Below are 68,682 nucleotides of genomic sequence, written 5' to 3' on the forward strand. Positions count from 1 at the left end.
GTGCCCCCCCCCCACTTTAAAAGTCGCTCGGCCGCCCCTGCCTCCATCATGGATAATGCTTAGGCTTAGAGTCTCTACAAACAACAGCGACACCTTTCTGGGTTCATGGGGTGCAGGGGCAGAGTTTTTGAAGGAGGCGATCGAAGCCCAGGGACGCTATCGAGTTTTAGCAATTCAGAACATTCAAGAGCGTCTCGAGCGGTAGAAACACACACTCATTTACAATCAGAATAGATCAATAAAAAAAATACAGTGAAAGAAAATTAAGGACATTTTTATACAACTGTGTGAGGGTAGTCTCGGGAACCCATTCTCTTTACAGATGGGGGATCATGGGGTCCAGGGGCCCATGACGGAAGTTGCAGGACAGTGTCCCTGCCAGAGGTCCAGGAGGCAAAGCCCCGAGAATTTCTCGATTTTAAGAAATTCAGAACCTTCAAGATATTTTTGGAACAAAATTTTGGTCACCCCCCCCCCCTTTGCAAAAAGCTAGATCCGCCCCTGCATTAAGCATAGCTTGCGGTGGGATCTGGTTTCCATCAAAAGGCTTGTAGCCGAATCGTTACTCAGCTAGTAGAGATTTTTTTATATAATTATTTATAATTGTTTTGTGTTTCCTCCTCCTCCCTCTCTCTCTTTCTCTTTTTCATTTATACTTTCTTTTCTTCTTTTTCCCCCTTTTTTTTTCATCCGCTCTCTCCCTCCGCGGCCTAAAGGGGGGGGGGGGGGGGTGGCGGCGCGGCCGATACGTCCCCCTCCCCCCCCCCCCCACCCCACCTGGATCTGCCACTGAACTGCGTGGATCTTGACCAAAATTATGCAGGCCTGTGTGTTTATATCTGATGTTCCATGTACAAGGGGGGGGGGGTGTACAGGCCTAACCTATTTATTCTTTCTAATGAAAATAACTGATATTTATAGCAGAGTCGGATCTAGGTAAAATGCACAATATTAGTGGCCTATTCGTTTGTTTCATAAGGCCGCAGTAGTCTAAAAAAATCCAGCCCATGGAATAGGGGGGGGGGGGGGATTCATTTTTTTCTTTCTCTCTCTATGTTTTTTAATTTTATGTAGAAAATATCTTAAAAATTAAAATAAATAACACAGGGTGTAGTAACTCCTTGCTGACTCTAAACCAATGAACCCAAAGAACCGATGAACCACGCCCCCAAGCCCTGTCAACCGTTACTCTAATAGTAGTCTGTATACTAAACGTAGTAAAACTGTTGGCTAAAATGAAAAGCGTTTTTTTTTTCTTCTTCAGACCAGAAATGCACACCTTAAAATCGGTGAACACAATCATATTTAGAAGAATTTTTTAAAAAATCCTCTAAGTTCCTGATTTGAGCACGGTAGAAAATGCCAACATACTGAACTTAGGCTTAGCGCAACCTACAACTTGCACGTAGACTAACTGATTAGTACATAACAAAAAAATTGATCAAACAATACATGCACGTGGTGTATGCATTCGACCGCATAGGCTAGGCCTATACTATGAGTATGAATGGCATGCGCCGCACCAACAGCACTAGCTGAATCTGAACCAGCTAACGAAAACGTACCTTTACTTACCGAATATCCTGCTTATGACCGCCCTGCACTTGGTAAGATGACCACTAAGGAACCACTGGAGTTAAGTGGATCAAACGGACACAGGAACGATAGTGAAATGGAATCACCTAAACCGGTAAGATCTTATCAATTTTTACGTAAAAACAACGTAGCCGTAGGTTTTTGTTATGTAATTTGATTCTTGTCTTGGTTTAATACTACATTCATGTCATGAAGGCCGCAGTGTACATACTACATGTACATGTACTTTCGTATCAATTTTTGACCCGTTACTCCAGCGTAGACGGGTAGAGATACCCTACTAAACTAAAACATTGCAAAAATTAACTAAATCTTCAACAATTGCTCAAAAAATGGTCATGATTTAAAAGTCGTTAGCATGATATGATACCTGTTTGTTTCGTGCCCATTTTCTTCTCTCTTTTCACTTTGGAGTTTTGGAGTTGACCTCTATTTTTCCTATAAAAACAAGATTAGACCTAGAGTCTATATTAATAATGCACTTTCTCACAGGTTTCACGGCAAACAGAGAAGAAGGATATCGTCCCAAAAACGAGGATTCACTTTGTAAACGCGGATAGATGCGTCAACAAAAAGAGGATCGTCTTTGTAAACGCAGACAGTAGACGCGTCCTAAAAAAAAGGGATCGTTCGCATTTGCGCAGACCTTTCAAATTTCTGATTCGCGTGTTGGCGATGCGACGGACACCCATAAAAGTAGACGGTGAACTAGGGTTATTTTCTTACGCGGTGAAAAAAACTTCTGCGAGAACGCGGACGATCCTTATTTTTCAGGATGCAATTTCAAGAATTTGTCTGCATTTGTCAAAGGTATCCTCGTTTATGAGGACATGCAGTCCTCATTCTCGGACCAGCGCCCCTACCGCAGCAAACTGCTGCATATATGCAATTCCAATACAATTAGATATCGTACCAACAAAGAATTGCGGGCGGGCGCGAGTGCGCATGAAGTTAGCGACCGTAATAATGATCATTATCATCATAATGTGAATTACTTGCATGAATTCTGTACACGTTGACGTAAATTTGGTATACAGTGTAGCAGCAACTCAGCTGTCAATAATCTTCATTGATAGGTTGAATGGCCAAAGTGAAACCTTGAAGAAAAAGAATTATTTTGTTTCAGAGCATTTTAATATTGAAGAGTCTATTTTTTTTTAGTACAACATTGAATTAACATGAATTTTTTTTTTTCACCTTGTGTGGCATTCAGGGAAAGGTTACTGGAACATTGGCCTTGGCCTGTGCAGCAGCAGTATGTGGCTCCTCACTTCAGTTTGGGTACAACACAGGTGTCATCAATGCACCACAGAAAGTAAGTATTATGAGTCAAGCCACAGAACTAGAATTCCAGTTTGTTTTTTGTTTTTTTGTAATGGCAGTCAGTCAAGAACTGACTCATTAACGCCTTTCTATTTAAAGGCACACTGTCCTACTTGTAGCTACTTGCTCCCTCTTTATAGAATACTTCCCCAATCGGTGCCTGTTGGTCCCCCATAATCCTCTTTTTCTTATGTTGAATGAGAGCTGAGTTAATGAGATAGCCACCTGTCACAGTGACCTCGCTGGCTCGCTGGGCAGTCTAATCCCTTCTGGCTGAAGGAGTAAAGTCTGATTTCCTTCTTTCTCAAATATATTTTATGTGGATAACAGTATAACAAATTATATAGGCTTCTCTCTCTTTTTTTCTTAAAGGTTTGTGATTAAAGGATTAAAGGATTAAAGGATTGTTTTGTAAGTGTATTGGGAGAATCTTGCCATCTTGATTGCCACAGCTCGGCCACATTGTGATTTTGTTTATAGAAATCAAGAAAACCATTGACAAAAGGAAGTTACATCATCCAAAGCTTTCCCCATGGTCGATAGTTGTGTAATGAAAGATAAAATTGAGTATCATTGGGCATGCGATTACTTTGTGAAAGCAACTATAGAAATTTATGGGAGAAATTGGAAAAAGTAAGTTGTGTAATCTAAATCTATAGAAGTTGGTGTATTCTCAGAGGTTTTGGATTTTGGAATGACCAAGATGAACAGAAACTGACCACTCTTGCTACATTTGCATGTGTGTCACATGTTTGAACCCCACACAGAAATGAGTTTATGTAAAGGGAATACACCCACATGAGGCATGATTGTTTGGTCCAAACTTTTCATCTAATTCCGCCCTATTTTGAACAAGAGGGAATTTGAAGAGGAATTTACGGGACATTTCTACCACGGAACTCTTCCTAAATGACTTTGAGCGATAAAATTCACAAATTATTTGTTATCTTTGAACCAGAACTCGACCTCTCATAGTATTGTGTGTACACTGACTGCCACATAAAATACAGTATCACGGCTATCGCCTGGTCATGGCTCACAGGTCAGGTCTTGCATTTTACCGCATATGCTCTTTGGCCAAGTAAGATACCAACTACAATATTCTCCTGTAGCTATATTCTCCTCTTTTGAAGATGAGGAGAGGGTACTTCCATTTCATACAGTAAACAAAAAAACACCATTGTGTCCATTACATGTACAATGCAAGATTGCTTGATGATGTTTCCATTTGTCCATGAGGACAGGGGCTCTTTAAAATTGCACTACTGTAATTGAATGCCAGGTATTTTTGATTAATATGCTTACTCAATTTCTTCTCAGTTCTGTCATGGTTTATATACAACAAATAATCAAATGGCAATGAAAAAGACCAAGGAAGCACTGAAGCTGGAGAAGATGATACACTACATGTCTGAAGTAATTTTATTTGGCATTTTAGCGTCTGCATTGCCTTGCCTTATTAAATATGAGAAGCGCTTGGTCATGCAGTTTGATCAAGTAAGAACTGAGATACAATCCTCTATTCTCCCCGTCTTGCGAACATGATTAAACGGCTCTTATATATTTGACTCTATATTTCTGCTACGGACACAAATCATGGTGTTAAAGATGGTCCTTTTGTCCAAGCAAGGCAAAGGGTCCAGAAAATTTAATTCACACTTATATCAGTGATTTTGATTAATTTGTTAAATTTCATCAGCTACTTCTTTACTTCATGTTAGATTAAAAAATATAGAAGTAAAAGAAAAAGAAGAGGCGTTTAAATGAATGGCAGCTACGGGTTCACCTGTACGTGAAACAAAGGTCCTGCATGTATTCAGTGAGATCAGAAATGTGGAGCATATATACCCTTTAAAGGTACTATGTCCCATTTGCAGGCCAAAAAAATGAAAAAGTTAAATTCCAACTGCATTTGATAGATAATACTAATTTAGAACTTCCCTAAAAAAGGTGGGGCTTGAAAATGTCTTCAAGTGGGAAAATAACGACTATTAGTTGTCAAATCGACTTTAGGGCTATAGATCCCAAAAGTAATAGTCATGAGGTTCAGACAATTGTACCGAATGGTCATACTGTACGTTTTATGCTGCGCAAAGATTCAATCAGTTTAATCTTGGCCATCACAAGAAGTGGGTTATTGATGTAGACAAATGCTCATGTACCCTTTACAACTCTTTTCATGTATGTTATTACCAAAGAAGAAAAAAAGCCAGTCAGTCACTCAATAGTGTCTGACAGTGAGGTCTAGCAAGTAAACAGGTTTCCTTGCGTAATTTGAATATGAGGACACTGCTATCGTTTAAATTTCACAGATAGGACATACATGACATATATTCATAATTCCTGCAAAGTTCTACAGCATTTGAGGTTGGCTGCAAAAGTGACATGGTACCTTTAAAGCTTATCTGCCGTAGTTTACAGGAGGGATTAGACTGCCCTGCAAGGTCACTGGACAGGTGGTTATCTCATCAACTCAGCTCTCAGTTAACATAAGAAAAAGAGGATCATGGGGGACCAATGGTCACCGATTAGGCATTGTTTGTTATGTAGAGGGCGCAAGTAGCTACAAGTAGTGCAGTGGGCCTTTAAGTCATTGAAAAAAGCAGCGTTTTTGTTGCATCATATCTGAACAAGGCTTAACAGTCACATAGAAGTGGGCTCTCATGGGGAATTTGATACCCTGTTAGAGTGTTTAGACTGTTTACCCAACAACAGGTGGTATTATTGTTGTGTTGCCGGTACATGTAGTTGCTTTGCAAACATCAGAATTTGAGAAAAAATAACGACTTTTGGTTGCAGTGTGAATGCAGCTAATGAATCTCACTTGGCTCAATTTGGATCAACTTTAATGAGAAGCTATTGGTCATTCTGCTCTTAAAGGTACTACACATGTATGTCCCTTTTGCAGCCAACCTCAAATTCTGTAGAACTTTGCAGGAATTATGAATATGTCGTGTATGTCCTATCTGTGAAATTTAAACGTTAGCAGTGTTCAAATTATGCAAGGAAACCCGTTTACTTGCTAGACTTCACTGTCAGACACTATTGAGTGACTGACTGGCCTTTTTTCTTATTTGGTAATAACATACATGAAAAGAGTTGTAAAGGGTACATGAGCATTTGTCTACATCAATAACCCACTTCTTGTGATGGCCAAGATTAAACTGATGGAATCTTTGCGCAGCATAAAACGTATGACCATTCGGTACAATCGTCTGAAAATCAAGACTATTACTTTTGGGCTCTATAGCCCTGAAGTCGATTTGACAACTAATAGTCGTTATTTTCCCACTTGAAGACATTTTCAAGCCCCACCTATTTTAGGGAAGTTCTAAATTAGTATTATCTTTCAAATGCAGTTGGAATTTAACTTTTTCATTTTTTTGGCCTGCAAATGGGACATAGTACCTTTAACCTTCTCATTAGTACTGTCCAAATATGAAAAAAGATCATTATTCATAGCTGATTAGCTGTACATGTACATGTACATATGCTTTTTGGTCAAGTAAGGTCGAAGCTACAAAACATCTCTGAAAATAAGGAGAGGATTCTATGATATTTGACTTTTTTTGCTACACCTACAAATCATGGCGTTAATTTCAATACACGTTGGTTAGCTTGATAGTGGTTTATACATGTATGTCTGAGCATTACAGATGCTTTTCACATTTTGCTGATATTATTGATTTTGATTTATTGATTGGATTTCTTAGTGCCGAAATACTAATTAAAATTCTCCTTTATTTTGTGTTACATGAACAAAAAAATGGAAAAGAAAAGGAGAGGGAGGTTTGAATTATAAGGAAGCAGGCAGGGACAAGAAACGATGAATGAATTTTGGTTGACTTTGGTTAGCAGTGAAAAATTAAATGGATGAATTATGTATCAATGGAAAGCTAATAAATAAATCATAGATTACAGTGATATCAATTATTAATGTCTGTCAGAGGAGTATAAGCTCTCTGAAAACTTGAAATCTAAAGCTTAGAAAATAAGAAGTTATTGACCTAAAAACTAGCTGTTGACTTGATGACATCATCTTATGTAAAGTACACATATTCACAATGACTTGCATTATTGGAGCACAGCTCATCGCATCAGCTACATGTATATGTAGGCGAAGGAAACTAGGAGTCAATTCTCCTCGGCCTTATTTTCTTCAACTTGGCCAATAGAACATTTTCGTATGAAAATCAATTCTACTCGGCCTTATTTTCTTCAACTTGGCCAATAGACTATTTTCGTAATGTAACCAAATCTACATGTTTGTCTTTGTGAAATTATGCCTCAATACAAATTATAATTACATATGTATATCATTCATCTGTTAAGAATAATTGTATTTCACTGAATGGTCAGAAGGCAAACTGCATGCATTAATTGTGCTGCCAGGTTGGACAAACAAAGACTCGGTAACATTGTTGAAGGTTGATGAAAAAAAATTGCTTAATTTTGGTATAAAATGCTACTTACTATATTCCGTCTACTATACTAACCCTCTGACATGCAAAAAATCCTGAAAAAATTCTCAAACCACAAAGATATCTATGGTTTTCTTTGAAGGCGTCGATGTGAGGCACCCTCTAACAGTGATTAACAGTAAATTCTCCCAACCATTTTTGAATTTTCCCAACCGTTTTTCCATGAGAAAAATACATAAAACAGGCTATAAAAATCTGTCAACACTTACATTAACTGTCTGGAATGGAATGTAGAGCCATTTTATTGCTTTGTGACGATTTACATTCACCTAAAATGTAATTAAATTCTCCTTGTCTTGATGCTGAACAGGCTTTGACAAGTAGCAGAATAGAAGTAGAATAATATAGTTGGGAGAATTAAGGAATCAATCAGATCAGTTTTTCCCAATTTGTACCATGAATAATGATCCGTTTTCACTCAAATTTTCAGATTATCTTTAATTGTACATCTAGCATTGAAGTCACTACCTTAGCACCACTATCTCTCATCTGAACAATGTTACAAAGTCCCTTTAAGGCTTTCCCTGGCTAACACATAATATAGCATTTTGTATTCTGATCGTTGAAATACAAATTTTTATTCATTACAGGTGAATGAAATATTTTAGTTTACTAGAGTTTGAAGTTTATTATCCAAACAAAAAGCACATCAATATTTATAACATTCAAATGTGAATGTTTAACTTGAAAGGACAAATATGAGGCACTGCACAAAGACGTACAGTAAATTTGGTTCCATTTGCGAAAATGGTCAATGGTGAATATATGGTGTGGGTTGATAGAATAGCTGAAGTGCTCTATCACCTCACTGTCCTTGAAGCTTAGAAGTATCTGAGCAGACAACTGACTTCTCATTAGGCGTGTCTGCACTATCTCGAGATTGCCAAATATCCAGCTATTTGAACTATCCCGATCGCAAACTATCCAGCTAATTTGCGTCTTCATTAGACCGAAGTAGCAAATTAGCTGGATAGTTGGTCGGGATAATATCCCAAGATATCTCAGTCTAGTTTGCGGTTTTCCGTGCTTACTCGAGGTCAGTGGTTGTACTAGCGCGCTGAGCGGTATAGATCGCATGTGCGAACCGGAAATCGTTGTGCATGATGGGATCGGGATATTTGACTCCGGACTTCTGTCTAATGAAGACGGTCACAAACTATCCCGCTAGTTCGGAAATAGTGGGATATTTTGCAAACTAGACCGAGATATCTTGGGATATTATCCCGACCAACTATCCAGCTAATTTGCTACTTCGGTCTAATGAAGACGCAAATAGCTGGATAGTTTACGATTGGGATAGTTCAAATAGCTGGATATTTGGCAATCTCGAGATAGTGAAGACGGGCCTACTGGGGTATTTAGGGGATATTGAGAGCAGACAATGACATAAAGGAAGAACAGACAGTGGGGTTCACTTAAGAGAGAAATTCTGATCGTAATTGAGGATGAGTGAATGTGGAAGAAAATTTTCATCTACATACCATAGACCTGTTTAAAGATTACATCATACAATTGTACTTTGTAGGGCGTCCTTCTCACTGAGCTATATGTAAACCCACCTACATGTACATGTAAACCCAACTCTGGGTGTAAACTCATGTTTAACAAAAGGAAAACTTATGTAACTTTTAAACTTCCTTTGCTAAACCAGAAAAAAAAGAAAAACCCTAAACTCTGCGTCTGGTTTCAATTTTCATTTTAAAAAAATGTAGAAAACTCTAACATTCCTTTTTAGTAGTAAGCCTGTTTGTAGTGCAGTTTTGATGATGATAAAACCAAAGTAACATGAGAAATTTCAAAGGAATTCCAGCCAACGATACATCAGGGCTCGACACGAGCAGGCACCAGGGATGCATGAGGGCTTTAAGTCCTGGTCTAGACTCGCAACTTTCAAGATTTCTACACATTGGCTCATTATTTACAAAAAACATAAATCCAGACCTCTTCCAAAAAAAACCCCAAAACATTATCTCTCTATATAAGTCAGATCTAATTTCAAAATTCCACTACATCTTTGGTGCATCAATATTTGTTTGGACTTTGGGAAACAATAGATTAGGCCTTTATTTTGTCAAAAATAAAAGTATCAAGTTGTAGGTACAATGTATGAAAATATTATGATGCAATTTCCCTTTTTTTTAAACTCTAGATCTCAACAACAAATCAGCTTAAGAGATTGTTGTTAAATCTAGAGTTTTATTTACATGAACTCATTAAATTTGCTCAGTACATAGACTAAACACATCCTCAGCTAAGGGGTCACAGAGATATTGAACTCATATCCTTTAATCTCCAGCAGAATGAAGAAAAAAAATGTACACTGGAACAGAGAAGGATGTGTATCTCTGAAAAGCTCAAGATTTGTGGAGAAATAAAGCAAAGCACATACCTGTACATACATTGTAGTAAATACTGTGAGAATATTGTACCTGCACAAATATACCGAAAGAGCTTTCATGCACTAAGATACAAGTACATGTAGTTTGTAGCCCCAGCAAAAGAGGAGAAAAGGATCCTGTAGCATAGAATGTTTTATCTTGGAACATAACTCTAGTTCTGGTTCAAATTTCTGTATTATTTATTACATGTATGGACAATAAAACTGGAATCTCAAATCTTGAAAAGCAAATGACTTTTTCTATTCAGTAGGTATGAGAAAATTGTTCTATTATGATGGTTATGCCAAAAGAGTTCACACGTACAAAAGAAAGTCTTTTTTGTTCAATGTTGGCTTCTAGCAGACAATCTTACCAACCACTTTAATGTACCAATAATAGAGAAGACAATTATTACCACCATATTTTCCCCCAGTACAACACAACATACCACCTACCATATTATATGATACAACAATAAGTCTCGAAACATCAACATGTTTATGCAGAATCATTAACGGTTATGCATGAATTATAGATAAACAGTAGTCGGCATCATATGAAATTGAAACCAATTTAACACAATATAAACATTTAAAAAAGTAGAAGAAATCAACACTTTGCAATCACTGTTAGGCCCAGTAGGGTGAACTAAAAACTTAGCATCAAATATTAGGATTATCCTCTTTTATACTTTTCAAGGGCAAATTAAAATAATGAAATTGATGTTGATTTTGATGAATTCAAAGTTATCTTGACATCCACTTAAAGGGGAAGTCCACCCTGAAATTAAGTTAGTTTTAATAGGAGTAGAAAAATGAGAGAAACAAGTCAGTGAAAGTTTGAGCAAATTCCGATTAAAAATAAGGAAGTTAGGATTTTTGAAGTTGTGATCAATCAAACACAAATTGGCAACTCTATGACGTATCATGCGAGCTCAACTTCCATTTGCTCAGTACTAAAAAAATCTAAAATTTTCATTTTCCCTCAAGAAAAATTTCAACCATACATGCACCCTAAATATAATAATTGCAAATATGTTTCTATACTCCCCCTGCAAGGAACAAATATATATTCCGTCATCAATAACGAAGAAAACATGATTTTATGGAATATTATGCACAAAGCAAATGAAGGAGAGCTCGTATAATAAGTCACAGAGTTGCCAATTTGTATTTGATTGATCACAACTTCTATAATTCATAACTTTCTTATTTTCATTCAGAATTTGCTCAAACTTTCACTCACCTGATTTTCTTATTATTCTGCCTCTATCGAAACAAACTTATTTTGGGGGTGGACTTTCCCTTTAACATTTGTGAAGGATTCTTTATCACAGTCCTAAAGTGTTATAATGATCTACCTGAATTTTTTTCCCCAGGTCATAACAGCGTTCATCAATGAGACAAATTTCAAGCGGACTGGCGAGGCTATGGGGCAAGAACAGGTCACTTTCATCTGGTCAACGGCGGTGGCCATCTTTGCGGTAGGAGGCATGGTGGGATCGCTATCAGCAGGGTTCTTTGCTAACTATCTTGGGAGGTGAGATATGAAATTCAAGAGACCTTTTATTATTTTTTATGCATGTTTTTACGGATGAATTGCCATTTGGTCTACAACCAGTTCGTCTACTCATCATTTGGTCTACTGACCATTTAGGCTAATAGTCATTTGGTCTAATTTCCAATCGGTCCAATCTCCAGAAAGTCTACTACAGATTTGGGCTATCACTCATTTGGTCTAATTGCCAGTCGGCCTTATTGCCAGTTGGCCCAATTCCAAGGTTGTATAATGCCCATTTAGTCTAGTAAGTCTACTATCCATATGGTCTAATAATAATTTAATCATAAAAATTTATAATCGTTGATTGATTATTAGCCTGTTTGGATTGTAGACTATTTGAATGGAAGTCAAACTAGGTGTAGACCAAACATTTATCAACCTTTCTCTCCCTAACCACTTGTTAATACCAGTCATTCCTTTTCTTATTCCTTGCCTGATTTTGCTCAATTTTCACTGATTTTATTCAAATCTTTTATACTTTACAATAAGAGTATAGTTAGTTTTTTTGATTTTTGGTTCCCTTTAAAGATGAAGTTGAGTTGTGGTCATGCGATTGCATTATGAAAGAAAGGGTGTGGAACCGACCAGAAAAGGTTGATCATCTAGCATATAAGAATGTGTGTATATTGCAAGGTTCTGGAATCATCAAAATGATAAGAAATCTGGCCAAGTCTTGGTAAAGTTACAAACACTTGCACAGAAAGATGTATATGGGACTACACGAACATGTGGCGTAAAAAGCCGGCCCCCGATTTTTACGATGTTACATGCATATTTAGAATATGAAGGCATTTGAAGAGCCATGCTTTTCAGGGAACATGTCTTAACTGATGTTCTTCCACACTTGCATAATAAGAATGAGTAATGCTCACATATCATTTTTCACCTCTTCCCAGAACTCAACCTTCTCTTTAACTCTCCAAACATTGTATCTTCCTATTCATATAATTAACACGACCACATATGCTGTGTAATGGGTCAAGCCTGGGTGGGGTTGAACCAGGGCTCAAATTATTTTTTTGTCCACGGGGGCTCTTAACCCCCAAAAAGAGCCCCCGTGAGCCTTCTCACGGGGGCTCTTTTTTATACAAATATCCATTGAATTGGTACCTATGATACTCCTCAATTATTTGCTATTTCATCATTATCATTTTCCCTCTTACAAATTTATAAGCTATATAGCTGTTACTGACTTTCATCCCGTGAAGACATTCTCTCGATTTTTTCCCGTTCTGCACATTATTTCCTCCTCATTGTTCGGAGCAACCTTTACATTCTTTCTCTACTGAGCTGCATAGCGGCGAGGCGATTTTGTGTGACATAAATAAAAGGATTAAGTGACAAATAATGATTGTGATTCAAATTGATGCGAATATTTGTTTGAATAGTTGCTATTCACCCGAATCTTCTTGGTAAAAACAACTTTTACAAATCTCAGCCATGCTTACTGAGTTGAGACGTTCCATTCAATGTAAAATACTCATTAAATAATACACTTCTCCTAATCTGAAAATGATCTTACAACACAAGGACAGATTTGCATAGCTGAGATTTTTAAAAGTCGTTTTTACAAAGAAGATTCTGGTATAAAGCATTACTTATTAAAAAAAATCCTTGCATCAATTTGAATCACAATGATTATTTGTCGCATGATCCTTTTATTAAATAACCTCGTTTTCTTTTTTGTTTGCAGGGGGAGAAGAAGCTATGTCACGTTAAGAAATCATAAAGATCAGTTGTATTATGTGTATATACATGTACATATGATACCAGAACAAAATGTTAATTATCAGAATGTCATTTTGGAATACCTCTATACAAATACCACATTGTCTTTATCCCGTATCAGTATTTAAGTATAAGCCAATGTAAAGCTATTATTCTTTATTCAGTTCAGTATAATGCTTTTCCTCAAAAAGTAGATCTGCCCATGTGACCATATCATTCCACGACATCTTGGTCTTCCTCTTCTTCTCAATAGGGACTTTTAGATTTGATTTTAGATTTAGATTTAGATTTTTAAGGCACTGGCAGTCACATGTGACGTCCTTTTAAGCACTGTCAGTGCCTTAAAAGGAGGTCACACGTTGCAGTCCACGTTCTCATCGTGCAAATCTAAAAGTCCCTAATATTGATTTACTGGTCGAGGTTCATTATTTGATGGTCATTTCAAATTACCAGATTTCAGCGGGTTTACGCTTTCACAACGAAAAACTTCTCCATGACCATGTTTCTGCCCTTGCGCGATCGCCTCCAGCTCCAGCAGACATGGCGCGGCAGCATGCACACGTACCGTTACTAACGGCACAGTAGGCCTGTAACCACTGCTGACGGCGGCACTGCACTGCGAGCTGAATCGGTAATAATAGGCCTACTCATAGAACGAGAAATCTTGCACGCTAATCTAAGTTCCATTTCATTGGTTTAAGGTTTGAAAATTGAAACTCAATATTGTGTTAAAGTTATAACAGAAAAGATAATCTTTATTTTAAAATTCCATGGGGGCGATTTTTAATTTGGCAATCGCCCCCGTGAGCAACCTGACGGGGGCGATTATGTAGCTCATGGGGGCGAATCGCCCACCGCCCCCGTGTATTTTGAGCGCTGGGTTGAACTGACCCACCAAAAGATAACTAACTACCAAGTCATGTAAAACACAAAAAAATTACCAGAAATGCTGTGTAATGGGTCAATCCTCGTTAGGACTGAACTGACCCACCACTGAAAGAGAGATTACAGTGTATACCAAGTGATTCAAAACACACAAGTTTACCACAGATGCTGTGTAATAGGCCAAGCCTAGGGGAGGCTGAACTGACCCACCACCGAAAGACAGGTTACAGTGTAAATACCAAGTGATGTACAGACAAGAGATCTGAAGTCAATTTATTCAGTAGTATAACGACAAAATAAGTTGGCAGTTATGATGCCTTTAGCCAAGATTTAAAAATGAGGTGTCGAATTTGGGAAGTATGAAGTGTCCACAACAATCTCCCTTTAGCCCATTGCCTATAGGAACCATTTGTTTCCCGGCAAAATTTGTTTGATCACGTATTACAGTAGTCAAAACATATTCTTTCACATAATTTGGTAATAAGAGCTTCCATTTCATTTTTTTGAGAGGGGGGTGTTTCCAAAACTTGTCTTTACCTTTAAGAGTATGTTATTGCCGTCATTTTGTTCTTAATGTCACAGCAAATTATTTTGATATTTGTGATATACAGTGTACAGAGCACTTGAAGTCTAGCATTTTCATGATTTGAATTACACAGACGGGTACACTTTAAACACTTATAAAGATGTTGTGTGATTAAGGAAGTGTACTTTGCAAGATTTATTACCTGTGGGGTCATGAGGTTTAATTGTTTTCAGACCTTAATACAAAGAAAAGGAACATTACGTTCTTTAATGTACACATAAATTATTTGATTTTGGGATGCACATTGGTCACATTAGTGGTGCACATTGCTCACATTAGTCTGAAATTGTAAATATTAACAGCATTGTAAAGAAACAATGGGGACCAGGGTCTTCCAGTATAGCGCTTAGATAATATTAAGTGTAATTTTTCTTTCTTTTCTTCTTCTTTTGCTTCGTGTTCTTGTTCCTGTTCTTCTTTTCTCTTGTTCTTCTCTTTTCTCATGTTCTTGTTTTTCCTCTTTCTGTTGTTCTTGTCCTTGTTCTTCTTGTTCTTCTTCCTCCTCCCCTTCTCCTCCTTCCCTTCTCCTCCTCCCCTCCTCCTCGTCATACTCCTCCTCTTCGTGAAATATTTCTTTCAAAATTCTCATCAACTTTTTAGAGAGAATTTAAGTACAATCTATGAGGTACATTAGTTTAGCAAAATGTTGTGGCACGGAAAGACACGTCCGGAAAGCAAAATGCATAAATGGTGAAAATTGTAATTTATCATACAGGGTTGGAACCATAACGTTCAGATTTAGAGCCGGTTAATACTTGTACTATGATCTCAATTAGGCTTAATGTTACTTATACTTAATTTTAAATATGACAATTACAGGCATTAAAACAAAACAAACAAACAGGACAAATTGAATTAACAGAATACAAACAAAACAATCAAACAAACAAAGTTCAAGTACATGTATGATTTAACTTAGGTGGCATGGTTCCTGATAAACGAAGGATCTTGACATCGATCATTTAGATTATCCAGGAATTAAAAAAAAGAGCAATTTAAAAATGGCATTCATGCTCCCCTTTGTTTTCAATTCTTTACTTGGCCTCACTTGGTTTCCGTTGATCATTTGGCACAGGTTGGTGTACATTGTACATCATATGACCGAGTGCTCTGCCAAGTTCATCATTTCTCTGGGGAGTCTCTGACTTCTCTATTTTCCAGTGTTCACTGAGTGTACAAACTGTACAACATACAACAATACAAGAACATTTTGTATGCCTAGCCCTAGGTCATACCAAAACTTTTTCATTTCGATGTCATTTATTTTCTCGATTTTTTAAATGAATGTGTTTTTCTATGCGTTTCTACTCAACAATACATTCTTGGTTCTAAGTATGCATTTTGAATTCATTGTCACTTCGATACCCTCGCTGCTGGAGAAACAAAGTTGACATCAAACGAACTGCCATTCAATTCTATTTGAGTGAGACATTACCTTTCTTTTATTTATTTTTTGTCGTAAATCCCTCTGGGTCTTTCAATTTGCATTCAGAAAAATGCTTCTAAGAATATATTGATCTACTTTGCTTAACTTCAATATGAATATTATCAGTACATTCAGTGTAAATGTTATATTGAGGAGGTGCCATGGCTCAGTTGTAGAGCAATGATCGCCTAACCGGGAGGTCCCTGGTTCGAAACCACATCAATGCGCTCGTGCCCTTTGGTAAGGCATTACTCCTCATTACCAAGTCCCTCAGGGAGACTTTAAGCTGTTGGTCCCCTGTTTGCCTACTTACAAGCGTACAAAATTACAAGTGCATTTTAGTAGTCGGGTAAAACAAACAAACACACAAATATGAACATTATTACAGTGTGCATATTAAGTTAACAAAACTTTGATGCATGTTTTTTTTTTTGTACCCATGCTGAAACTACCATGATACCGGGTACTTGATATTGATATTATTGGCCCCTCCCACCTAAAGCAATGTTTTCTTTGTCTACTGGTATTAAGACAAGGCAAAATGACAGTTGATGCCCTCTTCAAAAGTAAAGCATGCAAAAGTGAGCTTTGTTAAGCAAACTTCTTAAGCAAACAGATATCATAATAAACCCATTTGACATATCAATATTAGCTATTTGTTTAGCCCAGGATATGAGCTGAGTACAATAGACCACATTGTCCACTGTGTACATTTAAGTCCTTTTTTTAATGTCATCATAAAAACTTGATAAGTCAGCGTTCCTGTCAAATGTCTTTTTTGATTTTATCTGGAATATCAAAGGTTAATGGGAATTCCTTCTCCTCTCTTCTACATGTACATGTATGCTTGTGTTGTTGTTTCATAATGTTCAGATGAGTACAAGTTTCAAAAGGATTGTAATTGTTTGAACACTAGGGATGAGATTCCTCCGCCGATTTCGAGATTTCAAGACGGGGAAAAAAGAAGAAAAAAATAAGTTTCAGATAATCATTATTTGTACATCTAGCATTGACCTCCCTACCTTAGGAGCATTTTTCTCTCATCTGAACAATGTTATAGAGTTCCTTTAAGCAAGATGGGGTAACAATATTTAATCTTCCTCCTTTTGGGGAATTTTTCTGTCTCTTCCTTGGAACACTTGTTCAGTTCATTTATTTTCATTATTCCATTAGAAATACAATTCAAATAGCTAAAATGCAAATACGCACCAATAAAGAAATACATCTAGAAATTTACAAGTATGAGACTGGAGAGAGAAAAAAGGCAGGGAAAAAAATATGCAACAGAATTTGTATACAAAGGCATGGAATTACAAGGGTTAATAGCAGAAGAAACTTAAAGGCTCTGTCTAGGCACCAACCCTGTGTGATATTACAAAAAAAAGTTGCAGTGATGATATAAATCAATGATAAGATATAAAACTACATATTGTAATGTAATACATGTACATGTATGTGTTGCATTGAATAGGTTAAAAAGTGGAGGGTTTTTTTATGTTGCTACTCACAGTACCGGTACCTACTTTGTTAGTTATTTTAGGAGTTTGATACAAAATACAAACAAACATATACGTTGACAGTAGTGCTCAACAAATAGCACCATGGTTAACTACATGTAACCCTGCAAAATAGCAGGGCTAACCCCGCCATTGTGGTGCTGACTCCTGCCTAACCCCGCAATTGCGGTCCCAAGCAAATGAATGAGAACAGAAACAAAAAATAGTCCAGTACTACGCAATGGAGCATATCGCAGCTGGCCAGATGGGAAGTAAGGATCCCACTGTCCAATCATAACATTTAGGATATCCGGGGCTAACGAATTGCAGTGAGAATAGCATGAATTTTCTTATTCCGGAATAGGCGCTAGTACGGGACTAAAAACAGCGTGTGTGAAAAGCCCCCCAAAAAAGTACGGGGTTAAGCTAAACCAGTGTGAAAAGAGTATAAGATGGACAGACATTTAAAATAGACAGACAGACTCGATAATGAGGAATGTGTATTGGAAAAAAAATGGGATAGATTGGATAAAAAGATGTACTAATAATTGACATCAATTAATTAGTCATTCCATTATTAACATGAAGCATGATGAAGCATGATGAAGCATGCAGCGTACGGCAAGGGATTTCTCTATTCTATAATCCAGAATGATACATTCAGTCTAAAATCACCATTTGAATTCTATTTGAAGCTTAGTTCGATGAGGAAAATCAGTCAATATTACTGATTCACATGTTTATCTTCTGTAGGTGATTCTGTCTGTTTGGAGCCAGAATATCAACACCTAGTCCAAACTGCACCCTTAACTTTGTGACAATCAAAAATGTTTGATCTTCAATCTTTCCTTTCCTCTTCCAAGCTCTTAACCTCTTTTTTGGTGTTTAAGCCTAATATGAAACAATTATATTCTTAGGGAGTCCTGAAAAGGACTATTGGTAATCTTTCTTTCGATAGTAATGGTAATAGTTCTCCTTTGAACTATAAGCTCAAGAAAGATTACCAACAGTCTTTTTCAAGACTACTAACGGTCCTTTTCAGAACCACGCACACTCTCGAGAAAGAAAGATTACCGACAGACCTTTTCAGGACTCCCCAATCCAGTATATTCTTTTATCGATGTGAATTGTATTATGACATCTGATATGATGTCATATGGCAGCTCTTTATGTAATTCCTCTTGGGTATTGTAAAATCATTTATGTACATCATACATGTACCTTGCCTAGGAATTTAAAAAAAAATGCAATTTACCATTTTCAATATGTATTCACATTTTTATGAGTGTACCCAGCGATGAGTTATTTATTACATTCACCTGTTTTATATGTTGTATCTCAATAGTCGGAAAGTAAACTGCATGATATATCAGTTGGTGCTAGGTCAGACAAATTTTATGGTGTGCTATAAAAACAACACATGATTCAGGCAAATTTGTATTCTGCCAATTGAAATATAATCACTCATAACAAGTGAGCGAAATAAATTTGTATTTAGGTACTTTATTACAAAGATGTAATATGCTTTAAGTTTGATTACATTACGTAATTGTCCTTTTCTTCTCTGCTTTCGTCTTTCGTCGTTCCCCCAATCTAGTATGTTTGTATTCTATATTTTACAAAGTAGCAGTTACCTTTTATTTTATTTCCCCTCTACGAATTGTTTTGTTTCTCAGGAAGAAAAGCATGTTGGCAAACAACCTGATTGCCTTTGTGGGAGCAGCTCTTATGGGGTTCTCCAAGATGGCCAACTCGTACGAGATGCTCATCATCGGTAGATTGATCATTGGCATCAACTGTGGTAAGCAACATGTATGAAAAATGGATGATAAGAAACAAAGTGGAATGTTATAATAGTTTACCGGTAGATATATTGACTGCTATGAGAGACATCGCTGTTTCTATAGGCTCAAGGGGACGTTACATCCTGCTATGCCCCTGAGGCGCGCCGGGGCAGACAGCGCCGAGGGGTCATAGCAGGATGTAACGTCCCCGAGAGCCAGTATAGAAACAGCTGTGCTTCGAATATTAAAGAAGTCCATTTATCTTTTATATACCGAATTCACAACAAAACCTACAAAGAACTATTACCTTATCCTTTTCTTGAGTAAAGACTGGTTTAAAGATCACAGAAAATTGAACCGGTCCACCCTTCATTCTTGAGTTACGGAAAAAGACCATAATCATGAAATTGACAAGGGGTATGAATAATGTTTTTAACTGTATGTATAAACACATTGTATTCTTTCATTTTTATGATAGGGCTGAACACTGGTTTTGTACCCCTGTATCTGTCTGAGATTGCTCCTTTCAATCTGAGAGGAGGGATAGGGGTTCTCAATCAAGTGGGCGTGGCAAGCGGTATCCTCCTCTCACAAATATTTGGTCTACCAGTGGTCCTTGGTGAGTATCGGAGTCTCTACAAAACCTTCGCAAAACTGTTTTCGATTTGATTTTTTGAAATTTTGTTTTGTTGTTGTTGATATTTCTGTATCAGCCTCAAAAGCGTTTCAGTGGGGTTCCTCAAGGTTCTCTCCTTGGTCCCCTTCGCAAAACAGTTTTTGATTTTATTTTTTTTGTTTGTTTTGTTGTTGTTGATAATTCTGTATCAGCCTCAAAAGCATTTCAGTGGGGTTCCTCAAGGTTCTCTCCTTGGTCCCCTCCGCAAAACAGTTTTTGATTTGTTTTTATATTATTTTGTTTTTTGTTGTTGATAACTCTGTATAAGCCTCAATTCAGTGGGGTTCCTCCAGGTTCTCTCCTTGGTCCCCTTCTTTTCCTTTTATACATAAATGATTTCAAAAATTCCTCTGATATATCTTTTCTTTCATCCGTTTGCTGATGATTCTAACTTTTTCTATTCACATCGTGACCCTCACACTCTCTTAGGTACATGTACTATAAATATAAATATTGTTTTGCTTATCTCTTAGTTATTGTGATTGTTAAAGATAAAGTTGAGTTATAGTCATGCAGTTACATTGTGGAACAGTCTGGAAGCAGTTGGGAAAAGTTGATTATAACATTTTAGGAATTTTGTGAGGTTTTTCAATGATCAAAATGAAATGAATTGCTGCAATCTTACTGAAATCACATGCAATGCCTGTGAGGAAAGACCTGACAGCTGTCCTACCCATCTAGCAGATTCTTGTCCCAACAATTCATTAGATGTCTGTACACCTAGTACTCGGGTTGTTTTCAATCTCGTTATGGTAACCTTTAAAGCTGAACATGACTGGTATGACTGTTAGTTTTGTTAGCCTCTGGTTATAGCTTTCCATACGATCTATATCAATTTGTTACTCAAGATTATTTTCTTCCTGGGTGCATGAACTAACAAATGCTAGCTTTTAGATAGCACTAACTGCTGTTCCAACCACTTGTCCTTTCGCCGTAGCCTTCTCTTGGAAAAAAAAAAGTTCAGAACCATCATGATTGTTTTCTTTCTTTCATGATTCAGGTACGGAGAAATGGTGGCCTCTGTTGCTAGGTCTGACAGCCATTCCTGCCGTCTATCAGCTAATTGTTCTTCCGTTCTGTCCCGAGAGTCCTCGCTATCTCCTTATCACCAAAAACGAAGAGGAAGCCAGCAGAAAGAGTAAGTCATAGTGGTGCACTAGGGTTCCAGGGGAGTGTTTTACAAAGACTAAGATCGACTTTGAGTTGGACTTAAATATGGCAGGCCATTCATGCCACTGTTCGCTCTCACCATTTATGATCTTTAAATGATATTTTGTCCTTCAATGATGAATTGGCAAAAAATATAAATTCTGTAGATTTGTGACTATGATTTGTATGTCCCTTGAGAAACCTATGCTAGGAATGGTGAGAGCAACTAGTGGCATGAACGGCCTGCCATAGTTAAGTCCATCTTAAAGTCGATCTTAGTCTTTGTGAAACACCCCCTGGTCTAGCTGTATAATAAAGTTATTGTTATCGTATCAATGACTAAGGCTGTGATGGCATCCAAGCAGAGATTTTCTTTGAGGGCTCCTTGATACTATACTCTTTAATGAAGACCTATCTTTTAAGACAGAAGTTATTAAAACAAGTTACTGTATTTGGCGTCGTAAAGGCCACAGTATTTTTGGAAAAGAAAATATCAAAAAGTCTGGGTGCGGCCAATGTGCTACAAAAGTAAAGAATCGCAAGTCAAAACCATGAAAACAGCACAAATTCTTTCATATTGGACTACAACGACTATACCACTATGGTACAGGACATTTCCACACATCTTACCGACAATTTTATCTTGCATTGTTGACATGAAGACGAAAAATAAACTTCATAAAACAACATCTGCCGATAGATGCAATATAGGCTCATGGATTATCAAATCTTATTGCCTTGTACAAATGTTTTTGTAACATACAACAATTTGTACGTTTTAGAAATTTTAATTAATAGATAAACTGAACTAATTGAGATTAGGTAAATTTATTTGATGTTTTTAATGTTTACACAATTTACTTTTAATAAAGTGACTCAGTAACATTGTTGAAGCTTGATGAAAAAAGTTGCTTAATTTTTGTATAAAATGTTACTTACTATATTCCTTCTACTATACTAACCCTCTGACATGCAAAAAATCCTGAACAAATTCTCAAACCACAAAGATATCAAGATGGTTGTCTTTGAAGGCGTCGATGTGAGGCACCCTCTAACAGTGATTAACAGTAAATTCTTCCAACCATTTTTGAATTTTCCCAACCGTTTTTCCATGACAAAAAAACATAAACAGGCTATAAAAATCTGTCAACACTTAACTGTCTGGAATGGAATGTAGAGCCATTTTATTGCTTTGTGACGATTTACATTAGAATAATATAGTTGGGAGAATTAAGGAATCGATCAGATCAGTTTTTCCCAATTTGTACCATGAATAATGATCCGTTTTCACTCAAATTTTCAGATTATCTTTAATTGTACATCTAGCATTGAAGTCACTACCTTAGCACCACTATCTCTCATCTGAACAATGTTACAAAGTCCCTTTAAAGCATCATTTTGTTCTGTAAAATTCTGTGAATATGGAACATTTATGAAAACTTAAAACATACTTTCTTCTCGTAATCATCGTAAATGTGACTGTATGATCTTTCCCTGAATAGGCCTGGAATGGTTTCGTAAGGATACTGACGTAGCAGCAGACATGGCCGAAATGAAACGAGAATATGAGGAGGAGACGAAGGAGAGGAGAATCACGATCTTAGAACTGTTAAAGAAAAATTCATTGCGACGGCCTCTTGTCATCAGCATCGTCATGCAGCTTTCTCAGCAGTTGTCGGGAATCAATGCTGTAAGTTCTTGCTTTCAAATTCTAAGAGTTGCTATAAGTTCATGAATATCATTTTCATCAGCAAATGTTTTCCTTAGAAAGAGCTAAGCACTTAAATAGTCAAAGTTTTGATGAAAGTTTGTGCGTAATTTGAAACACAAAACGTTCCAAACTTGGGGAGTAATTCTGTTAAATGGCATTCCTTTGAGTGTAAATTTGCTCCTGCAGCTTTGAAGATACTAAAAGACTAGTGTGGAAATTTATGAATGCTTCTTTCTAGGTGCCCAGTGACTGAATATTGTACTTCATTGGTCAGAGTGCAGATCGCATTTGTCTGTTGTTGCTATGTTTGGCAAATCTCAGTAAAGCTTGAGATTGTCAAGAATGTGCAGAAAATGACAACATCTCATGTCTAAATGTCAAGAAAATGAACTCTTTTTAAAATTGTAATTATCTACAAGTTCATATGCCTGTGTTTCTGAGAAATAACACTGTTGTAGGTAATCTTTTCATACGGATATTGCAGGGGACCAAGATATCAATTCCTCTCAAATCTGGCTTTTTAAGCCATTGGTTACTGTAACAAGGTAGTCTGTGTGTTAAAGCATATATGGAAATTTGATAATGCAGTAGTCAGCGGGTTAGCTGCTTGTATCTTGTGCAGGTTGTCAAATTGTTACCTCAATTTTATATAAATAATGTTTTCCTTTTCTTTTAAGGTCCTGTACTACTCCACTTCCATCTTCATTTCTGCGGGAGTTGAGCCTGACATAGCACCATATGTAACGCTCAGTACAGGAGGAGCGATAGCATTGATGGCTTTAGTTACTGTGAGTAAATAAACGGTCGGTTTGAGCATTTTGCAAAGGCGATGCCTGTTTGCATAAGTTCTTCGATAAACTTTGACATTTTAACATTCTCTATATTTCTTGGCAAATAAGTAATGGTTCATGTTTTAATCAGGTTATTTTGTTCTTGCGCTGCAAGTTCAAAAACAGGGGTGATGATGTTAGGGAGGAGGAAGAGAAGGAGGAGGGGGAGGGGGAAGGAGGAGGAAGAGAATAAGAGGGGTGGGAGGAGGAGGAAGAGGAGGAGGGGAAGAAGGAGGAGAGTATTGCCTAATATTTTTGGATAAGAATGAAACGAGAATAAGGGTAAACAGCAATATTGATGATAAATAGAGTAATTGGCGTAATGATTGATGACAAAGTTGATGATGGTAATGACCGTGGTGATGATTATGATCATAACTATAATTATGAGTTAAATAAACTGCAACCAGAACAACAACAGCAATTGTAATAATAATTGTAATAATATTAACAGGTAAGATATAATTCTGATACCAGGCAAAAATATTCCAAGAATATAGACGTTTGGCCAAAGGTTAATTATATGTTAAAGTGACTCGGTAACATTGTTGAAGGTTGATGAAAAAAATTGCTTAATTTTTGTATAAAATGTTACTTACTATATTCCTTCTACTATACTAACCCTCTGACATGCAAAAAATCCTCAAACCACAAAGATATCTATGGTTTTCTTTGAAGGCGTTGATGTGAGGCACCCTCTAACAGTGATTAACAGTAAATTCTCCCAACCATTTTTGAATTTTCCCAACCGTTTTTCCATGACAAAAATACTTAAAATAGGCTATAAAAAATCTGTCAACACTTAACTGTCTGGAATGGAATGTAGAGCCATTTTATTGCTTTGTGACGATTTACATTCACCTAAAATGTAATTAAATTGTCCTTGTCATGATGCTGAACAGGCTTTGACATATAGCAGAATAGAAGTAGAATAATATAGTTTGGAGAATTAAGGAATTGATCAGATCAGTTTTTCCCAATTTGCACCATGATTAATGATTCGTTTTCACTCAAATTTTCAGATTATCTTTAATTGTACATCTAGCATTGAAGTCACTACCTTAGCACCAATGTTACAAAGTCCCTTTAAGGGGTGTGTCTAGTTTTCTAGGGTATAAGACACAATCACATCATATTCTAGTGTATGGATGCTTGAAGGGTAAATCTGCTAAGACTTTTATTGTTCCTAAGAATGATGGACTTTGAGACCATCTCCCATAAGAATGGTTGAGGAAAAAAAGAGAAGGAGAATGATCATGATTATAAGTATTATAATTATCATTATAAATATAATGATTAGGCAATAAACAGTTATGATGAGTAATGAACAGGCATTTAAAATTGTGATAACAAGCTGAATATTCAAAGAGTAATATATTGACTTTGGGTAAAGATTAACACTTAACATTATTGAGGGTGTGTCTTCTTTTCAAGGTTAAAGGGATTGGGAATATTTTCCTCAGATTCTTAACAAAATCCTGGATCTAGCTCATGCTTCAATCATAATTATAAACCTTTAGGTCAGTTAGGAATCCCATGATTTTACAAGCCAATCGCCTGTCTGATTATCAAGATATTTATGATTGAAAATCAAAATTTCAAAAACTGTTTTCCTAACGGTTTTTATAACACTACATTCTATTGGGCAAAATGAGTATGGTAAAACGAATCACTCACAGATTTTTACTTTTTTGAGGTACTTCATGATCATTTTGAAGTGCAATTTTTATTAGGGCTTCAATATTACACCATATCACAGATACTGATAACACGTAGGGCCATACTCTGATTTAACATTGTTAAACGATGCCTTTAATGTGAATATGCATTAACTGTATCAGGGGGTGTTTCCTCATCCCAATGTATGCATGAAACAAAAGGGTGATCTAAAAAGCTTTGTATTGTTCCTGACAAGGATGGACTTTGAGACTGTCTCCATAGCAACAGATTGTCTGTCTGTAGCTTGATGACAAGATATATTTGTTGTGATCTAAAGATCAAACGGCCAACTGAAGTTTGAACTTTGCTAGATACATATGCCTCAGAGTCTGGTCTGTTGCTAAAGTGTGTATGTAAACAAAGTGTATTCTTTAGGGGGGGGGGGGGCTTTGCATGGGCCCTCGAATGAATAAGAATAGAATAGTTGATGGTGGTTTTTTGTCACATTTATGGTATTTCACTGATGATGTAGTTATGATTGATGATTGAAACTGATTATTTTCAGCAAAGAAGGGGAAAAACACAAATTTTTAAAATGTTTGTTGAAGGCCTTATGCAGTTATTAGCATTGAGAGTATGAGCAAACCACTAAAGGCCTGACTTCATCAGCTTGAGTCGGCCAAATAGCCGCTATTTTGTGTTCCGGTCTTCCGGGAAATAAGCCTGGAAGTTACAAATAGCGTCTTAATCAGCTTGAAACTCAAGCTCAAGAAATTACCTCAAAAAATGGGCTCAGTGCTTGAGCAAAGTGCAAGTCTTCAGGCTGGTGAAGACAGACCACAGATAGCGGGCTATTTTGCAAACTAGCTCAAGATATCTTGGGTAGATTTCCCAAGCGTCTTTACCTGCCAAATAGCATGCTATTTAGTGATAGGGCTAATTTCCCAAATCAGAAAAAGCGGGCTATTTAGCAAACTCGGGCTGATGAAAACAGGCCTATTGACTCTTAATGGCATCATTTGTACTTCCTACAAACAAGATATTTTGCCTTGCCTATCATGTGTCACGAAGTCGTATTCAAACGTGACATGGAAACTCTGCATAAAAAAGCACTGCATCAAAGCAAAAGGACATAAGCTCGGTGGCCTTTACATTTTTCTATTTATTAGTATTATTTCTCTATTGCAACCAAAACTTGAGGTTGGATTTCAAGGACAAATACAAAAATACAGACAGATACATGATAACAACGGTGGAAATAATGTGGACAAAGTCAAAGAAACTGTACAGTCTGATACATAAGTATTTGAATAACAATATACTGCAATCAAATTATTACACATTATCAAAGAAATTAATGGGAAGCTTATGTGTACAATATTTTATAATGATTGTATTTAACATCAGAAGTAATTAAGGTATTAAGGTACATGTATGTCTATAAATTGATCAGTTTATGATTCAGAGTATGACATTATTCTCATTTATTCAGGGAGAAGGCGCATTTACATTTGCAATAATAAGTGAGCTATATTGTCCTTCTACTTTATACAAGTACACGTTTAATGACCCTTCACTTAGGTCTTGGTCTCGCGTTTATCTTGACCATTGTCCTAACCGTCTCCTTCTTTCATTGATATCTATAGATAGAATACTTGTCGATTTATCAAATTTATAACTTGTTTAGATTTCAGTTTTGATCAGATGAATCAATTGCTCCCTCTATACATTGTACACTGTTTGTGCCTTTGATGGACCACAGAGGGACAAACACTCTTTGTTGGATCAGTCTCTGTCTAATGTCCATCTGTGCCATCATCTACAACCTGGACACAATCCTTTCATTGTAAACAGACCGCATAAGCAGATCAAATTCAAGTACCGTAATTAACATTGTATAAACCGACCTCGTGTATTAACCGCAGTAGAGGACCTAAGATGGAACCTTGTGGTACGCCGTGTAATAGAAGAAGAATTGGAGGAATTATTATTATTAACTACATATTGAAATCTATCAGAAAGATTACTTTCAAACCAAGATGACAGACAAATTTGAGTGTTGTTCTAGTTTCCGAGTGGTGAGTCAACACACAGATTACTGAGCTGGGAGACATTGCCAGGCATAGCGCCAGATGGAGGGGCATAAACCAACCTTTAACGTCACCATCCGAAATACCTGACTCGGGTTCAAACTTGCGTCCTCGGCTGAATCACTTTGCAACTTCCATTGTTAGCTGGATTACAGGCGCACGCCACAATGCCCCGTTATTCAAGTAATTGTTTGTCTCTTGTTACAGGTGCCTTTGATGGACCATGCGGGAAGGAAGACCCTTCACATGCTTGGTCTAGGTCTCATGTTCATCTTTGCTGTCATCCTAACCATCTTCCTCAACCTCCAAACGGTGTGGGCAGGATCCTCCTACATCAGTATCCTCTCTGTCATGCTCTTCGTTGTTGCCTTTGGCCTCGGTCCTGGTGAGTAGTCAACTTTGACCCCTCAACTTTGACCCCTCCTAACTTTTATCCTATGATAAAATACAAGTATAAACATAATCTTGAGTTCTTGGCCCTGTCTTCTAAAGGTATGCAACAGGCCACTTTCGTAATGTAACCCAATTTATGCATATATATGCCTTGTGTCTTTGTGAAGTGCATCAATTCAAATTATTTATTTCACCAGTTACGAATAAATGCATCTCAATAGTCAGAATTCAAATTACATACATTGGTTGTTGCTAGGTAGGACAAACATTATGACTCGCCCTACTTAACAACACATAATACATGTATATGCAATTTGCATTCCGACTTCTGAAGTACAATCAGTTGTATCAAACAGGTGAATGAAATAATTGGTATTGAGGCACTTACAATGTAAGTATGAATTCAGTTACATTACAAAAAAGGCTTATTAGTACAGACTGATCCTTACAAAAAATACTTTGTGCATTACTGCAGAGTCAGGGAAATATACTCTCTCTCTCAATTACTTTGTCATTCCCTTTTCCCTCTCTTTCATTTTACTTCTTTTGTCTCTCCCTGATATTTGTCTGTGTGTGCTATTAAAATTGAGGGTTATCTCATTATTCCAAAGCGTCTAAACCCACATTTTCCACCTGTCTTCTCCTTCCTATCTCAGCATCGATCCCCTGGCTCTTCGTGGCTGAGCTCTTCTCCCAAGGACCCCGCCCAGCAGCGGTCAGTGTAGCCTTCATGGTCAACTGGATGGCCAACTTCGTTGTAGGACTCCTCTTCCCACTTATGCAGGTAAGTAGACATTTTGGTCCCTATTCTACTTTATTCAGTTGGGATTTAGCTCATGCTGCAATCATAATGATAAATCTTTAGGTCATACTTGAATCCCAGGATTTTTACAAGCCAATCGCCTGTCTGATTATCAAGATATCTATGATTGGAATTAGAAATTTCAGAACGGTTGTTATAACACTACAGTCTATTGGGAAAAGTGAGTATGGTAAAACCGGTCACTCAAAATTGTTTGCTTTTTGAGGCACTTCATAATCACACCATATCACAGACACCAATTACACGTAGGGCCATGCATCTCAGATTTAACATTGTTAAACGATGCATTTAATCAGTTAAATCCAGTCCTACAACATGTAGGTCTAAGATAACGTTTAACCCTATTTTAACTGGGCTATTTCGGACCAGGTTTTTACTGGGGGGGGGTCAATTTGACCCCCCCCCTAAGATCTCGGCCGTTTCAACGCCGATCGCCGCAAAAATTTGCATGCATGTCAAGTGAAGTGTATAGAATACTACTGTAATTTCAAATTTTTGAAAAATTCACTCATTTGCATATTTATGGTAATTTATGCAAATAAGGTCATCAAATTCACATTTCTGCCCATAAATCATAGATTATTCATGTATACCTATTCTTTTTCAATACATATATTCATTAGACCATAAGGAATAATAATACAACACTAAAAATTGGAAGAGCCAAGTTATTCCTTATGTTATCTCTTGTTTTTATAATTTCTTATGTATTTCATTGTTTTTTTAACTTATGTATTCTATTGTTTTTGTTGTTTTATTTTATTTATAACTACAATTCAACTATTTTGACCCCAGAACAAACATCTAAACTTTAAACAAGACTGAATTACCAATATTTTATCTATTTTTAGGAAAAATGACTTTTACATATGTTTTGTACACAAATCACGAAAATGAGCGATTTTCGGGCTGACATGCAAAGACAAAAGGTCACGTGACCTTGTAACCGTAGGTCCGATTTTCGAAAAAATTATTTTAAAAGATGCGTAAGACTCGAAAGTAAAAATTCATGAATGGAAAATTTTATATCTGTCGCGGTTTCGGAGTAGTCGCGAAATTTCTACAGGGGGGGGTCAAATTGACCCCCCCCCAGTTAACATAGGGTTAATGGAAGAAAAGTTATACCTCAGACTACCTTTCTTTGTTAGACCAGATCAAAACCTTATTTCAGTATCAGTTTTAATTTGAGCAGAATACAGACTTTTGTCACCTACCAGTATTGCAATAGAGAAATACAGGTAACAACCGAGTTATTTATACCCTTGTAAATTTGATGTTTTTTGTGTTTTCATAACTCAAGAATGAAAGGTGAACTGGTTGACTTAGGGCCTTTGTTGAATACTTTTAGATGTAAGCTTGATATGTCACATTCTCGAGAAACATAAATTGGTCAAATCAGATTTTCACATACTTAACAAACTACAAAACTTGGTAAGGGTATGAATAATTTAGGATCTTTGTGAGACACCCCCATATCTAACTTCTTACTCTGTTGTTACCACCTTCATCATCATTAATCATCTCTCTATTGTAGGATGGCCTTGGATACTACGTCTTTCTCATCTTTGCTGCCTTCCTGGTCGTCTTCTTCCTCTTCACCTGGAAGTTTGTTCCCGAGACAAAAAACAAGAGCTTCGAGGAGATCAGCGCCCTCTTCAAATCGAAGAGCCAACGCGACCACGAGGCTAACGGAACGAAGAACGTCTATGAGCAGGGCGTAAGTGACAAGATCTAACTTTGCATGGCTTGCATTGTGTGGCATGGACTAATACGTGTGGTTTTATTTGCATGCGCATGAATTACATGTAGCTAAACTTTGGAGCTGGGATTGTTTCGTGGTAGACCATGTTTCTTAATGTAATGTAGTCTAGTTCTGGGTACTTCTTTGTCAGACCACAGGCTGTGTATGTCAACCAAAGATTTCAGTCCTGACCGCAAAAGAAAAAAAAGCGTCTTCTTTTTTCTAAAGAACACACAGTTTTCCATTCACAATGTATCCAAAAATCACATGAATTCTTAGTTTTCTCAGTTTTCCGAAAATATAGTACCGGAGGTTGTGCGGACAGATTTTTTTTTCTTTCATACTCTACACTGTAATGTTAAAGTGGCAGTTGGCAGTTTTATCAGAATATAAAGTGCATTTAGGTAGTGCAACTGAAATGACAAAATACCATCCCATGGCAATATTGTGGAAGAAGTGCCCTTAAAGTTTGGCTGGTTTCATGTTACATGTAGCATCACGAAGCACTTACATTCAGACAGGGTTGATCACAAAGCTTTGTTAAGTGCCTCGTTACAAATTGTTTCATTCACCTGTTACAAATAATTGCATTTCATTAGTCAGAATATGAATTGCATACTTTCGTGTCTTGTTAGGTGGGACAAGCCATAATGTTTGTCCTACCTAGCAACAATTAATGTATGCAATTTGCTTTCTGACTTCTGAAATACAAGTATTTGTGACAGGTGAATGAAATAATTTTGTAAAATGGCATTAAACAAAGATTTATGCATTCAATTTGATTACATTATGAAACTGGTCTATTTGGTTTTGATACTTGTACCTATACAATACAGGGTAACCCAATAAAAATGGACTAGCATACTTCCCATAATGCAGGGCAAATTTCATTGTTACCAGTAGCAGGGGGATCTTTTTACAAGAAAAATGATACCAAATTTGCTAAAATTGGTTGAAGATTTCTTATTTCTCTACCAAATTGTGAATCTTGGTATTCATTTTTCATGTGAAAAGATTCTCCTTCCCTTAGTACCAGTGAATTTGACCCCACATGATTTGAAGTATGCTAGTTCATTTTTATTGGGGCACGCTGTATTTTGGCTTATAGATGGTTGTTTCTTGGTGATCTAACAGGAGTTCATCTGTAACTCACTAACGATGGGTTCTAATTGAGTATTTCTTAATGTACTAGGTATGTTTTTGTAAGTCTAAACTTATTTTCAAACTAGAGAAATATGCGTTTATTAATCAACAACTTCTTTAACTATCAATGAAAGGACTTACATTTCTTTTAACAGCAGGTCAGAAACTATTGTACATGTAGTATATGGAGGGGGGGGGGGGAAGCAGAATAAATATTTTGTTTTCATCAAAACCCTTCATTCAAGTCAAGATAAGGTCCCATTTTAGCCAAATACCAAAAGGGAAATGGGAATCGTGACTAGGGCCCTCGCTGACAAATAAGCTGACTAATAAAGTTTTCTCTCCAGGTATTAAGGATATTTAAAGACAGAGACCAATTACTTTGTCGTAACCATTTTATTTGGTGGTGCATGTAGACAAATTCCGATTATATTAGTAGTCTCTAGACCCATAGCTACATGTATATTAGTTTTATTTAAAAAATTCCTGTCGTTGAAGTGAACCAACTAGTTTTATCATATTAGAATGGGTGGACTTTTTAATGATCATATACATTTATGCAGATTGGACATTTAGTATAAACTTCCTTCCATGTAAAGCTTTAAAAGTTGGTAATTGTAGCTAGTTATCTCAATGGGCAAGTGATGTTAAGCAAAGTACACTAATGCAATCAGTTTGAGCGCTTTCGGTGTTTCTGCTGTTTCACTGTGCAGTTAAAGGTTGATTTTGAGAAGAGCAAGCATGAGCCTACATGTACATGTAAATGGTCATTTCAATGCTTGGTCATCAGGACCCCCTCCACCCCCTCACACCATTCTTGGTTCAAACGGCTGGCTTTCAATCCCTTGGTAGCAATGTTGCAATGAAGCAAGCTTCAAACTTCATTTATTTCTCTCATCAATGTAAAAAACAATACATAAAAGTGCATTTTTTGTACATGATAAGTGTATATATCATTATAAAATGTGAAGAAAAAAAAGGTATATCAAGAGTCAACCTGTGTGAGAACAGGGAACGTATGTTTTATATTTACCTTTTATATCTGGTATAATCTGTAGAAATCCTTGAATTAAAAAAACATGGTAACTTACTTAAAGAGCATGGAATATTTAGAAACCTTGATAATTACTCAGTTGCATGCATGCATATGATTAGAAATTGTCAAATGGGGACACGTTTTAGCATCTTGAAGTGTGTAGGAGAAAGGAAAATGCTCATTATATTTAACTTTCTATTTCGTTCATAAATATTCATAACAAATTAATTTACTTTTCATGTAAAACTCAAATTAGAAATACATCTGTATCATACAAAAAATATGCAAGTAATTTTATATGTATTCAGTACTATTGGAGTATTATATTAATTCTCATCTTCATATTTTTATATTTTATATATAGAAAACTACTAGCATAGTCTTTTTATTTTATATATTACTCGATATAAAATACTTCAGACTTGAAGTCTGTGCATAAGATGATAAGATACTCAAGTATCTATGTGTATCTAAAACATGATATTCAAATTCTGATCTCTTTAACCTATAACTAGACATGTTTAATGTTTTTAGTGAATATATGTAGGTTGATTTTATAATTGTATGAATAATCTGTTATTTTATGGTTTATATGTATAACATGGTACGTGAGTACAGGGCTCCACGCTATAAAACCATTTTAAAGGGGCTGCATGCTTGAGCCTTTTTTTTTTGTGATAAAGATTTTGGGGAACGGACTAAGAATTTATATGCCAATGGCAACTCGTCCCAGGCACTTGTTGATGTTGCGCTGTGGGTGAAAGGTTATGTTATAGTTAAAGACCCTATAAAAATACAACTTAATCAAGGGAAAGCTGAAATGGACGTAGAATACAAATATTAAGACGTGACAAATATTTTCCTTTTCAGTATTGCACAAAAGCAAATTAAAACCTCATTTTCTGCACCCCTTAACATGACGGGTTAACAGGGGTCAAATATTCCGTAGCTATGGTGATGACATAATATGTGGACCCTTTCGGCTCGCCTTTATAGCTGAGGCTATGAGTTAGTGCTTTATTAATGCAAACTAATTAAGTCTGTGTAAATGCATGTATATGCCTACTCAACATACATTATAGATGATGTCATCAAGTCGATGGCTAGTTTTTAGGTCGACAACTTCCGATTTTAAAAGCTTAAGATTTTGAGTTTTCAGAGAGCTGTTACTCCTCTGACAGATATTATAATAGCATATATATAATTGATATTTTCAATCCATGGCTTATAAACTCTCTGTTAATATATAATTCATCTATTTCATTTTACACTTCAGACAGGGTCTTTAAATTTTGATGGAATCCGTGAGAATGTTATTCAGCATTACAGCACATGTGAAACTAATTTGTCTTTCTATTTCTTGCATACATGTAGTATTAATAACAAGACATGTTTAGGTATGAATAATATAACTTAATAATAAAAGATGATCAAGTTCATACAATCTAATATATAAAGGGAAGATGGTTGATGTAAATTACTATGAAAAATAGTGTGCAATTTAAGATAGCAGTTTATGATTTCTTCCAGAGTATGCAATTTTGTGGACAATCATTTGTTTTCAGTTTTTTTTTTAATTACTAATATATCTTTAGACAAAAAGATTTATGCCAATCTGTAATTTCTACATGCCTCAATCTTCCATGTAATTGTGTGCCATGTTATTTGTGCAATCTATGCAGTTTATTACCAAAATTGTTTTACTAATCAATGTGATCATTACAAAAAAAAGAAATGATTAAAAGCAATTCTGTAAATATGAATGTGATTCTAATGTTAATTGTGGATTTATTGTTTTTATAACAGGGTAAGTAGGTGGTATAGTACACAACTTTTCAACTACTCTGCCTAAATAAATGCTGCCCTCATATGCGATTGCTTATGATCAGTTGAGGAACTGTTTAGCGCAGTGCTAGAATGTGAGGTGTCTATTTAATGGCAGTCACTCAAAAAACGGCTTACTTCGAATCATCGGGTCATCGCGTCTGGTTGGGTGGTCGCGTTGCACAACCTTACATGAAACAAAAGCGGAAGATCATGTGAAGATACACATTAAGGACGCAACCTTTCGTAGATTTGCCGTAGTTTTTTTTACAAAGTGTCAGGTAAATTGGACCAGACCTTTTTTAGATGAGAGGGGTTTATTTCACAAACATTACCCCTGACATTTCATGAATAAAGGGGCATGTTTTCACAAACGGTCGCGTAACGCAAACCACCCAACAAACGCAATGACCCGATGATTCAAAGTAAGCCGAAAAGACTGCCCCAACAGATTAAAAGCAGAAGTGAAATTTGTGGCTGTGATTGGTTGCTTGGTTCTATAATGAAGGAAATAAGTTGCTTTATGTAAATGTGACAGGTAGTGGGAGTGTTTAGATGTAAGAGCGTTAAAAAACAATGTCTATATTTCTAACTTTGCATTTGGTTTTTCGACATTAAGATTCATATTGCTTTGTCGTTCTAACCTTCATTTGCTTATAATACATTGTATGCTATACGCAGATGCCTTTACTTTTGTTGAAAATGTAGATTTATTATTGCATGCAGCCATTGTTCAAGTTTTTCACACATGTAGAAATGCATGATATTGCTTTGTTGTTCATGCTATAAATTGTCATTTTATGTTTTTAACCCATTAGTCTTATACATACAACTATCTGTGTTTAGCATTTGCTTGTTGACATAAACCATAATTGTTTCATATTATTCAAACTTCTAACTCTTTGATATCATCTGTTACTAATCCATGCCCTAACCCGTTTATGAGTGTGAATTAATTTTATTGTAACATTTTTCGCTGTATTTGATTCCTTCATTTTTATTGTATCATTGCATGTTTAGATATTATATTGTATGCATCAAAAGTAAAAACTATGGATATTGTGCAAAAAATCTTCCTGTGGGTACCATTGGATCTATACTTTTTTAATGAAATTATATCAAAACCTCTATTTCAGCAAGGTGAGAAATTTGTCTAAATCATACTGCACTTGCTTCTATCTTCTGCTTCAAGAATATTTATATCCTTATTCAAAGAGCTGTACTCACTATGAACATGATGGACAAAGAAAGCGGACAAAATATACAGTTCCTCATTCTACCCTCAACAATTACTGTGGTAGACAAAGGAACATCCCTTCACTTCTATTACATGTATGTAAACATGTGTAGAACAGGTGTCACATGCATATTCACCTGTTCTACACATTTTGACATGTAACAGCAGTGAAGGGATGTTCCTTTGTCTACCACAGCAATTGTTGAGGGTAGAATGAAGAACTGTATATTTTGTCTGCTTTCTTTGTCCATCATGTTCATAGTGACTTCTCCATAGATCTGTTAGGATTTGGGGCTTTCATCAAATTCTATAGTGTGATGAAATTATTATCTCTTGCCATCTTTAAATATACTCTGCATGTGTGCTTGTGTGCTGATGCATTTCAGTGTATTGTTCTCTATTTATCGCGTTCCTTCATCGTTTTCTTTCTCCATTTGCTCTTCATTTCAGGGTCTTCTTGCAAAGAACTGCTGACTTCGGCCATCTTTTCATGCGTATTTATATGCATGTAGCTCATCATGTGATGTTCACTTTGTCTCTGAATACTATCAATCCATCCAGCCTCAAGAAAACTTTACTCAGATATATATACACCTCATCACCTTGTATTTGTTGTCTCATGTATCAGCATTATAGGGTGCGTTTATGGTACATTGTTTTGCCTAGAATCAGCGTTTTCAAACGTCTTTCAGGCAAATTTTTAAGGTGAAAAACGCAAAGCCTTTTTCAAACGTCTTTAGATATGGGTATATTGAAACGCCCCCCCCAAAAAAAAAAATAATAATAATAATAATAATAAAGTCAAACCTGCTTTAGTGACCACCCGTCTACAAAGACCACATTTTTTGTTTCCTTTGAAAGTGTTTTCTCATTGAAACATATACTAAAAGAACCTGTCAACAAAGACCACTTTTTGTGTTTCCCTTGATGGTCTTTATAGACAGGTTTCACTGTATATGCATCATAGTATGGACCATCAAATGCGCTCCTGCGATACATGCTCCGGGGATTATTTAGTTGTACGGTGGTGTTTCTACAGGGTTTCATAATACAGTCAAACCTGCTTTAGTGACCACCTGTCTACAAAGACCACATTTTTTGTTTACCTTGAAAATGGTTTCTCATTGAAACATATACTAAAAGAACCTGTCAACAAAGACCACCTGTCTACGAAGACCACTTTTTGTGTTTCCCTCGGGGGGGGGGGGGGGGGGGGGGGTCGCTATAGACAGGTTTGACTGTACCATTCTTTCTGGGTCTACTACTTTAGGTGGAAGCTTCTGTAGAAACACACCATAATCCGATTAAAGCGTACCTATCTCCGGAGGCGGATCTTTCCAGGTACACTCGCTATCTAGTTTCTTTAGGGATGTTTCCATCAATCTTAACACTCATGGTTATATTTTGTGTGCAACGCCTACATTCTAAACATCCATTGTACGCATTAAATTCTGTTGGCTGAGCGAAAAAATGGTTTATTGTACTTCTGTAGAAACAGACTCATTATATTCAGATAGGGGTTGACTTTCTGGGCCTCCTGTAGAATCACGCAGAAAGACGTAGGGTTAGGGTTAGATCTGGGGGCCGTTTCACAAAACTTGTCATCAGTGACAAATGACAGTTTTTGTTATAAGCTACTGAAATCCTTGCTTCTGAAATGGTTATCAGCAGATTTGTCACTGATTTTTGTGATTGAAAAAAGGCTTTGTGAAACGGGGCCCCTGGTGTTTGGTCCAGGGTTGAAGGTAGTAATTCTCTTAATAGTGTGGTATCAAATCTGACTGCGGAGCAATTGTTGCTGGAGCAAGTTTCATACAACCCTACCATAAACAATCTTGGAGAACTATTACTGAAAGAGATGTAAGTATTAAGTTTGGGATTTCATCGGTGTAGTCATATGACTGCAGAGCAATTGTCGCCAGAGCTAGTATCATACAACCGAACTAGAGACAAATACTAGAACTGCTAGTGAGAGATGTAGCAGCAAACATCATTTTCGACAGGTGGGACTACATGTAGATTCTCTCTTGTTTGCTTTGTGTGGTGATAAATATCACCAATACTTTTTTAACAATCACGTATTCATCAATATCGTTGCCATACACATGCAACTCTTCACTTGTCTGGCAAAATGTTTTTAGTGGTTTATTAAGATTTCCTTTGAGTACGGTATGCCATTCTGTTACCCAAATGACAATGCTTTTATCTCATTTTAGTGCTTTTTTATTTGGATTATTCAATAGCCTGAATCTACAATGTTGCGTTTCTTTCTGCATACGTATGCTGTTAGTAAGCACATGTCAACAAAATTATATTTCATTTGTTTCCTTTTGTTGTTATCCCTTGCTATAATATGCATAAGAGGAATTAATGGGCGCCTCAATTGCTTCTTTATGCTGATATTGATAGGCCCATATTCAACTAGAATTTAACCTCGATTTAGGGTTTAGGCTTCTGTTCAAAATATGGGTCAAGAAAGGAGGTTGGAGTGAGTTCAACGTTATTTTGTTAATCGTGAATCTAGAGGCAGGGTAGGGTTAAATGAATGAGTAAAATACAGACCATAGTGTTTGGCAGTGTGAGAAATACTTCTACATGTTCCATGTGGGACCTTGATATACCTTGAATATATCCTATGTTTGGAACCAAAAGGGTGTTACCTATACTTAAACACAGAATTAAAGGGAAGTCCACCCAGACACGAAGTTGGTTGTAATAATAGCAGAAAGTAAGAGAAACAAATCAGTGAATATATGAACAAAATCTGATTAGGAAAAGAACAGTTATTATTTTTTGAAGTTGTCATCACTGAAACACAAATTGGCAACACTGTGACATTTCATGCAATCTCCTCTCCAATTTGCTCTATATAGCAAATTTCATAAACTTTTGTTTTCTTGGCTATTTATGATGGAATAAGTTTGTTTCTACATACAGGGGTTGTATGAATACATTTTGCAATTATTATATAATTTCATAACTTTTAAAAATATTTAATAGATTTTTTGCTCATTCTTCTCCTGACCTGTTTTCTCTCATTTTTTGTGGTGGACTTCCCTTTAATGCTCGATATATTGGACATGATTATTATAATCAAACTGACAAAGTGATTTCAAGTCAGAATGTTAAAAATATAGTTGTGCCTGCATCGAGTGCAAAAAATAACTAACTGTATTAATCAACAACTAATTATTTTTGTATAAACATTTGTATTTTGCATTAAGGAACACTAGATAATTCAGGTATTAAAGGGGGTGTAGCCTGGCAAATACTGCTTAACGCCATCTACGACTTCTTTTGGACAACTGCACGTAAACAAATGGACTTGATTAACGGCCAGCGCGCTTGCGTTCGTGAATCAGACCAAAGTTTTCCTCACGCATCGGTTTCGTGTATGTTGCACGTACGTGAATATTCGGTTGCGTCGTCCGTAGTCGTATTATACCCGATTGTCCCCAAGTCAGGCCACGGATAGGACATGTAGTCTTGTCATGTTATACCCCCAGATAATTGTTGAAAGCTGGGCTCTGTAAGGAGAGTTCTAAATAGGCAAATCTAATTGGTTTGCTGCTGCTTAGATGTTATGTACCGGTATCACTAATCTGTTAAAAAAACAAAAGTAACTAAACAACTAAAATATGTATTATCATCAAAGTGCATGGAATCTCTGCATGATTTAATTGAAGAAAAAACAAAATCAATATTTTTCATATTGTCCTTAATTTGTTTAGCATTTCATTTTAGATTTTAGATTGTTGGCACACATCTGCCACTTTGAACTATATTTTTACTAGATTTAGTGCATAAAATTTGAAACATCTTCGTAATGATTATATTTCCTATTCATGGAGAAAATAATTGCAAATGTGGTATGCATGTAGTTGTGTATGATTTTGCTGATGTATGTATTTTAGTATAATTTTTGGATGTATGAATTAACCTGTATATAGATTTTATTACGCTGCAAGATACAGTACATAGTTCTCTTATGCAATGATAACCCATTATCATGCTATTACTAGATTTAGTATAAACTTTTTTTTCATAAATCTAGGAATGTAAGCAATGTGATTGACTACATATAGTGTATCATCACTTTACCATACATTTGTTTTACCGACCATGTTAAACGTTTGGATATTGCTAGGTCTGTAATGGTTTGATGTTCCTTATGGTACCAAGTATAATGGAGTTCAATTGGAACATAAATCCCTTCTTATCTTAGAAAGGTGAATTGCCGTTTGGTCTACACCCAGCCCGTCTACTATCTACATGGTCTAATAATCATTTCGTCTACTTATCATTTGGTCCAATTACCATTTAGGCTTATAGTCATTTGGTCCAATTACCATGTGGTCTAATCTCCATTTACTCTACTATCCATTTGGTCTATAGTTCAGCTAGTCTACTTCCCAGTTTGTCTAATGCCCATTCCATTTCGTCTACCATCCATAATGTGTATTATACAACACCTACCTGGATCCTTGTCATTTGATTGGAGGATTGTTGGTCACATGATATTCAAAAGATGTTCTATTGCACGGGCGTGCATTTTTGGTTATGTGCAGACTGCATCTTCTTCGATGTTGTATAAAACAAATAATGAATGTTTTTCATTCGTTCAATAGTGCGAATAGTTTCATTTGTTGAAAGATTAACGTTAATTCTATTCCACTCGGCTGACGCCTCGTTGAATAGAATCTTAATCTTTCAACTCATGAAAATATTCGCACTATTGAACTCATAACCATTCATAATTTGTATAATAATCAACTGGTGATGATTATTAGACCATATTGATAGCAGACAAAATGGGCATTGGGAAACCTGGCAATCAGACCAACTAGAAATTAGACTAAACGAGCAATACACTAAATGGGTAGTAGATTTCTTGCAGATTAGACCAAATGACGATTAGCCTAAATGGCAATGAGACCAAATGATGAAGAGACAAAGTGATTATCAGACCATATGGATAGTAGACAGGCTGAGTGAATACATCTACTCAATGTATTAATAACAAGTAAATGTGGTTATACTCAATGGAGGAAAAAGAATAAGTGTATAACGTAGTAAGAGTAGAACTAATGTAGTAAGAGTAAAACTAATGTAGTAAGAGTAAAACTAATGTAGTAAGAGTAAAACTAATGTAGTAAGAGTAAAAATAATGTAGTAAGAGTAAAACTAATGTAGTAAGAGTAAAACTAATGTAGTAAGAGTAAAAATAATGTAGTAAGAGTAAAACTAATGTAGTATGTGTGGTTGTACTCATGGGAGTAAAAGGAAGTATTACTTATGAATTAATTGCAATAGTTATTACTAAATACATGAAGCACATTCCAAACTCTCTGCATTTTCCTCAGGCATCTTCATCTATGAATCACATGGAGAATAGGCCTATGTTGGTATGAAACAGGATCCGAAACACTTACAGTATTGGATTACTTCTATGTTTGTACAACTATACAGTGTGAGTCAAAAAAAGGTTTACACCTAGAAAATTGCTTATCATTTTAAAAATCATTTATAAACAGTAAATGTGACATGTGGTAGTGGATATTTTACCAGGCTGCTAAGAAGGCATAAATGCTTGTTAGAAAACAACCAGGCGGCCGACGGCTTTAGGTCCTCTCAGAGGGACCTGGATGTATAAATCATTATACATCTTATGAAAGAGTGTTTTATCCCAATTTGGTATCATTTTTGTGTGGTATGTGTATGTTTTTTACTCACACGGTATATATCCACTTAGTCGTCCGCCGAACTCGAACACTATATTGTCATTCCTCAATATAACGGGTGTAAGAATAACTTGAGATGTTTTGCACAGATGAAGGTACAATGTACAGTGGGTTTTTTTTTTGGTTGGGTTGAATTGATTTCTATCTAGAATGGGTCAAGGAACACTAGTATATAGGGCCTAAAAAAAAAAGATGTTGTATTGCCCTTTGTGACCGATCCAAGCATCTTGAAATCAACAGTCGGCTTTTTAAAGCATTCAAAACTGAGAAATATCAGCCCAAAGAGGGAGTAAAATAGGTTTTTTAAAAAAAGATTTCCGACCGACCGACCGACCCATGTTTTAGCACCTAAAGGGCAATACAACATCTTTTTTTTTAGGCCTAGTAGATGTACATGTACATGTAGGTTCATAGCCAGTTGAAGTTTTTCATCTTGTTGTAGGTCAGTGCATAGTTCATAAGTAATAACAAAAGACTGGGTAATTTTTATCAAAAAGTTTGTTTGTTTTTTCTTCAAATTTCTATGATTCATGTTTTTAGAGTGTTTGTGGTTAAGGAGATGATGTCTTTTTGTATCAAAAATAATAATAATGATGGTAATAATAATAAATGGTATTTACAAAGCCCTTTTAAAGAGATGGTTGAGTTCTGGGAAGAGGTGAAAAATAATTTGTGAGCGTTTATCATTCTTATTATGCAAGTGTGGAAGAACATCAGATAAGACATGTTTCCTAAAAAGGATGGCTCTTCAAATGCCTTCATATTCTAAATATGTCCTGTAACATCGTACAACTCAGGGGGGGGGGGGGATTTTTACGCCAGGTGTTCATGTAGTCCCATATACATCTTTCTATGTACAGTGTTTGTAACTTTACCAAGACTTTGCCAAATTTCTTATCATTTTGATGATTCCAGAACCTTGCAATACACACACATTCTTATATGCTAGATGATCACACCTTTTCTGGTCGATTCCACACCGTTTCTTTCACAATGCAATCGCATGACCAGAACTCAACTTCATCTTTAAACATAAACATAAACATACCGTATATCAAATTACTGTAATAGACTACAACAGGGATACCTGCAATGTATGAAGCTTAGGATTAAGTTACAAGAGATAAGTTTGTATCATTTCAATAGTCAGAATGCGAATTGCATATAGTACATGTTTTTGGGAAGGACAAACTATAATGTCTGTCCTACCTAGCAACAAATAATGTATGCAATTCGCATTCTCACTATTGAAAGAGTTGTTAGACAATTTTTTGTGTTACAGAACCAGGGCAGGAGAAGAAAAGATTCAATATTGATACTTTTCTCTGAAAAAAGACAGTATATTTTCAAAGGGTGCAATTTTATACATGCAAGGTCCGATATATTTTGAAATACACATGTACATGTACATTGCTTGCATTGTATGGCTAAGAGAGAAATGTATTCAGCTTTCCATTGATATAAAGTTGTATTTTCATCAGGTTGTGTCTTTAACAGATATCTCTATAATCATGTTGTAATGATTTGCAAGTGCTGTAGCTTACATGTATAATAATAATAATAAAAATAAAAATAATCTTATAAAGTCCACTCCAAATTTTATTAAGTTAAACCGAAAATGGAAATTCTTTTTGCCCAATTGATTGTGAGCCTGGCAGCCACTGAGCAGCGCCAGATCGACGTTGCTCTATCCCTTATTGTTGAACGCCAAACAAGGTAGCAGCAACTCCCGTCTTTTAACGTCTTTTGGTATGACGCAGCCGGGGTTCGAACCCACGACCTCCCGGTTGTGAGGCGGACACTCTACTGGCTAAGCCAACACACCGGTCATATGTACATTAATGTCATGAATGTACTTGAATATCCTGCTAATTAACAATCGTTTCTAAAAACGAGGAAAAATCATGTATAGTCTACTCGACTGCCACAGTGTATATTTATAAAAATACAAAAAAATTGGGGTCAAAATGAGTACAGAGTTTGCAGTGATCACATTATTATACAGATAAATTTGGGGTATTCTTTTTTGGACTATTCTTCTCAAATTAAGTGCTATGATGTATCTGGGCATTCAGTGTAAGCTTTCCATTGAAATGTTATGCAAGATGGTCCAATGACCAATCAAATTTGATCCCCTTTAAAGGGATATGGAGTTGCATGGTTCCAAGAAGAAATTTGATTGGCTGATTTAAATTACTTCCAAATGCAGATTTAATCCAACATGAACAAGGCACATGTATTATTAGATTCAGAACCAAGCTCAAAACTGTTTAATACATGATAATTGTCTATTTTCACTTCAGTAGCCCATTTTTTAATTGGCACATGGTACAAAAGACCCAAAATATTCTTTAAAGCCCGTCTGCATTAGTTTGGCCTGGGGGATTAGACCTCCCTGCAAGGTCACTGACAGGTGGGTTATCTCATCAAATCAGCTCTCAATTAACATAAGAAAAAGAGGATCATGGGGGACCAATGGTCACCGATTAGGCATTGTTTGCTATATAGAGGGCGCATTTAGCTATAAGTAGTGCAGTGGGGCTTCAAAGCTTGCGCACATGAAGAGATTAATTTTTGTGCATTTTAAAATAATCATCATCATCACATGAAGGTGCTTCATGAATCCCCTCTCCCTCTTTTAAATGAATACTTCCACCTGTGTGATCATGGAATATAACTATTGATGCATTAATGAATAATGGTGACAAGCATTCTGGAGTATGTATCCAGTACTTTTGTATATGTAATTTACAGTTGGGTACACTGACACCTTAATTTACTTCTATCAACTGGCTTATTGATTAACTTTTCATTTCCTTTTGATGTACATGTTTTTTGAGAGATGTATTTTGTGAAAAAGATAGCTGTATAATTTATACAGTTAATTCTGCATAAGTTGAATATGTTGGGACTGCAAGAAAATTTTCTCTTTTATAAAAATTTGACTGAGGAAGTGTAAACAAAACATAATGTGCATATTTTGTTCACAAAAATTGATTGGATTGTGAGAAAATTTGACTTGTGTGACTTTGAGTAACGCAGATTTAACTGTATGTATCAGCATAATCGTGATGGTTAGGACAAAATGTCTCCATTTTGAATCATACCAATAGAAATATGCAGCTGAACTGGTCAGAGAGAGTATGTCATTATATATTGATCAAATCATTAAATTATTAAGGGGAAATTATTTCTTGTGCTATATAGGGGTTGATTAAACAGTTTGCCATTAAAACTTTGTATTGCTTTCAAAGCACAGATTTTCTTTTGCTTTTCCTTTTGTTCCATTTGTCCGAATAGTAGTCATTGTTTAAACTTCTGGATGTTTCTTTCCTGGGGACCTAGTGACAAGTTATTCCTTTTAAACTGTTATTAAAGAATGAACTACGATACTTGGAATCCAGTCTGCATACGTTACCTGTTGCTATGTCAGGTAATCATCAGTAGTGGTGGATCCAGGGAGGGGGCCGGGCTCCCCGGGGGGGAAAAACAGGTAAAAACACGTTAATTTTACCTTTATTTGAAGATGGGGCCCCCTCCCCTGGGGGGGGGGGGGGGGTTGTGATCTTTAATTTTTTTTGGGGGGGGGGGGGGGGTGGGCAAAATTATTCACCGGCTGTCTGTTTTGCCGCTAAATATTTTTTCACGAACTGTGCCCCCTCCCCTGCCGCCGGCTGGATCTGCCCCTGAGCATCAGATATGCTTTCGGGTATTCTAGAAAAATCTTTGTTTAAAAAGTATGCATTAAATTTGAATAATAGGTTTAAGAGTAAACTAGTCTATTATAGTTCACTGTTTTTAATGTGGTTTGTACATTGTACATAAGTATGTACATGTATAACTCTGTGTTGTTTCAGTCTCTCCGTCTGTCCATCAGACTTCATCTCATCCTCCCCCTTCCCCCTCCCCCTTCCTACATGTAGCTTTCTTGGCCCATCAAAATCCAACTCTCTCTCACTCTCTCTATATATATATCTTCCTTCATCTATTTCTCCCGTGTACTCTTTGCTCATCTCTCTCTCTCTCTAATCTTTCTCTCCCTTCATCAATTTCTCTCATCTATCTCCCTTTATCCATTTCTCCCTTGTACTCTTTGCCTATCTCTCTCTCTCTTTCTCTCTAATCTATCTCTCCCTTATACTCTTTGCCCATCTCTCTCTCTCTCTCTCTCTCTCTCTCTTTATCTCTAATCTATCTCTCCCTTGTACTCTTTGCCCATTTCTCTCTCTCCCTTGTACTCTTTGCCCATTTCTCTCTCTCTCTTTCTCTCTGATCTATCTCTCCCTTACACTCTTTGCCCATCTCTCTCTCTCACATTCTTTCTAATCTATCTCTCCCTTATACTCTTTGCCCATCTCTCTTACTCTTTCTCTCTAATCGATCTCTCCCTTATACTCTTTGCCCATCTCTCTCTCTCTCTCTCTTTCTCTCTAATCTATCTCTCCCTTATACTCTTTGCCCATCTCTCTCTCTCTCTCTTTCTCTCTAATCTATCTCTTCCTAATACTCTTTGCCCATCTCTTCCTTATACTCTTTGCCCATCTCTCTCTCTCTTTCTCTCTAATATATCTCTCCCTTATACTCTTTGCCCATCTCTCTCTCTCTCTCTTTCTCTCTAATCTATCTCTTCATTATACTCTTTGCCCATCTCTCTCTCTCCCTCTCTCTCTCTCTCTCTCTCTCTCTCTCTCTCTAATCTATCTCTCCCTTCATTCATTTCTCCCTTGTAGGCCTACTCTCTGCCCATCTCTTTCCTTTTTTTATCTCTTCTATTACTCTTTCTCTCCTTTCACATTCTGACTTCTCAATATTTTAGTCTTTGTACATAATTGATGAACAGACAACGTTTACTCTTTTTATACCATTTATTTTTTTAGTTCCAAACTACAAAAACAACAAAATCTTACTACATTAAGCTTTAGGATCCAGATATAACGGTATGGCAGTTACATGCATGTGCTCTTGATATCCCTAAACTGTTTTTTTTTCCTTCTTCTTAATTTACAGGTTTGTATTTCACACAGGAATATAAGCAAATGTTGTCATGGTTGTAGACAGAAGGACATCGGTTCTATAAGTCTCAATGTCTCAGATTAATAACCAATGCATTCATCGCTTTAAGATGGTGAAGTTCAAATTGAAATTTTCAAATTAAAATGTACATGTGCATTCAAGGCACCTATCAGTGTTCCTCAAATTCTCACATGAATTTATAAATACTAAAAACAACTTTATTAATGACAAATCAACATTCTATTCTCACAACATTAGGGCCAAACACAATGTGATCACAAACAAGCGGGTCTTTAAAAAAATGCTTGGACGAGGAGATAAGGCTTTGAGGGAGGGACGCCCTTTACGTAGGGTGTACGAACGAAGTCTGATTCCGGATTGGGCGCTCAGCTCAGGTAACTGTGCGGAAACGTAGATACCGATTACCGCAGAGGAATTGGTCGACGATTACGAAAGGTGTTATAGTTCCTACAACCGGACCATGGACATGCTTCGCGCAGTCAGAGAGGAGACCGAGAGAAACGACCGAAAAAGGACACGGTTTTGCCCATAGCGTAATCCAGAACAAGGAGATATACATCTTTAGTAAGGTGCACGGACGCTGTGCTTCAACCCCAGAACAACCAAGACACGTCCATGTAGCACTCCAATAGCTACAAAAAGGTCACCAAATAGAAATACGTAGGCATCGATCACTATCCTCAACAATGATCTCCGATTATGATTGAACTACAAGGTGATGTATCATTCACGGCGGCTAGAGTTGCTGTTGAAAATGGTATTTAGTCATTCTTTTCGCTGTCTAAAACAATTTTTTTCTTCTTCTGTGTATCAATGAGTTGAATCTTAGGTCGTTGTAAACGATGTTTAGTCTTTCATGAAGTTACGGTTTGCTTGCCCTCACTATGAACATGACTGACAAAGAAAGCGGAAAGTGAATATGCATGTGACAGTTACTGTTCTACACATTTTTACATTATAGCAGTGATGTTCCTTTGTCTACCTGACGAACTGTATATTTTGTCCGCTTTCTTCGTCAGTATTCTTCATAGTGCCTATTGTATACGGGTTTTTTCGCCAAATAGTTCTTGATTTTCACCTGGAAATTGAGAAATTCCAACTGACGCTTCGTCATCCACTCTTCTTCTTTACCAAATGCCACATCATTGCCAGCAGTTACTGCATAGGCGTCATGGCTGTCTGAAAGCTCTTTGCACAGCTGCAGGTACTCGTTAAATATGTCGCTCACCTCTGATAAAGGCCGAGCCTTATCTATATGGAATTGGATTGCCTTCTCCTTCCTCCGGAGCTTGGCATCGGCGGTCCTCCTCTCTGCTCTAAGTTTCTCAATCATCTTCAGTCGATCCATGGTCAGCTTTACAGATATTGAATTGATGTATGTCCCGTTGTATATCAGATTTAGTCCTCGGTAAATCTGATATTTTATTCAATCTGCATAAAAATAAAAGCATACAAAATCCTTACAATATCGCTATCTTGCGATTGCATAATCATTTCATAACCTAATGACATAATTCCCTAGTTTGCATTTAAAATCTTTCTTGAATTTACATGTATACATAACTATCGTGTAAAATGTACTCTTAATTGTCAAATGGATATAAGCAATAAAGATTGAATATCCATTCTAAACTCATCTTATGTAATTCCTATTCACAAATTTGTTCTGAGTAAAACCTATTCGAAAACCTGTCCTTTTAACTATTTCAGTGGAAATAACGGAAACAATCATGAGCTCCACCATGTCCTTCTCGCCGTTCTTGCTTTTGTCCGATATAGCGCCCCGGCCCACGGGTAATTCATTCTAAACATAAAGCCCCCCAGCTTCTTGATTTCGAGAAAATAGCGCCATGCATAATGATTATTTTCGATGAAAACGTGCTGCCAGAGCATTCCCGGGCTGCGTTATTTTCTTCTGCGGCACAGATTGGGGCTTTTTTTTTTTTTTTTTTTTTAAAGGGGTCTTGATTTGACCCTAACTCTAACCCTAACCCTAGCCCTAAACTTTCCCATAGGCTCAACACGCACCTAACCCTAATCTGTCCTGCCGAAAAAACATAACGCTCCCGGGCTAGAGAAAATAGCGCACTGAGATTCAGGTGTTGCTGTACGCTACCGCGTGTGAGTATATTTTGTTTGAGTACCTCTAATTAGGAGGTGAGACACATCTCCCTGCTCTAATAAAAGCGCATCGGCAGACCAAAATATTTACCCGTCCCCAAAACCTGGAAAAATAGGAATGTCTGATAAGTTTTAACCTATATATCGGAACTTCATCTCGCGTCTTAAAGAATTTAATAACAACGCAAATGAATCGGACTTCAGAGGTGAGCCGATTTTTATGATGCATGGAACCCTTCCTTTTGAACGAACGTTGCAACTACGGGCTACTTCGTATACCCTCTTCAAAAGCTTAAATTAATCAGAGATTACGTCTACGACATTTGAAAGGATCGGGCAAGACGAATTGTTTGTTTTTTTGGCATGAGATCAAGAAGAAGACGACAAAGAAGACGACAAAGAAGCACTAAAACTGCAATCGTATCAGAACGATGCGCATGCACTGACGTCCGTTTTTTTGCGTGGAAGACGAAAGAGCCTCTCTTGCACTATCCAGAGCAATTTGTTAGAAGTCTTTCGCATCTCGGATAGCCTGGACGGTCACGGAAGAGACATTTCGGAAGGCAAAGAGTTCAGTGACCTTAGATGTGGGATGCTAGAAACCAGGGGCGGCGATTTGGGCCAAATGCGAGGGAAAATCTATATTCCGTTGGTATCGCCAGTGACATAATGAGCAAAAACGTTTTTTTTGTTGTTGGGGGGGGGGGGGGGCAGAAAACAAAATACGCATCACCACCAATCTTACGTGTTACATGGGCGACCCCCGGAAGCTCAGGGGTTTAGGTCATTTAATTACGGTCAGATAAGCTAATTTGACACCTTATTTTGTGAAACTGGCTGGCGGCGCAATAATAATTGGTGTGGGGTCCAAGGGGGCTGAGACCTACGATGCTCAGGGATTTTAAGCATTAAAGTACGGTCAGATGAGTATCCAGGGGGGCCGAGCTCCCGCAAGCCCAGGGGTTTTAGGCATTTAATAAAGGTCAGATGACCATATTTTTTATACCTAATTTTGTGACCCTGGCAGGTCACTATTCTTTCTTTCTATTTGTCTTTAACATACTTTTTCCAAAAAAAAGTAGGGGGGGGGGGGGGCTCGAGCCCCGCTGTTCCGTTGCCCTCTGACATATACAGTTGTAGGCTTCTAAATAAGCATGTTTTTGCCTGACTGTAAATTTGGGAATATGTCACTGTCCAACAAACGCAAAATAAACTATAATTTAAAAAAGAGTGAGGAAAAATCACGGAAAATCATGTCATTTGAGCAACATTTGTAAATCTCTGGTATCGAATTAGAAATAAACCACGTTGAATTGATTAGAGGGAACTTCCCCCACCCCATCAGTACTCAAGTGGGTATCACAGTGATACCAACTGAATATAGATTTTCTACAAAATTTACTTGTACATTTTGAAGAATATTATGTGAGGGAGTGTAGACTGTAGCGACCGAACAAGAAGATTTTTGCATTTTAAGTTAGTCTAAATGCTGCACTCTTTGGCCCTCCAAAGCCTGTTGCAGTCTTCTGTTAGTATTTGCCGTACATTTTCTTTTTGCACTTTTTCAAAAATTTAGGGGGGGAGGGGGGACGTATCTCCCCGTACCCCGGGATCGCCGCCCCTGCAAGAGACTATGACTACGAATTTTGAAAGCAATCAGGATAAAAAAGGGACCTAGATAGGGCTCGCAAGTACTGCGTGCAAAACCAAAGGAATTTGGTGAATGAAGAAAAAGGTGTTAATGCGAGCTGTGGCACAAACGGCCGTCCATACTAACATATCATGAAGGGTATAAAATGCCCCCCCCCCCCCCTCAACTTGACATATGTTAAAAATCGGGCTTCAAGGTGCCCTGCGATTGGCCAACCAGAATATGCATGCAAAATTTCAAGGAAAACAAATATCGATCAGGAAGTGAAAAGCGTTCTGCAAAATGACGTCATAGCCGATACGTATAGAAGAATGCAGAACTCGTACGGAAGAAACCCAGCGGAATCCGAAAGTGCTCATGTTCAAATGCAATTTACTCAAAGTTTTCTGCGTGAACATAATATGCATTACCTGGTATCATTCGAAAGGGAACTTCATTGCAGTTAGTTTGGCAGCATTTACAGTTATGATCGATGTATTGCATACATTAGACAGGCTGTTAAGTGCGATGCATAGTAAAAAAAAAAAAAATATTTTTTTTTTTTTTTAAATCTCATTTTCGCGATAACTTTGCGAGGAAGTCATCAAATTTTACAAAAATGGCAGACACTAAATTGCCTTGTCAAGTGTGAGGATACATGTTTATTTTAAAGTTAAAGTTCAGTTCTGGTCATGCGATTGCATTGTGAAAGAAACGGTGTGGAGTCGATCAGAAAAAGTTGATCATGTAGCATATATAGGCACTGGTGTGTAGTGCAAGGTTCTACATACATGGACTGTATGTAACTCCATTTCAATGAGCTTATAATTATGGTGGATATTGCTTGGATTAACACAATTGAGAGGTAACGAGTAAAACATGATATATACTCACTGCTTGCCTAGATCCTGCTAAATATTCGAAATGAATCGTGGAATGAGGCGTCGAGTACTCTCCTCGGAAATATTTATCTAATTATAGCCGAGCTAAAAGGATTCACACATAATCAGTTCAAATAATAGTTACTGGCAACAAGTGACTAGAGAGGTCTTTTCTAAAAACGTGTTATAAAGGCGTTTACCATGTCTATTTCGCAAAATAAGAGGATAGTTTCTCCAAAACATGGAGTGTGTCGACGAAAATGATGTAGAAGTCAATCCAATACAGATTCCCTTTGCACAAAATTAATAATGTGCTTCGTCCCATCAGATTTTCATGTAGAAGGTGACGGACAACCCGTATAAAATCAAAGACATAGGCTGCGTGAGTGACGGTGACGTGGCATTAAGCATCAATGGGGCGGCGATTTCTTTTCATGACCCGGGGGGGGGGGGGGAACGAAATGCGAGGGAGTGGCGTAATGAGCAAAAACGTTTGGAGGGGGCAGAACAAAATCCGCATCACCACCACTCTTACATGTAACGCAGGCCCTGGCAACGTTTTTCAAAGTGGGGAGGGGGGGGGCTAAAGTATTTACGATCAGGTAGAGCAAAGCGAGCGAAGCAAGTGAAGCGTAAATTAGCGTGGGGTCCAGGGGCAGTGCCCCGTGAAACTCAGGGGTTTGGGGCTTTTAATTAAGGTCAAATGCGCATCCAGGGGGCGGAACCCACGGAAGTTCAGGGGATTTAGGCATTTAATTCCGGTCAGATGAGCATATTTTGATACCTTATTTGTGACATATGGGGTCCAGGGGGCGAAGCCCCCAGAAGCTCATGGGTTTTAGTCATTACATTAAGATCAGATGAGAATCCAGAGGCCGTCTTAGGGCCCTTGTTGGGGTCCAGGGGCAGAGCCCTCGAAGCTCAGGCATTTTAGGGATTTAATTACGGTCAGATGAGCGACTATGGGTCAGAGCCATTCTAGCAAAATTTGTAAATCACTTGTATCGAATTAGAAACAAACCAGGTTTGAATTTTATTTTTGGAGGGGGAACTTTCCCCAATCCCCCCCCCCCCATCAATACGCAAGTGCGAGGGAGCACAGTGAATGAGAGGGGTGAAGGTGACGGAAGTGACTACCCCCTCACAGGTTTTTGAAGTTTTGGTTGTATTAACAAATTACATTCCTTTGCAAAACTATAGTATAATTACAAGCAATATACATTTTTCACACTTCACTGTCCTCGGTACTTACTTTTACATTTGAAGGATATTGTGCGAGGGAGCGTAGCTACCGAGTGAGAAGATTTTTGCATTTGTATTTGTCTAAATGCTTCACTCTTGGGCCCTCCTGAGCCTAAACGTGTGTTGCAGTCTTTAGTCAGTATTTTGCTATACATTTTTTGGGGCACTTTTTCAAATTTTGAGGGGGGACGATCCCCCCTGAGAAAAGGTGAGGGGGACGTGTCCCCCCCTCCGGGATCGCCGCCCCTGTGAGCATGTACCTGATCATGCAAGAGCCTGACGAGGAACCAGAGTAAAATACATATTTATAAGTAAAGCATAACCAACCGGACCAAAGAATACATATCTCTCCCATGGCGAGTCGGTCCTGATCTGGCATTGTGATGCAAATAATATCATGTGATGAAGTGGCCTGGGCATTCCGCTCACTGACAATTGGAAAACTTAGTCTGCTCCCAGACAGACAAGAAACTACTTTAAATGACGATGAGGGGAGACTTAAATATATATCAACTGCTAAGTCTCCCACTGTATCTGAGTACTTTTCCAACAATTCAAATCTACTATTCTAGCGAATTCCTAATCTTCTGTTACAAATGTATATATATTTTTGTGGGGGGAGGGGTTTTGGGGTATGCCAGGCTCAGTTCTGAATTTTAAACATTCGAGTTTCATTTTGTTGTAATTGTTATACATGTATTATCAATGAAATTTAAGAACGCATTGCTATGGTGTGTGTGTGTGTGTGTGTGTATTCTTTTGCATGTGCTATAGTCAAACACGTAGACCAGATAGGCTAGCTACATGAATAATCGCAATATTGAAGAAACGTTACGTTCAATTAGTGATATGTTCTGTTTTTTAATGAGGAGTCAGATGATAAAGTATTTGATGGCGGTTGATTTTGAAAAAGCATTCGATTCCGTATCTCATACTTTCCTCTTTAGAGTCTTAAAAACGGTTGGGTTCGGTTCCTCATTTTGTTCGTAGGTCATGAAAAACTATTAAAAGTAGTGTTATGAATGGGAGTTTTGCTACTGGTTATTTTGATATTAGGCGTGTGGTAAGGCAAGAAGATCCAATCTCGCCTTATTTTTTTTCTTCACGTTATTGAATATTTGCAACAGTAGTAAGGAATGATGAGGTTATTAAAGGCAAAATAATTAGACTAGATGAGCAATAGACAAAATGGGTATTAGACTTATTGCAGATTCGACCAAATGGAAATTAGACCAAATGACTATTAGCCTAAATGGTCATTAGACCGAATGATAAGTAGACAAATTGACTATTAGATTACACGGATAGTAGACAGACTGGATGAATACATCAATTCGATGTATAAATAACAAGTTATTACAACGTGGTTATACTACTGGAAGGGAAAAGAATAAATTCAATTTGTAGAGGGAGTAAAACTAATGTACATGTAGTACTCATGCTCGTGGTTTTAATCGTGGGAGTAAATTACTTGTATTAGTCATTACTAATACATGAAGCTCACTCCAAATTCCCTGCATATTCCACAGGCATCCGCATTCATGAATAACATGGAGAATAGGCCTATATTGGAATGAAACAGGATACGAAGTATAGGGGAACACATACAGTATTGGATTTCACCTTCATGCGTACAACTGTACAAACACTTACTGGTGTATGCAAATCTCAGAGACTGAATAGTCATTCATTATGTACAACGAGTTTAAGAATAACTTATGAAGGTACCATGTACAGTGTTTGGGTTTTTTCTTTTTTACTGGTTCAAGTGATTTCTGTCTAGAATAGGTCAAAGTACATGTATACGAGTATATTGTAGATGTAGGTTCATAGCCAGTTGAAGTTTTTTCTTTTTGTTTTAGGTCAGTTCATAGTTCATTAGTAGAAACAAAATATTGGGTCATTTTTATCAAACAGCTTTTATATTTCAGATTTCCATGCTTCATGTTTTGATGTCTTTGTATTTTAAATATTAGTAGTAATAATAATACTACATGTTATTTATAAAGCGTTTTTAACAAGTGTTTCAAAGCGCTGTACAGTCAACAATTTTTTTTTACAGACAATGCATCAGCGATTGATTACATACATAGATATATATCTTATATATAACCATCAACATATTTATATACATCTCTTTAGTATGTTGAATAAATCTATTCATCTGATTGGTCGAAATCAGGAGTCATGATTTTAGTCATGCCCGCCTACCAGTCAATAGGTTTTTTTTAAAGATGCCCGCTTCCCCGGGTAACGGGCCGCATAAATACATGTTGCTGAGATCCCCATTGGTTTACGTGTATAAAGTTTATTTGTGCGAGCGATGTCATGTCCCATTGACTTTTAAAAGTTTATCCACCGTAATTTGGTCAAAATAGGTCGACAGCTCGTCATTGCCTATATTATAACACATGTGCAACAAGTCGAAATTTGGACGCAATTTCCAACTCGATTGTAAGGTTATAAGTCAAGCACACGAAGAATAACAAGCATGAGTTATCATAGATCAGTTCTGATTTGTTCATTATGTCCATTTCAGCCAACCACTCCACCGTAATTTTTCCATTTAGTATAGGCAAGCATTTTGCCGAGGTAAGCAAGAACATGAATATTCACGAACACCATGGACTATTCGATTATTAAGAGAGGGGTGCAATACAATTATTGTGCACCACATCAAACTCCCCTACTTTCAGTCAAGTATTTCATTGTATTATGTAGTTTGGTAGGTTTATTTTAGTAACTGTTTAATTATAAGATATTAATGATAGTTTAAAGATATGGAAAAGGTTCTTGTATTTTATATCTAGCAAAGCAATCTCACATACAAAATCACTATCAAGTGTCGTCTGATCCGCCGATTGCCGTCTGCTATATACGTTCTATAGACGGTGAACTAGCTACGTTTGTGCTGGCGAAAATGAGACAACCGGAGCAATATGCAAATTTTCTGTAATGTTTAACCAGTCTTTACTCAAGAAAGGATAAGGTAAGAATTCTTCGTAGATTTGTTTGTGAATTCAAGATATATAAGATATATCGACTGCTTTAATATTCGAAGCATAGCTGTTTCTATACTGGCCCTTGGGGACGTTACATCCTGATATGACCCCTTGAACCGATAGAAATAGCGAAACCTCTCATAGCAGTCAATATATCTATAATATATCAAATTACACGTAATAGACTACAACAGGGATACCTACAATAAATAAAGCTTATTTACAAGAGATGATGTATGTGATATAGTGTAATATTGAAGCCTTAAAGGTAAAGACCAGTATTGGAAACGCCCCAATTTCAAAAAATGAAATGGAAGCTCTCATTACCAATCATGTGAAATAATATGTTTTGACTAATACATGATGATACATAATTTGCCGGGAAACCGCCTACTAATTCATATATTTGGTAAATTTGTTTCTCTCATGGTCTGTGAGAGATATAGGGTAGTCCCATATACATCTTTCTGTGTATAGTGCGTGTAACTTTACGAAGAATGGGCCAAATTTCTTATCATTTTGATGATTCCAGAACCTTGCAGATGCTAGATGGTAGATGATCAACCTTTTCTGATTGATTCCACAACGTTTCTTTCACAATGCAATCGCACGACCATAACTGGTCTTTACCTTTAAAAGAATGGCGCTTCAAAATGATCAGTGCCTCAAAAAAGAAAAAATGTTTGAGTGAGCGGTTTTACCATACTCATTTACCCCCAATAGACTGTAGTGTAATCTAGAAAAACCTTTGTTTAAAAAGTATGTATGAATTTGAATAATGAATTGTTAATGTCACAGGAGCTTGTATACATTGTCCATATTATATATATGTATATATATATATTGTCACGAAATTGGTTTCATTTCGTAGATAGCTATTTCAGCGTAGATGGCGTAATTCAAGTTAAATAAACGATGCTATAGTCACGTGTCAATTTCAAGAATGTTTGATCGTGCATGTTTTCGACAGTTTTAGTCTAATTACTTTTCTACAATGAATAATTACTTGTTTTCTTTTGTTTAGTTTTATAGATTAAAACTAGTGCTTTCATTTGATATATGGTTTGTTTCAATCTGATATCGGAAAATGAAGTTATATCAATGTTTATGTAATTCTTGGAAACCTAACGAGAATAACAAATGTCTAAGAAATGTGTATATTAATCAAGTGTCTCACGTGTCAATGAGTTACCTGTCATAGTCTACATAATTGCCGTCGCCCACCGGGCACACTTACACTGTAAAGGCCCGGTCACACAGCCTTTCGCGTCTGTATCGCGGGTAAAATTTCGCGATTTTTTTTTTGCCCGCGGTTGCCCGTGGTGGAAAAATGTGCAAAATTGGCTTACCCGCGGTTAACCCGTGGTATGCCCGCGGAACAGACGCCGGCGACTGTTCCGCGTCCTTATCGCGGGTGAAGCGCGGCGGTACCGCGGCCTACCACGCTTACACGCGGTACACACGCTAATGCACGTGATAACAACGCGGTACAGACGCGGAACAAACGTGCTATGACCGTGCTCCACCCGCGATTACCCGCTAAAATTTCGCGTCCAATTCCGCGTGTAACCACGTCTTAACCGCGGCCGTAGCACGTCCTAGCACGTTCGTTCCGCGTCTGTACCGCGTCTTTACCGCGTGTGTACCACGTGTACCGCCCGCGATTACCCGCGGTCTAAATTTTTGGGCAGCCCAAAACTTTTTCGCGCGGCCAACCGCGTGTGAATTTCTTACCGCGTGTAACGACGGGTAAAGTACGGCTGTATCGCGTCTTTATCGCGACCTCAAAGCGTCCAACAGCGTCTGCTTCACGGGCAGAAATTTTTGGCCGTGATTCGGCCGCGATACGCCCGTGGAGGGCTGTGTGACCGGGCCTTAAGGTACGTGATCAGGCTATATTTGGATATTTGCCCAATAAATGTTGCGTGCAAACGAAGTGATTGAAATGATCGTTTGCATGTCTTTCCATGAGGAAGCCTAAGATTGATTTCTGATCTTAGGTGACGACCATGGTTAGGATCTAGGATGTGGTTGTTGGGTCTTTTGCGTTCTAGCATTAGACGATATCAGGGATTGCTCTTTCGGTGGTCTGGAGTAGACGGCTGGTAGGGATTTACTGCATAGCAGAGCCAGTGGCATGGTCGAGTAAGCTGACTGTACAAAGACAGACGGTCTGGTTGTTTGAAAGTGCATGCATGAAGCAAACTGGTGCGGCCGATGGAAGTTGCATGCACAAGCAGACTGGTATAGAGTACCGAAGCTGTGACGTCATAAAAATCTATTTTTAGAATTTCTCAATTTTTTCTTCATTTTCCGAAAGAACATCAAAAATAATGTCCAAATGTCAAAAACCAATTGAATATGTTAAATATTGGCTGAGATATGACCATCTGAATAAAGATACTCCCCATAGGAGCTCAGTGTTATATGCTCTGGCCCCTAATGGTTAGGAGCCAGAACATATAACACTGAGTTCCCATAGGACATATCATTCGGATGGTCATAACTCTGCCAATATTTAACATATTCAATTGGTTTTCCACATTTGGACATTATTTTTGGTCTTCTTTCGGAATACGAAGAAAAAATTGAGAAATTCTAAAAATAGATTTTTGATGACGTCACACTTCACCACTCTATAGACGTCTGAAAGGTGCATGAAGCAAACTGGTGCGGCCAATTGGAGTTGCATGCACAAGCAGACTAGTATAGACGTTTGAAAGGTGCAGAAGCGGACTGGTTTAGTCGGCTGGTGATACACGACGGTACAACGGTTGGTAGAAGACGGTGGTGAAGTACAGACCTGTAAACGGTCTGGTAGTGTCGACTGGACGGTGGTCGAGAGGTGGTGCAAGGTCAACGGGGTAGTATATCTCTGCCAAACGGATCCACGGCGAAATTGGTACCGGACTAGGAAAATATACCAGCAGAAGGCATCCTGACAAGATAAGCTGCTGGGGAGTATTCGACAGAGCTCCGATTTCGTTACAGTATATTTATAACTCTGTGTTGTCCTTCAGTCTCTCCGTCTGTCCATCGGTCTTCCTCTCACCCCCCCCCCCCCCTACATGTGGCTTTCTTGGCCCATCAAAATCCAAGTTTCTCTCTCTATATATTCAATTCAATTCAATTCATTTATTTTCCTCTTTCAATTGTTCATATTTACTATGATGGTTCATTTTAACATATTCACATATTCATATATATCAATTTGAACAATACAATACATTAAAAAAATAAATATGAACTTGAAAGGAAAGGAGGGCCGACTAAAAAGCAGAGCTTGTAGGGTGTAAGCCCCCTATAAAAGTGTAATTATTGTGAATTATTATTTATGAGAAGAAAAAAAAACAATAACAATAACTGATTCAGTAATACAAAAATCATTTTTAAACGCAAAACATTGAGAAATTGTTACACGTTTATAAAAAGAAACAATAAAAGTTACACAAACATCAAAGTTGCATCGAATTAGAATGTATGATATCATTTGAAAGAAAATTCCAGTTTTGGACCTGTAAAAATAAATGTCTTTTGTGCAAAAGATGTTCTTTTTTAATGGTAGATAATAAAGAGATCGCTTGGCGAGTGAAGTAACTATGAATCGAATCATTTCTTAAGAACATATCATTAAAAGGCAAAGGTAATAGGCCATTTACGTAATGTAACCATATTTAATGCATAAGTCTTTGTGAAGTGCCTCAAAACACTTATGCATTAATTTGGTTACATTACGAAAAAGGCCTATTGTTTAAAAATAATAATTACAGTGCTTATATAGCGCCTAACACTTACTTTTTCAGAAGTCTCTAAGCGCTCTACAATAATGTAGCATAATTACCCTGGCTTGAGTGTTGAGCTTGTACATTAACTGTCCAAGCTGAAAAATATACAAGTCGTATAAAAATATATATATATTTAAGGACCCCTCCGTAAAACGGCATTATTATGCTAACAACGCTGAGTAGGGCCATCCCTCAGTCTTCCTTTTATAAGTGAGTCTTTATGATTGTAAATGTATTTTGTTGATGTTTTTTAAATACAATACATTACAATCTATCTCTATCTTCACCCATTTCTCCATGCTTGTACTCATTGCCCATCTCTTTCTCTACCCCTTCATGTTTTTCATTCTCTGTCCATCTGTATACATGTCCCTTGCTTCCCCCCCCTCTCTCTCTCTCTCTCTCTCTCTCTTTTTATCTATCTCTTCCTTAATCCATTTGCCCTTATACCATAGACCTCCATGCTTGTACTCATTGCCCATCTCTTTCTCTACCCCTTCATGTTTTTCATTCTCTGTCCATCTGTATACATGTCCCTTGCTTCCCCTCTCTATCTCTCTCTCTCTCTCCCTCTCTTTATCTATCTCTGCCTTCATTCATTTGCCCTTATACCATAGACCTCCATGCTTGTACTAATTGCCCATCTCTTTCTCTTTCCTTGCATGTTTTTCATTCTCTGCCCATCTTTACATCAATCTCTTCCTTCTTCATCAGTTATAGCAGTTGCATGCAGGTGCTCATGATATATCCAACAGTTACAATATTTTTGTTCCCCTCTTCTTAACTTACAGGTTTGTATTTAGCACAGGTTGTCATGGTTATAGACAGAAGGACATTGGTTCAAAATAAGAGTTTAAATGTCTAAAATAATGCATGGCAATGGTTATATAGATTTCATTGCTTTAAGATGGTGAAGTTAACATTAAATTTTCAAATTAAAATTAGCATGTGCATTCAAGGCATTTATCAGTATTTCTCAAATTCTCACAAGAATTTATAAATACTAAAATCAACTTTATTAATGACAAATCAACATTCTTTTTTCACAACAATACGGCATATAGACCTACATGTAAATACATTATTATTAACGCATTTTAATCAATATATTAAATTACGTAACTAAAGTATCTTGAGGAATTTGCATACTCTTGACATCAAGATTATGTCACCTCCAGAAGAATGTCTTATTAATCCAAGTTTGTATATACTTTAATAATCTCACAGAAAAGGTGTATAATTATGTAACAGATATGTAGATATCCCTTCATAAATATAACATTTGGAAGGATTAATTTGATATACTTTTTGCAAATAACATCTCTGTCACAGCACATATAACACTGTATTTAAACATAAAGGTATATATTTCCTCTTTATTCAGAGGCCTACAAAAATTTGAGTTTAGTTTTACAGTAATTACCAATCCTGTTTTTGCACCACGACCAAATTAAACTCCCTCTATAGTGCACAGAGAACCAAACAGCTGTGCCTAATACACAATAGACCATTTTCGTAATGTTATCAAATTTAACGCATAAATATTTGTTAAGTGGCTCGTTACAAAATGTTTCACTCAAAAAATGTAAGCATTAGTCAAAATTTAAAATGCATACATTAGTTGTTGCTAGGTAGGACAAACATTGTGGATTACCCTACCTAACAACATCTACTATACAATCGGCATTATACCTATTTAAATACAATTATATATAAAGGTGAACAAAATAATAGGCAACATGGCACTTCAAGATTTATGCATTCAATTTGATTCCATTTCGAAAATGCCCTATTCAACAAATGTCACTTCATATTATTTTCCTTTGGAGAATGACAAGAATCTACAACATTATAATCTTTATCTTAGTCCAACTGTAAGTATGTGGATGAGAAATCGACACAATGCTTCTCTCTCTGACTTAGGCTAGATGTAAAACAACCTGGGGTGTGGGCTGGCACTTAGAGTCTAGCGCCTAGCTGTTAAACACATCCAAAAACATCGTCATCGCTTTGTGAGGACATTACTTTTGCAAGGATCGCATACAGTTGTCCACACAGGCTCAAGCTGGTATCTCTTTGCTCAAATCGAAGACGAGATGCCTACCGCTGTCCATTATTGCAGAAGACCCATCATAAACAGCTCCACGATGACTGTGCCTTCAACTGCGAATGGTATTGTGAACCATGTTTTTTATGAGAATAAAATGAAAGAGCATGGAGGAACGGCTGCCTTCAAACCGCTTGAGTGTTTAAAGGATCTGGACAATGTGATAAAGACAAGCGCGTCTTTAAAAAATACTTGGACAAAGAGACGATAAGGCTTCGAGGGAAGGACGCGCCAACGTTGTGTGTTGAACGAAGTCTGATTCCCGATTGGGCGCTCAGATAACTGCGGAAACATCGCTACCGATTACCGCGGAAGAATTGGTCGATGATTACAAAAGGTGTTCCTAGTTCCTACGTGGACATGCTTCGCGCAGTCGAAGAGAAGACCGAGAGAAACGACCGAAAAAAGGACTGCTTGGTTTTGCCCATAGCGTATTCGAGAACAAGGACATGTTTGGTAAGGTGTCTGACGCTGTGCTTCAATCCCAGAACAACCAAGACACGTCCATGTAGCACTCCAATAGCATCAGAAAGGACAAGGACACCAAAAAGAAACACGTAGGCATCATCATCATCAACAATGATCTTCGATGATGATCGAACTACAAGATGATGTATCACTCACGACAGCTGTAGAGTTGCTGTTGAAAATGGTATTTAGTCATTCTTTTATTATTAGACTATTACTGCCTTATTAGAATTGCAAGGGACGGAGTTTTTCGCCAAATAGTTCTTGATGGTCACCTGGAACGTGAAAAATTCCAACTGACGCTTCGTCATCCACTCTTCTTCTATACCAAATATCACTTTATTGCCAACAACTGTTACTGCATAGGCATCATGGCTGTCTGAAAGCTCTTTGCACAGCTGCAGGTACTCTTCAAATAAGTCGCTCACCTCTGATGAAGGCCTTTTCTCATCTATATGGAATTGGATTGCCTTCTCCTTCCTCGCGAGCTTGGCATCAGCCGCGGTCCTCTTTGCTCTCAGTTCCTCACTCATCTTCTCCAGATCCCTGGTCAGCTTTAGCCATTGAAATGATAGATGCACAGAAAGAAGAAGTTCGAACTCGAGTAAGTCCCATTGTACAGAGTGAGTCAGAAAAAATGTCCCACTTTTTAAAAGTTGTATTGTTTGAAGAAGGAATATTTAATCATGGGTTTCATGATATGTCTTGATAGAGTTATCCTCCCACTACATTTAGGTACATTTTCATTTGGATCTCTGCATGCATGACTGAACATCAGACAATCTTTACAAGACTGCCAGATCTCACTTGCACCAAGTTACTGGGTGAGGAATAAAACAGTGCATTGAACAAAACCAGTCAGACAGACACATACACACACGCACACGCACGCACACACACATACACACACGGTGACAATTGTTTAAGTCGCATAACCCTGACAATCTTTCCCTTTAGTACACATTCACTGCCCCATCATGTCATCATCATCATCAGTGTCATCATCATTCTTCATCATCATCATTATCATCATCATCATCATCATCATCTTCATCTTCATGAAGCACAACATCCGCCAATACGCACCAAGAGGACAGCGGCCAGTCAACTTTTGGTACGAGAAGAAGAATTCCCGACAAAAAGTAACAGTTGGGTGGGCCTTGTCGGGAATGGAACGCTCATTTGAGTGTATGTGCCTGTGCGTGTGATTGTGTATATATGTGCGTGTGCGTGTTTTTTATTGGTCTGTCTGGCTGTCTTTGTTCAAAACACTATTTCATTCCTCACCCAGCAACTTGGCGCAAATGAGATCTGGCAGTCTTGTAAAGAATGTGTAATGTTCAGTCATGCATGTAGAGATTCAAATGAAAATGGTACCTAAATGTACTGGGAGCATAGCTCTACCAAGACCAGGCGCGTACACAGGGGGAGGGGTTAAACCCCCCCCCCCCTTTGGTATTTTTTTGTGTGTAAACCCCCCCCCCCTTTTGGATTTTTTTAATTTGTTTTATTTAAAAAAAAAAATTCCCATGGCTGACCTAAAAAAAGCTGACCTTACCCCCCCCCCCCCCCCCCCCCCCAACGGAGCAAAATGTCAAATTTTCAAATTTCGATACCAAAAAAAAAGAAAAAAAGTGTCCTCTTACCGTTGCGATTTTTTGGGGACCCAAAAAAAAAAAGTGACCTCTTACCCCACCCTCCCCCCCCCCCCCCCGCTTATTCAGCGGCTGGCTGAGTCGTTGCGAAATTTTCGGCCCGATTTATAAATGTTAAAACCCCCCCCCCCTTTGAAAAAATCCTGCGTACGCGCCTGACCAAGACATATCATGAAACCCATGATTAAATATTCATAACTCTAACAATACAACCTTTAAAAAGTGGGTCATTTTTTTTTACTCGCTCTGTATATCTAATAGTCAATCAAAGTTTTATTCAATCTGCATAACAAATAAAAGAATGAAAACATCCTAAGAACCGATGTCTTGCGATTGCATAAAAATTCGATAAAACAATGACATCGTTCTGCTATCGTGTAAATGTACTCTTCATTAATTCACTATATATGTCAATGAATGTTTTCAAAAAAGATTCATTCCCCAAAGTCATCTCGTGCAATGCCTGTTCAATAATTTGTTCTGAGTAAAAACTTATTTGAAAGCCTGTCCCTTATCTTTTTCAACTGCAATAAAATACAATCATGAGCTCCAGTGAAATGCCTATCCCTATCCTCGCCATTAAGGACACGTTGCGCTAGCGCCACGTATACTTGCTTTTGCCCAACATAGCGCCACATGTAATTATCATTATAAATATATAGCCCCGCAGCTTCATGATTTATAGAAAATGTATGCATCATTTCATTGAAAAAGTGTTGCCAGAGCATACGCGGCCTTCGTCTTTTGTTTTCGTACCACTAATGCTAGTTAAAATTCTTGGGGTTGACAAATATTATAAAGAGTTTATTTTGTTTATTTTGGTCAAAGTGAGTTCATCGTCAATAAGTACAAAATGATACTTTCGTACACATTGCTCATTATTTAATTTATAAAGGTACGCTTATATTGTCAAAGTTTTAGTTTGATTTTACTAAAATGGATAGGGCCTGCCCTATATTTATTTGCACTCAAACTCTTCATATTAATCAAGGTATATTTCAGTAGGGCGGTCAACCACAATAGTTCATTATGTAGGTCCCTTTGTAGGTTCAAAATAAAAATACAAACCTGAGCCCCATGGCATAACAAAATTATACCATTGATGGTGACTTTGCCATCCATGACCTTTATTTTGGCTGTTGAGCCCTGTTACCAAGGTGCCGTAGTTGCCATTGATAGAGTTACAGGATTATAGCAGAGTTAAGTTTCATGCAACTGAACCCAGGACCCAGGTAGGCCTAGTTCTTATCGTTTATTAAATATCCAGGAAAGTATCCAGCAATCCAGGTTTAGGGGTATAATTATTTTCGATCACTATCACTGCAGCACGATCTGTCCTAGATTCTAGGATTAGGATTAGGTATCATTAATCTAAGTTTTAAGATTAGGGATGGGGTAGGATATTTTATCTTTGATCATGATCATGATTCTAGTATGTACAGACGGTAGAGTTGTAAATTGGGTCGCATTGATTTCTTCTTTATCTACCGGTATGCCTTTAAAGGCCCTCTGCACTACTTGTAGCTACTTGCGCCCTCTATATAACAAACAATGCCTAATCGGTGACTATTGGTCCCCCATGATCCTCTTTTTCTTATGTTATTTGAGAGCTGAGTTTATGAGAAAACCACCTGTCTAATGACCTTGCAGTGTGGTCTAATCCCTCCTTTACATTAGTACTGATAAGCTTTAATATCCACATTGAAAAAATAGTCTTTTAGATGTAGACTTGCTGTTGAAAATGTTTTGTATTCATTCTTTTCGCTGTCTAAAACAAACAAAAAATCTTTTCGGTTTATCAATTTGAATATCGGGTTTGTTAAGGATGCTTAGTTTTAATGAAGTTATGTATACTTGCCTCATTAGGATTGCATGAGACGGAGTTTTTCGCCAAATAGTTCTTGACGGTCACCTGGAATTGGAGAAATTCTAACTGACGCCCCGTCATCCGCTCTTCTTCTCTATCAAATTGGTAATCATTTTCAATAGTTGCTGCATAAGCATCATGGATGTCTGTAAGCTCTTTGCACAGTGGCTGGTACTCTTCAAATAAGTCGTTCACCTCTGATGAAGACCGATCCTCATCTTTATTACGTATATGGAATTGGATTGCATTCTCCTTCCTCCGGAGCTTGGCTTGGGCAGTCCTCTTCTTTGCTCTCAGTTCCTCACTCATCTTCTCCAGATCCCTGGTCAGCTTTAGATATTGAATTGGTAGGTCACGGAAATAAGAAGTTGTAACTCGAGTAAGTCCCGTTGTATATCGGATAGTCCTCGATAAATCAAAAGTTTTTCTCAATCTGCATGAAAATAAAAGGATGAACAATAATTAAAAATATTTGAGTTGTGTATATGTTATACAATGCGTCCCAAAAAAAACGAAACCGAGAATTATCGATGTTTTATCATAACTTAATCACAATTACAATTGATAAATGACACATATTTGAAAAGATTAGATCCTCCTCTTTCATTTGATGCAACTCATATAATGCACATTACCCGCAGAAGTGATTAAAATGAATTTGAAGAGAGGAAACCAAAAATTCTTTTCGCGGACGATATCTTAATTTTAAGGAGAGAATCACAGTTCTAGAAAGTTGAGTTTCTACCCTTTCATATGACACCTCAATCAAAGTTCTGTTTGTTTAAAGTAGTGCTTGCATTTCCATAATTTCATTACACGAGTTTGTTTTCACTGGCTGTCTGCCGTAGCAACAAACAGAGTTGACAAAAGACTTAACTCAGTTTCGTTGACAATCAGCCGTAGACGAAAGACGCATAAGCGGAGTCGTTATCAAGTAAATGTATTCAACATTTATGGATGCTTCCTCCCCAGGTATGTGTGGTGATTCATTACAATAAGGAAGTTAACAGATAGCACATGGTACAAATGACCCCAAATATCCACAGATCTTTTACACATGGAGAAGTTCCACTTTGAGCATCTTAGAATAATAACTGCCAAAGTCCTAGATGCGCTTCATGAATACCTTTTGTTTGCCCTCTTGAAAGGAAAACTTCCACCTGCGTATCTTAGAATGTACCGTTGGTGCATAAAATGAATAATGTTACTTAACTTTCATGAGCGCATATCCAGTATTCATCTCTGTGGGTTTTACCTTTTTGGTACAAGTGACCTTTATCTGCTCATGCTCAGACTGCAACCGTAAACTGGCTTATAGGCCATTTTTGGCCATAAGTCTTTGTGAAGTGCCTCAATACAAATTATTTTAACCACCTGATAAGAATAATAGTATTTCAATAGTCAGAACGCAAACTGCATATTATATTAAGTGGTGTTAGGTAGGTCGAGCCATAATGTTTGTCCTACCTGGCAAAAACTAATGTATGCAGTTCGGATTCTGTCTATTGAAATACTATTATTCTTATCAGGTGAATGAAATAATTTGTATTGAGGCACTTCACAAAGACGTATGCATTAAATTTGGTGACATTGCGAAAATGGCCTATTCAATTCAAGGTTTATTAAAATATATATTCGCAGCCGTTGAGGGCTGATTTGCGATCTAGTTCACAGATAAAAACACGTAAAATTACAAAATAAACATATCAATTACAATGAACAAAGATGAACATAAATTTAAAGCAAAATAGAAATTAAGAGTACAGAATTACATTTGAAAATAATTGTAGTTTAGGGAATTAATCATCTAAATAAAAGAAATAGAAAATAATTTCTTTCCTACCTTGTCTCGTAGAAACACCTGTTGCGTACCGACACTTGGGAGTTGGGACATCGACTCAAGACTCTCTGGAATACGTGCGCTCTATATGAACAGCTCAGGAGACGTGATGAAAATAGGTGTGGCAAGCAAGTGTAATATGCCTGTATAAGCTATACCAGTACATTAGGTGGTTGCACATCCCAACACATAGGGTGTGGAATGTGCTTGCCAGAGAAAGTATGTGTGGCACTCTAGTAATGTAACAGATGTCACTAAAGAAATGAATGACAATGGAATGAAAGGCTAGACTTCAAGCCACACAATAAAGACAAGACAATAATATCTACAAATGCAAAGTTCTCCTAAGGTCAATTCACAACACAAGGGCCCGAATTCACAAAGCAAGGTTTGAGCTCAGACCAAGGTTTCAGCTCAAACCTCCTTTTGTTTCGCCAAACCTCCTTTTGTTATTTACAACTGGTTTGTAAATAACAAAAGGAGGTTTGGCGGAACAAAAGGAGGTTTGAGCTCAAACCTTGGTCTGAGCTCAAACCTTGCTTTGTGAATTCGGGCCACTATGAACATGACGGACAAAGAAAGAGGACAACATATACAGTTCCTCAGGTAGATAAAGGAACATCTCTTCACTGCTATTATGTAAAATTGGTAGAACAGGTGAATATGAATGTGACACCTGTGAAGCAAACTTCCTGCACAATTCATCTCGACTCGCCTTCAAAGAGATCATGTTCCATGAAAGCAATGCTTGATCGTACCAAGAAGTGTTAAGAGCTCATTCCCTTTGTACCATCTTCGATGCCGCCAGGAGATAAAAAAAATAATATGTCAGGCATGTACTTAAATGGATCTTCCTTCCTTGGGGGAGGGGGGGGGGTAAGAAGTGGTACTTTTTTCTTGGTCCAATTTTTTAGAAAATATTCGGCGTCGACTTAGCCAGCCGGTGGATAAGCGGGGGTGGGGGAGGGAGGGGGTTAGAGCACAATTTGGTTCTTTTGTTGTGCCAAATTTGTGAGAAATTAAACCAGGGGTGGGAGCCCAGGCCCGCCCCCTCCTCCCCCTCCCCCTCCCCCTCCCCCTCTCCCCCCCCCCCCCCCCCGTGGATCCGCGCCCTGATTTATAAATATAATGTATTTATAAGTATTTAAGAGGTGAAAGAAGTGCCTGGAAAATTTTGTTTAAATATTGGGTCAAGAAAATGGGGATTTGCCTCTTTGTTTGCATTTTAATTGCAAAAAAGCGATATGTATCGTATTTGTAGAAAAAAAACAGTTGCTTAACTTTTATGTTGACATGTTTTGTTCTTGGGCAGAATTAAAATATATCAATATGTTTAAAGTAACGGATATTGAAAATGAAATGATTTGGTATAATAGCAATATTGATAATAAGAACGAGATATTGTATTTTCCAAACTGGATAAGAAACAATATTCTTAAAGTGAAACAAGTCTTAGTAGACAGTATCTGGAAATGACAACAGAATTAAGCAGTTTAATTACCCAGTAAAGATAAAATGGACGATTTAAAATAATAATCTATGTGATATCTGTAAGATCCCGGATACAACTAACCACCTTCTCCTGGCTTGTAAGAAGGTTTCGCTTTTATGGAAGATTGTATCCAAATTAATCGTTACTTTGTTTAATTTTAAAATCTTTTTGAACGAAAAACTTATTTTAATATGTCATGAAATAGAGAGAAGAGAAATGAATCTTGTAAATATTATTTTATACTTTGCTCAGTTTATTATCT

General features: G+C 37.2%; 1 protein-coding gene across 1 annotated transcript; it reads left to right on the plus strand.

Moving 5' to 3' along the window:
• The first annotated feature begins 1,481 nt into the window (after positions 1 to 1,481).
• On the plus strand, positions 1,482 to 36,322 carry LOC115924584 (solute carrier family 2, facilitated glucose transporter member 1-like). The gene is made up of 12 exons (XM_030987096.1): positions 1,482 to 1,690; positions 2,810 to 2,911; positions 11,157 to 11,317; positions 19,136 to 19,260; positions 19,722 to 19,862; positions 20,920 to 21,057; positions 22,571 to 22,758; positions 23,457 to 23,567; positions 27,566 to 27,743; positions 28,408 to 28,535; positions 30,109 to 30,291; positions 36,006 to 36,322. The coding sequence occupies exons 1-12, from the start codon at positions 1,508 to 1,510 to the stop codon at positions 36,027 to 36,029; spliced, it is 1,662 nt and encodes a 553-aa protein (XP_030842956.1). The 5' UTR covers positions 1,482 to 1,507; the 3' UTR covers positions 36,030 to 36,322.
• The last annotated feature ends 32,360 nt before the right edge of the window (positions 36,323 to 68,682 follow it).

The sequence above is a fragment of the Strongylocentrotus purpuratus genome, unplaced genomic scaffold, assembly GCF_000002235.5.
Source record: "Strongylocentrotus purpuratus isolate Spur 01 unplaced genomic scaffold, Spur_5.0 spur5_scaffold_16, whole genome shotgun sequence".
NCBI classification, from domain to species: domain Eukaryota; kingdom Metazoa; phylum Echinodermata; class Echinoidea; order Camarodonta; family Strongylocentrotidae; genus Strongylocentrotus; species Strongylocentrotus purpuratus.

Bases quoted from the DNA above. Each gene is read 5' to 3' on its own strand.
- LOC115924584 (XM_030987096.1), top strand. From the start codon at position 1,508: ATGGCATGCGCCGCACCAACAGCACTAGCTGAATCTGAACCAGCTAAC. The intron at 27,744-28,407 runs GTGAGTAGTCAA...TTCCTATCTCAG, and splicing joins TGCCTTTGGCCTCGGTCCTG to CATCGATCCCCTGGCTCTTC. The intron at 30,292-36,005 runs GTAAGTGACAAG...TCTTCATTTCAG, and splicing joins AGAACGTCTATGAGCAGGGC to GGTCTTCTTGCAAAGAACTG.